Here is a 71174-nt window from a genome sequence, read left to right as displayed (position 1 = left end):
GCACAGCCAAATAAACTGATTAACTTAAATTAAAAAAAAAAAAAAAGTGTTGCATCAGTGCATTTTAGGATTTTCCAGAAAGCCTCCCAAACATTCAGATGCCTGGGGCACCTCCAGACCAAGTAACTCAAGAGTGTCTGGGACAGGCCTGGGCTCCCTGCTGGTGCCAACATACAGCCAGTGTCAACTACTCACACTGCAGAGAGGACCTGGCTCTCTGGGAAACAGTTCCTGAAAGCCAAGGCTACGTCAGACCCCCACCCTCCATCCCAGGCTCCAGTGGGGATGGGACCGCCTGGTCCACGGTCAGCCTTAGCAGGCTCTGAGCCTAGCCTCTCAGATACTAGCAGCCTCCACGTCCCAGGAGTGACATCTACCCTCCCAGCTCACCCGCACTGATAAGTAGTCAACTGCCTAAGTCAGCACACCTGGGGCGAACACACACGCACCCAGGAACTGTGAGCTACCAAGTTCCCTGTTTTGGGGTGTTAATGATCACATCTAGCTGTTGTAACTGCTTCCCATACATCAGCTTATTTAGCCCACAGGACAGCCCATGTGCCACTTTGTAGAGAGGTTGGGTAACCTGCCCAGAACCACACAGCTAGGGGGCAGTAGAGTGGAGACTCAGACCAAGACCTTATGCTATGCTACCTCCAAAAACGACTCTGTCCCCAGCCCCCACCCGACACTGTCAACTCAACCAAACGCCTGGTAGGTCAGCCAAGTGACGTTTTCTTGACTTTGAGGAAGAACCTCCACGTTGACTCGGGACTTCCCCATCTCTTGCTCTTCACGTCCATGAAGCTTAGTCACATGATAGCACTGGGTCAAGGACAGTGGCACTTGGTATCAACTCAACTTTGTTTTCCTCACTTGAGTCATTTTTTCAAAGCTAAGATATCACTGTATCCCACTCCCAACCTGGGCCTGGGGTTTGAGGCATGATGGGACGTGAGAGCGAGGTAGGAAATGGAACTTGCCCAGAAGACTGTCCATCTCAGGACCAGCCCATTGTGGGGGGCCTGTGTCCCCTCAAGTCCACCGCAGGAGGAAAACCTGTGCCTGTGTGCTCACCCTCTAGAGAAGTCACTGCTGTGGGGTGGCCCCCGTCTCAACTGCCTCTCTGATTCTTCTCTATAAACACAGAATTTAGAGAGACAGTGACACCACTATGAGTCCCCATTCTCCACCTCCTCTGATCCACAGGATTCCGGGTTCATCTGGGAGCCAGTTCATCAGTACTGAGCTGGGGGGTGGGGGGGGGGCGGCCAGGAGGCCACTGTTTCCAGAGGCTGGGTTCCCAAGGGTCAGCGCCACCCGCTGCAGAACTTTCCAGGGCACACCCCTAATTCAGAAATTCTTCCGCACTCTGTACACACTAGCAGAGAGGGCTGGAGCTGGGGGCTACTGGACGGGCGTCCAGCCCGAGATAGTCCAGCCTCGGGGTGTGAAGTCACACTCTCTGGAGTTTAGGAGAAGACTACCCGTGCTGGGTGCTCCCCTGAAAACCACCTGCTTCATGCAGTCTGTGTCCAGTTCCAAGAGCATCAGAGCCCCTCCAGCTTCCCCTTTCCCCAGGATTCTGACTCTTAGAAGGAAGTTTGCAAGGGGGCAGGACCCTCTGAGAAGTGGTCTAGGATGTGAATCATTCCTGAAACTCTGGCTGTTTTTCATGGGGAAGGAACAGAGGGTGCTGGTAAGAGTGGCCACACGTATGTGACTTGTTACAGCAACTCTGCCTGAGAGAGAACCATCTGGAGAGTGGAGGCAGCCAGCACCCCTGCTTGGCCCAGACTTTCTGCCTGTGGTGGGGATACAGCATGTTCAGAAAGAGGAGGTGGAAGGGAGATGCCTCCAAACTCTCCCCCTTGGCTGCTGTTCCGAGGCCCTTGCGTAGAGAGGTATTGGGGTATGGCAGCCTGGGACCCCAACTTTGTCAAACCCCCCAGGGCCCCAATGCCTGCTTGCAATCACAGGTGTGTCACCCTGGTCATCGTGGGCCAGCAGCCAGCTTCCTGTGAGTAGAAAAGATTTGGAGAGACCTGGCATGGGTTTGTCATGAGGCATGAAACCAGGTCAGTAAAAAGGAAGAAGCCAGGAGCATAAATGCCATCTCGTTCTGACAATCGGGTTTTTTGCACCCATCCACCCACTGGTGTGAGAGCAAGAGACCTCCTCATGGCAGTGATGCACACGGTGATGGCCGTGGGGGGAATCTGGAGAGGCAGATGGAAACCAGCCCGGATTTTGGATGGAGGAGGCAGCTCTATCACCCGCTAATAAAAAAGAGTCGACATTCAGTAAAACATCAGCCAGATGTAGATAATAAACAGATGGAGGCTGAACACAGTAAAAGGCCATAACTTTTTGCCTGATATTAACCCAAGGATAAATTATCTTTCCCCAAAGGACAGAGTCAGCTTAAGAGGAGCTTCAGTCCTGTTTTCTGCCAAAAGTGGAGGCGGGGGCTGCAGAGATGCGTGCGGGGCTCCTGCAGGGGGCTGGACGGCAAACGGGCTCAGCTCAGCTAAGGATACTGGGTCTGGCTGGCCGGTCCTGGCGGCAAGAGGAAGATACTAAGGCTGGAGGGGAGCTGGCCCCTGAGGAGAGGCCCCATCCACTCCCCCGAGTGTCAGCCTCGTGGAGCTCACAGCTTCCTGGCAGGAAAGCTTCAAGAGAAAGCATCCTGGGCCTGCCTTAGCCCAGGACCTGCTGGACTTGGGTCCCCTCAGACACTCTGCAGGCACCAAGGTGGACACAGGGGGTTCTGGAAGGCTAAAGAAAGCCCGAAGGATGGGGCAAGGCCAGAGGGGAACCCTCCACCACCACCCCCTACTTCTCCGGTGGGCAAGGACACCTCCCTCAAAGCCAGGGCAGGAGGGAAAGCAGAACAAGACCCTTCCCTGAAGCTCTCGGGCCAAACCCAGGCTTCACGGATGTGAGCAGGTACCTGGTGTTCTGGAAATGGGAAGGAGAGCTGAATTCTGGTCCTGGATCCAGTGTCCTGTGACCCAGCCAGTGGCTGAACCTAGGCCCTCAAGTTCTGCCTGTAAAATCAAGAGAGCCATTCCCAGCCTAACCTTAGGGACTTTTCCACATGGCTGCAGATGCTGTTTTCTCCTTTACTGGATGAAAAAAAGAAACAGCCTTAAAAGTGACCATTGGACACTTACTCCCTCACGTGCCAGCCAGCCCAGTGACCCGGAAACAGTGGTCAGCGGGGATCAGTGAGTCGCGTGGGCTGGAGTCTAGGTGGACGCACAGATGCTTCAAATCTGCCCCCGGGTGGTCTCCATCTGTCTCAGAGAGAAAACATGTAGCCAAGTCTGCACTATAGACAGGAGACGTGGCTGTGGGGGGGAAGCTCCTAATGAAAGTGTGAACCCCACCCACACACATATACACACACGCACTCACACACACACACATGCATACATGCACGCAGACACACCCAGACCACCCCCGACCTGGCAGTATGCCCTGGAATCACCTTGGACACCAGGAGTCAGTCAGTTGTTGGGGCTGCGTGTAACCGTAACCTCCTGGCAGCCTTTGAAAGTCAACCTTGTCTTTGTTCCCTGGTGCCTGGCGATGCCTGGCAGTGTAGACACTTGGTACAAGTGGTTGAGCTGAGCTGCGTGATCCACACAGGTTGATGTGGTTCCAGCTAGGCGTGTGGTTCCCCGGTGCGGGCAGTGATCTGAATGGGCCTGGGCTCCAGGTCTCTGCCCCAGCCCTGAGTGGGGCTTGGAGGCCTCTCTTCAGCCTCCCGCAGTGACTCTCACGGGGCACACTCTCTGACATGCAACACCGGGCAGTGATCCAGAGCCCTGGCAACACTTATGCTCTGCTGAGTTAATTTTTTTTTTGGCTATGTTGGGTCTCCACTGAGCTCTCTAGTTGTGGTGCTCAGGCTTAAATGCCCTACAGCATCTTAATTCCCATCTAGGATCTTAGTTCCCAGACCAGAGATTAAACCTGCGTCCCCTGCATTGCAAGGAATATTCTTAACTACTGCACCACCAGGGAAGTCCCTCTGCCTGAGTATTTTGTGTTATTAACAGACTGAAGTCTAAATACAACTTTCTTTCATCCTGCAGGAGGGGGAGACCCAGTCCTGTACAAACATCTATTCTGATTCTTTGGACATCCTGAAGTCTATATTTTAATTTCACCTGAATTATGAATAATTCTGACTACTGTAACTTATTATCACAGGGGGGAAAGGGCCTTTCCTCCTGAATAAATGCAACCTTTTCAACTTAGATGGTGATGATAGAAAGCAAGGTGATGGAAAGAAAGATCACTGGGAGGCAGGGGACCTCCTTGCCAGCTGACCCAGTAGATAGCGGTGTAACCTCGCCGAGCCTCAGTTTCCCACCTGAAATGTGCACAAAGCCTCAGGTCCCACCTGAGACTGAGTTTTGAGTTCTTCCCAGCTGTAACACAACTTCATCAAGGAAGCAGGAGTGGGGTGCTGAGGCGGTGGGAGGGGATTACGGCATTCCTCTGTGTGCACCGCTCTCTTCACCGCTTGTTAAAAATGAGCACTGACACCGCCTTTGACCTTGGAGTCATGAATCATGCGGTGGAGAGGGGGTGTCTCGCTGGGCTGTCTTCTTTGTGAGCTGCAGGGCCTTCTCAACTCTTGGGCTTAACAACTCGGCAGCTGCGAGTCATGCCAAGCATTCGTTGGGAATGCACTAGAGCACTAGAGCCAGCTGTAGTAACGAGGGTCTTCACTGCATAAAACCCTCCCTTGAGCTCTGAGGATACCTGCATGTTTTACTGGCCTGGGGCATTGGCTATATAGACACCCTCTGACCTCAGTCCTGCTCCACTTATCAAGACCAGGAGGTCCCAGCTTGTGGCTGCATCAGGAATGAAAACATTTTTATCCCAGGTAGAAACAGCCTTCAGGCACTTTCCACCAGTGAACTAGCTTTACTTTTTAAAACTGCCTTTGCTTTACAATGACCAGCCAGGCGTTTAATTTTTTGCAGACGATCAGGAAGATGGTGTTCACATGTGACAGGTGATCACTCGTCGGAATCTTGCCCAGTTGGTCAGCGCTATGGTTTCAGCAAACATGAATGCAGTTTGCACATTTATCTTTAAATTCTTGCCTTCACTTTCACCATAAAATCGCCCTCCCTAGCACATGGTAGGTGCCAACACTGATATCAAAGGGAAAAACAACCACACGAGGTCTGTGTTGGCTCTGCTACCTCAGAAATCGAGAAATCAGACTTGGCAGCTTGAAGAGTGGCCGGGAAAATTCCTGCAAACCTGCCCATCGAAGCTGTTCTCCGCCAGGCCGTTGAAACTGTGAATCATTCCCACCCCGCCCTCCCTCTCCCTAAGGAGATAACCGAATAACCTCCAACTCCGTCAGCACAAATGTCAGAACCCAGAGACCTGTCCTGTTGCACCTGGTCAGCGGGCACCATGCCCCATGGCTCTGCTCTGGGAAGGCAAGTGCAGAGTTCAGGGAAGGCAGGCTGACCGCACACCGCGTACCAAGTCTATCAGGGCAGGGTGGTGGGGGAGGCTCTGTAGATGGGGCCCTGCCCTCTTGGAGCCTGGAGGCTGCTTAGTGGTCACCCCTTACATTAATCTTGAATTAATCTTGAATCTGGAGAAGACTCTTGAGAGTCCCTTGGACTGCAAGGAGATCCAACCAGTCCATCCTAAAGGAAATCAGTCTTGAATACTCATTGGAAGGACTGAGGCTAAAGTTGAAACTCCAATACTCTGGCCACCTGATGTGAAGAACTGACTCATTGGAAAAGACCCTGATGCTGGGAAAGATTGAAGGCAGGAGGAGAAGGGGACAACAGAGGACAAGAGGGTTGGATGGCATCACCAACTTGATGGACATGAGTTTGAGTAAGCTCTGGGAGTTGGTGATGGACAGGGAGGCATGGTGTGCTGCTGTCCATGGGGTCACAAAGAGTCGGACACAACTGAGCGACTGAACTGAACTAAACTGGCATTAATCAGATAAGCCCAGGAACGAGAGTACACTTCTGGGCCAAAATAAGAAGCATCAGGGATCAGGCCTCAGCAAGGTGAGGCACCCAGGACTCTACTTTGTGCAGGGCAGCCTCCCTAGGAAGGCTGTGGGGGGGCCACGTCCTCTATGGGCTACATGGGAGTCACCAGGACCATAGGGCTTGGCAGAAGGGCCAAAGCAGAGGGGATGATGGGTCCCGGCGGCCGGGAAAGGAGGCACTGAGAGTGTCCAGTGGGACAGGAACAGAGTCCAGTGATTGCTGGTCACTGGGACACGTTGGCAGATGAGGACCAGAGGCTCCCCACTGGGGACTTAGGCCGTGGGACAGCGGTGACAATGAGACGCATGGGTCCACCTGGCCAAGAACCCATGGACAATTCCAAGTCCCTACAAAACCGAGGTACATGTGCCTCCATTTTTCAGGGGGAGATTGGCCGAAGGAGTCTGTCCTCATCATTTTAATGCTTTAAAATCATTTTATCACCAAGGAGGTAGGGTCCCAGGTCCTGTGACTAGACTGGCCTAGTGTCTATCAGGGTGGACCTCTTTTGAAAATGAGGGAACCAAATTAAAAACAAAAATCCAAAATCATCAACCATGTTGCCTAGAAAGGGAGCCCTGACCACCAAAATAAGACCCAAGGATTCCTAGCTGGCGAGTTGTGGACGGTGCGCCAGGTGAGAGGACAGATTTGGGGAAATGGAACAGGAATGGGTCACTAGTCACTGACCCAGCATGGCCACAAGGAAGCTGTGGGACCCCTGGAGACAGGGCAGAGCAAGAGTGTCCGGCCTGGGTGTGCAGGGCCAGCCTGGGAGGCTCGGTGATCAGATGGAGACCCAGTGGCACAGGAGGAAGATGGGGGGACTGCTCCAGAGAGCTGAGGGGTATTTGGGGGCATTGTGCTTGGTTGTTTTTGTAATTTTTAAAAATTTACTTTTAATTGAAGTGTAATTGCTTTACAGCATTGTGTTGGTTTCTACCTAACATTAACATAAATCAGCCACAGGTTTACCTGTGTTGAACATCCCTCCCACCTCCCTCCCCATCCCACCCCTCTAGGTTGTTACTGAACCCTGCTTTGAGTTCCCTGAGTCAAACAGCAAGTTCCCATTGGTGTTTCTATATTTTTTTGCATCTAGCTTTCTTTAGCCATTCCGAGGAGGCTGTGATTTCTTTCAAAACCATTTTTATGGGAGTATAATTTATATATGGTAAAATTGCATCACTGACTCAATGGACATGGATTTGAGCAAACTCTGGGAGATAGTGGAGGACAGAGGAGCCTGGTGGGCTAGAGTCCATGGGGTTGCAAAGAGTTGGACACGACTGAAGGATTAAACAACAACAACAACAACAAAATTCACTCCTGTTATGTGTATGGTTCTACGCGTTTTGACACTGAGAAGGCTTGTCTCCAGGTAATGACAGAAGATTCCAGGAGGATAAGGAGACCCCGCCTGAAGTTGAGTGTGCAGTAGAGGGGCTTCCCAGGGAGGGAGTCTTGTCCAGGGTAAGGTTATTTCAGGTGTAGGCAGGGCAGATGTCTGCCCTAGGGTGGAGGGCGTTAACATCATGGACCCCAGTTTGGAATCCTGGCTTTCTTCACTGGATTCCTGAAACCCTTCCACTTCTGCCACCCCATTCATTTCCACTGTTTCCAGTGGGTGTGACTGAACTAACCATCCCCAGGGCTCCTTCTATCTTTCGCAATCACACTTTCAAAACATGCTGAAGAGGATTTTGATTCTGTTAGAATCTGATGTTAAAACAATATTTCATTTCTCTGGTGAGAGGAAATCTGTTGTTTGCCTACATCTGAACCTGCTGACCCAAAAAAAGGAAGAAGGGAGCTCTCAAAACAAAAGGAGACAGTGCTGAACCCGGGCACACGTTCTGAATAAGACAGACAGGCAGAGGCGGGGGTAGCCTGTGTTGTTTTATGAAGAAATGCCAAGAAAGTCAGGGATGTTTTCAGATGAGCTTGCTGTCCCCCACTGAGTCAGGACAACCATGGAGACGTGTTTTTCCATCTTTTCTGTGACCTCGGTTTTCCTTGAAGGGATGACATAATGATTAACCCTGATTCAACACACAATCAATGTGAACTTAGGGGTCTTCTGTCCCCTGCTCCGTCCACATGGGAAGGTCATGCCCAGGAGCCTCTGGAAGGGCTGTGGCTGTGTGGGTGTGGGGGGGCACATGGGGCATCTCGAACAGCACATCCTTACTTCCTGTTCTCTGAAATGTCTCATTTTGTGTCTTTACACTCTCCAGTGGGCTGTAAGGATTCGGGCCCAAGCACAGGGAGATTGAGCAGGGTCTGGGAAGACACATGAGCTGGGTTTTGTTAAAACCTGTTGGTGAAAGGGAAGAGAGGATGTCTATCTGGTCAGTCCTTGGAAAATCTTGTCTTTGGATTCGAACGTGACAACACAAGACCCTCGTTTTGGGGAGATTGTGTGGAGAGGCGGGAGGAGGCCTTATGGAGTGTCGGAGTGGAAACCAGCTTCGTGTGGCCTGTCGTGTAGATGAGCCCAACATCAGAAGAGGAAAGTTTCTAGTGTCATGAAAATATTCTGTATAGTGATGACGGCAGTGTCTCCACAAATGTGTGTTCTTCAGGACTCGTAGAAATATTTGCCAAATAAAAGGGGGGAGAGGGGCGAGTTTTGGTGTATGTCAGCTGTACGGTGGTTTGAAGAAGAAACCATGGGCATTAACCCCCACCCACCAGGGCCTGCAGATACTAACACTCCTGGTCCCTTAGCAGCAGGCAAAAGCCCCTCAGGCCTTAGGCTCTTCTTTCCCTACAGAGAGGAGGACGGCAACCAGGGGACCTGGGGTGGCCGGAAAGCCCCTCATGGCACGAGGGCACTGCCTTCCCTGAGAGGAGGAAGCGGGCAGCAGGAGCTGGTCTGAGTGGCCATTTCTGATGGGCCGCTGGAGATTCAGTCCCAGAGGCCTGTGACTCCCTGGCTGGGGGCTGGGTGCCCAGGTCCACAGCCCCGTGCCATGTCCCCTGTAGCAGACAGACGGCTGGAGGGGCTGGGTCCCTCCGTGACCATCATGGACACAGGGCCGGTCCCTTGCTTTGAACTGAAGATTCTTTCCTCTTCAGCAGGTTCCCCTTTGGTGTGACTAGATGTGGCAGTTGGAGTGGGAGTTGCTTCAGGCTGTGGTTGCCCCTCCTCTGTGGCTTCCCTGGGAGCACGGAGGAGGGGGCAAGGAGGGCCCCTGCTCCCCCATTCTCTGAGGGGCCTGTGGGGCTCTGAGATGGAGTTTACACCTGAGGAAGTGCTTCATCTCTGCTGTGTCACCCTCCCCACCTGCTGCTCTGCCCCATGCCTGAGATCCCAGCAGGATACGTGTCTAGGAAGCAGCAGCCCTTCCAAGTGACCACATGGCACCTGGAAAGAACCCTTGCCACATGCTGGAAAGCTTGCACTTGTCCTCAAGGCACTCCAGATCTCAACACTTTTTTTCTTTCCCCACCTATGCACCCACCAGTTCAATGCTGCATATGCTATGTTATGGGGCACCAACCCAGGCCAGCTCCCGTCGTCCAGTCTTCTTGCAAAATCCAGGGGGCCCTGACAACACCCTATTACAGCTTGAGGGTTATTTTTGGCTGGGCCTTGTGGTTTGTGGGATTTCAGTTCTCCAGCCACGGGACTAAACCCAGGCCATGGCAGTGAAAACAGCGAGTCCCAACCACTAGGCCACCAGGGAAGTCCCAGCCTTGGAGGCTGCGTGGTGCCTGTGGCCGTGTGACCGCCGTCTCAGGCTGCAACTCGTATCCAGGGGTGCATGACATCCGTACTCCTTGTTGGCCCTGAAGGATGCTTAGAATGCAGACTGTGCATGTGTCACCCGTGGGGACATGTAACTAAGTCTAGAAGTAGCTGTGGTCTTCTCAAATGATTTCAGTGGGTAAACAGATCATCCGACGGCTCTTAACGAGACTGACTCCTTGAGTGGCACATTAGCACAGAGAATAGAATTTAACATCTCTAAGCTGAACCTACGGCCTCCTTCCACTTTTCTCTCTGCATCCCACCTCTGCAGCCTGTCATGGACCCCCTCCTCCTCGCCCACCTCACGCCACACCCTCTGCCAAGACTCTTCCAGCACAAGGTCTTTGTGCCTGTTGTGCCCACCAGCCGGACTGCTCTGCCCTGCGCTCTGCCTGGGACCAACCCTGCTCCTCTATCAGCCCAGCGTGTGTCCACTGGCCCAGTGGCCTCTCCAGCCCTGTCTCTCTGGGCTCCTCTTCCCCGCTCCCACCATGGTTTCAGAGGCAAATACAGTTTTGCGCTGGACAGGAGGGGCTCATTGGTTGTATGATGTCTCCCCCACAAGAACTCGAGATTCTCAAGGCAGGGGGTTGGTCACTGTGTCCCCCACCAACCCCTCAAGACACAAAGCACATGCTCAACAAATATTTGCTGAACTGATCCAAAGGGTTTGGTCTGAGAACAAAAAAAAAAAAAGCCACATGAGCCGTCAGATTGAATTCTGACTCCTCCAGCCTGGCCTCCTTCCCCAGGCCCCGTGAGCCCTGGAACACTACCCACAAACACACACCACACACCCTGCTGAGACCAGGAGGCCTGGATGTCAACCACGTGAACAGAAGGCAGGGCTTATGGCCCGTTTTACAAGGGCCACCCACTCTGGTCTGAAGTGCTGAGGACTTGTTTTTAGGGTTAACTGACTTGTTCATACGGGGTCTTTTCAGAGAGAGGCTGAGGTTTGACAACCTCAAGTTCAGATGAAGCCTGTAGGTGGGGAGGTGCTTCTCTCATGGGACAGAAAGTGAAGGGCCTCAGCAAGGTCGACACCCACCCCACCAGTGTTCTCGGGTCCAAGATGCCCCGGTGACAGTTCTCTCCTCTGAGTCTTGAGCACTTGCTTTGGTTTTCTTGTGTTCTTGAAAAAATATCCCTCTTTGGAGGAAGACATCCTAAAGCAATGAGCCTTTAAAAAAAAAAAAAAAAGAAAGAAAGAAAGACACTTATATGATATTTATTTGGCCACACTGGGTGGCATTTAAAATCTTAGTTCCCCGACCAGTGATGGGACCCATGCTCTCTGCAGAGGAAGCAAGGAGTCTTCCTTGGACTGCCAAGGAATGCCAAGCAGTGAGCCTTTGAAAGTTAGTTTGACAGCTCCTTGGAAGCAGACCCTTTGGAAAAAATAGAAGGCCGGGCAGTGAGGACAATAGATAAGGTGTCACTCTCCCCTCCCCACCCCTAGCACGATTCTTTGGCAACTGCTTTGCCCCCATTCATGGAGTTCTTTCTTCATATGTACCTATTATTGAATCTGGTTTTTCGTTAGGCTTCCAACTACTGAGTGTAACTCCTGCTCTGGTCATCTCGGGAAGGTACGCGCCTGGGACCACCCAAACCTCACCACCATCCCCCTCGCTCCCACACACCCCAAAAGCCATCTCCTTCATCCAGAATGGTGTGTTGAAATCTTGCATTTCTATGACACCAATTACTCAGATTAAAACTGAGAAATTCAGCAGGATCCAAATATGTAAAAATATTTGGATATTTGACTAAGTCCAATTTTCTTCCAACTTCTGCTTTCTGAAAACTTTCAAACACTGCATATAAAATTCAGCCAGTTTCACCATCCCAGGAAGAGGGACCCAAGATATGCATGTATGAAAAAGACAGTATTTGTAATCTCCAAGAGAAACGAGGATGATTTCATACTGCATGAGACCTTGGTTTCTGAGCCACAGGGCGACTTTTGTGTTTGAATATCTCTGAGCCCAGATAATGCCGAATCATTTGTTGAGGGATACAGGGCCAAGATTCTGGAGATGCCCCAAGAAGGACTGCTTCTTTAACTCAGCCCAACAAATACTCCTATAATGTATTTTAAAACACATAGGCATAAGTCCTGTGTATGAAGTTGTCATGGTTACAGAAGAAAAATAAATATTTGTGCACACAGATACAACACGAAATCCTTCTACAGTGAAAACAATCTCCTCTGGAAAGACCTTCAAAAGTCAGCGATGAGCCAGAAGTGGATGGAGCTAGCAATGGAGTAGGGGCAGCCTTTAAACGCACCTCTTAGCATCTGCATTTTTCATAAGCCTTGCTTAATAGCATAAAATTAAGGGGCTGTGGGAATGAGGTGAACCAACACAAAAACCAAGAGCACTGTTATTTATTTTCTACAAGTGACATCATAAGCAGGAGTTTTGCCTGTGTTCTAGTTTATCTCAAATAAATAAATAACTATGTACAAATGTGCTGAGTTTACAAAACAATAGAGGAAAACCTTTGCATTACAAAAGATACATTTACATGATACATTTTTTTCCATACACTAAGCATTTCATTCCTAGCTTACTTGAACCAAAGACCCTGTGTAGCAATGTCTAAAGGTGTGTACCTAGGCTCTTCTACCAGAAAGCAAAGCTATAAAAGGAAAATTCCTCAGTTAATTCCTCAGTTTCTTGAATATAGGGCCTGACTTGGCCTGCTACTTATTACTCATATTTAATCTGTTCCAGAACATTGGCAGCTGTCTGGAACAGCTCTCTTCAAATATACGGAGCAGACAGCCCCCTGCTGAACTTGTTAAAATGTAGATTCTTGTGCAGTAGGTGGGATGGCGCCTGAGGGCATTTCTAACCAGCTTGCCGGGGCAGCTCCCACCTCCTGGACTGCATTCCAAATGGCTGGGCTCAGAAAACTCTTCCTCCAATGTGGGAGAAATCCTGGAGGGCCTGATCAAGAAGAGGCCCTAACCGGCCATGCTGCAGCTTCCATCCCCAAGCTCCCAAATTCAAAAAACCAGTAGAGCTGGTTTTATTTGGGCCCACAAATGACAAGGACCATGAGAGTCCAAATAGCCACTGGCGTGAATTCTGCAGCTGAAACTTTCTTACACTATCTCCTGGGATGGGCTTCCATCTCCTCTCAATTCAGAGCAACCTTTTTCAATATTTTCACAAATAACTAATAATAATCATAGGAAAAGACACTGCATAAGAAACTTAATGATGACTACTTTCCAAATCAAAACAGCAACAACAACAGTAAAACCCAGGTTCATTGTTTGAAAATAAAAATGAAAATCTTGGGTTGAATTCTTAGGTCAGTCCAGCAACATGAGTCTAATAAATGCCCTTTATATTTTAACCTTTCTTAAAATGCTATTGCTCTGGAAGCCTGAAATCTCAGGATAAAATAGCAACTCTGGTGAAAGAACAGGTTCTCAACCGTTCTTATTTCTAGTGTTTTTCTTTCTGTTTCACAAAGCAGTTCTGCCCAAGCAGACAGCTAAGAGCAGAAAAATAGGGTCCATATAGAGACAGGGTGGCTCAGGTAGGTCAGCTGAGTTCCTGGAAGGGGAAATTTGGGAGAAATGAAAAGGATGAAATGGGGCTTAGCTTCATAAACACAAGAGGGCTGGAAAAACTTCACCAAGATAGTGTAAGGATCCCAAGACAAATGGGAGCACACACATAAATAGAGCAGGAGGGAGAGGGGAGGGGAGGAAGGCGTGGTGTTGGAGACACACAGGGTAGGGAAAAAAGCAGAACAAAAAATAAATATTGGGGTCATTATCCTTGACTCAGTGTCACTCATTAGTCCGCTGGAATGATGTCTGCCCCCAGGCTGCCAGCCAAGAACACCCCCCCCCACCCCGTGCCCCTTGGTGAGGGCACAGGACACTTTGCAACCTGTCACAATGAAGCTGTCATCCCTGCTTGCTTGTCTGATGACATCATGGAAGTGGCTGGGGCCAAACTTCCAACGCCCCCTTTCCTCTCCTCCATAGCCAAGTGCAGAAGCAGTGAAAGAAGAGGGGCGAGGGGTCTTCTATTCTGACGCCAGCTAAGGTGCTTGGGGCGGGGGACGGGGAGAGAAAGGCTGAGGGGCCGGGAGGCGGGAAGGAAGTCTGGATACCAGGCTTCTCAGAGTTTCTGAGGTGTCCGCTCAGTCTTCACCTGCTGCAGCATCAGCTCCTTGGCGGGGACCCCGCACTTGTACTCCAGCTCCCCCCGCGAGGAGCCCTGCTTCTTGCGCAGGTGGCAAAGGAGGGCCAGAAGCGCCACCACCAGAGACAGGCTTGCAATGGAGATGCCCACGAGCACGCCCGAGTGCAGGGGACCAGCAGGTGCCGGCGAGGGGCGTGCGGTGGCGCCCGGAGTCGGGCTGACGGGGAGCTCCCCAGAGCCGCCATAGTCCTCCGGGGTGCCCCGGTCCTTATTCTCCTGGATGGGGTCACAGTCGGTGCCAATCTGGCCAGAGAGGGCCGAGTCAGGCCCGCAGATGCACTCGTAAGTGCCGGGGAGGTTGTGGCACTGGCCAGGGCAGACGTTGGTGTCACACTCGTTGATGTCCGTGCACTTGGAGCCCTCGTCTATGATATAGCCTTCGGGGCACCGGCAGACGGTCGGGTCGTGGGGGTCGCAGTCAGCCGGGCACGAGGTCTGGTTGCAGAACATCCGGCACTTGTGCGGGGCACCGGGGACGGGCGCGAAGCCCTCGGCGCAGATGCACTTGTGTTCGGACCGGCCCACCGGCTGGCACTGGTACTCGCAGTTATTGTCAAAGCATGGGTCCACGGGGTCCACGCACTCGCCGTCCACCAACTCATAGCCAGTGTCGCAGTGGCACTGGAAGCCGCCCTCCGTGTTGACGCAGCGTTGCGGGCACGGATTGGGCAACTGCGCGCAGTCGTCCACGTCCTCACATCGGTGCTGGTCGGCGGCCAGCTGGTAGCCTGCTTCGCAGATGCACGTGTAGTTGCCGAGCCCATGGAGGTGGCAGAAGTGCTCGCAGAGTTGGTGGCACGGGTGCTCGGCCGGCAGCCCGCAGGAGCGCCCGTCCGCCTGCAGGGCGGCGTCCGCCGGGCACAAGCAGTTCGAAGCCCCAGCACTCTCCTTGCACTCGTGCTGGCAGCCGCCGCGCTCGACGCCGCAGGTCCAGGCGCCCGGGGCTTCCCTGCTCCAGCGCCCCTCGGTCTCCCCTGGCGGCGCCGCGCACTCCAGCTCCACCCCGAGGGGCGCCACCGCGGCCGTACTGCCCAGCGGCAGCGCCTGAAAGTCCGCGCCGCGGGCTCCGAAAGGGGTGCCATAGGTGATCGAGAGGCCCGCGGCCGCCGTGGCGCCAGGCTCCACAGCCAGCGGCCTGCAGGAGGCGGCGAAGTGGAACTCGCAGAGGAAGCCGTCGGCCTCCGCGTCGCACGGCCGCTCCTCCCAGGCGGGCTCTCCCGGTGCCAGCGCCCCGGCCGCCGCCGAGACGGCGACGCACAGCGGACCGCAGAGGAGCGCCCCGTCGTCGTGAGGCCGCGCCCACCTGCTGAAGCTGGTGCGGTTGTCGCCCGTCACCCACTGGAAGCCGCGCAAGGGCCCGGAGTGCTCTGGGTCGTCGCAGCCTGGCGGGCGCTGCAGACCGATCCAGAGGCGCGGGCCGTCGCCGCTCAGGAGCAGGGAGATGACATCTTCGGCCACCGAGGAGCGCACAGTCATCAGGTGGCCCTGCAGGCGCTCGCAGACTCGGCTGGCGGCGAGGAAAGTCGCAGGGCCCCGGAAGACGGCGAAGCAGTCAAGATCGACGCACTGGCCGCCGAGGGGCTGCGGTTCAGGGGGTGCCGGGAGCCCCAGGCCTGCGGGGGCCAGCACGCCGAGGAGCAGGACGCGCAGCATAGTGTCCGCACGCCGCGCACAGAGTCCCGGCTGTGGCAGAGAGACGCGGGGAGCCCCCGGCGACAGCTGCTCGCGTCTGTCTCCGACCCTGCGCGTCCGGCTGTGGCGAGGCAGTCTCTGACAGGCCACCAGGCTCGGGCTCGAGTTTATAAGTGAGCGGTCCCCCTCCCTGGACGTTCGGGAAAAGGAAGGAAGTGCCTGGTGGGAAGGGCTGATGCTGCGTTCTCGGATTACTGGGTCCTCCGGGCGCCCTGCGCCCGCCCTCGCGCCCGGGATCACCTCGCCCGAGGATGAGTAAATTCAGCCCTGCCTGCGAGGTCCTCGGGCGGGGCCGGCCGCGCAGGCTCCCGGGGGGCCCCGCACCTCTGTCAAGGGAGACCCGCCCCGCCAACCGGCCCCAGGCGCGCCGCCCTATGAGGGGCTTAACAGGCTACCCTCCTGAATCTCCTTGTCCTCTTTTCCTTCATCAGTGTGTTGTTACCAACTAATTCAAGGAAAGCCTGGATTGCGGAGCTCTTGGAAGACGAGACTGGGCGAGAAGGGCTTAGAATGGGGGACGGAGGAGGGCGGTTCCGTAATGCCTAGGACCTACAGGGCTTCGGGAGAAGGTGCCCGCCACCCAGAGGGTTTGGAGAGGGGCTGCCTAGAGCTTGGCCTTGCACACACACACACACACACACACACACACACACACAAACGCGCTCTCAAGGGGAGCTAGCCGACCGGATCCGCCAGGGCGCCTAGTTCAGGAGACCGAGGTGCTTGGAGACAGAAGGCGTGGCTGGGGCCACCCTCTGCCAAGGAGGAGGACTGGCCTAACACTCGGACCCTGGGGGACCCACGAGTCCCTGAGCGCAAGCTACCACGGCCAGACCTCATCTCGTTGCGTAAGGAAGTCGCGGAGACACTGTCAGGGCCCCAAATCTCGTCACCTTTAGGAAGTGGCGGCAGACGAATTCCTGCGGACCCCTGTAGGGGAGCGAGTTAGCTTGAGTGGTCTGAGTTTGTCCATCATCTCAGAGAGGCAGTGCAATTCACACCCCCAAAGGGACGCACGGGGTGCCCTCGCGGGGAGGGTCTGTCTGTTGGGGTCTTTTCCCCAACAGATCAGATGGATACAGGGGCGCACAGAGATGCCACTTGATCCGCAAAGGACACGGACGAGGGGCGATTAAGCGCGTGTGAGGGGTGGGGAGCGCTGGGAGGAGGAGACTGGAATCTGTCACTTTCGCGACCTTATCCGCTTACTCACTTGGCAGGAATGCGGAGGGGTCAGTCCAAAGCCCAACCGAGAGTGGCAAATTTATTTTTTGTTGTGTGTGTGTGTGTGTGTGTGTGTGTGTGTGTGTGTGTGTTTAACACCCTGTGCCATCCTCCGCTGCGGTCACTCACAGCGATACGCCAGGTGGCGGCGCTGTTGAACTCTAAACGAAGCCAAAGAAACGGCGATCCCCGAAGTTGGGCTGAAAAGATTCCTTATGCAGAGTCCTTTCTCCGGGCAGGACTCGTGGATCCCCTTCTGACCCTGGGGTCGGGCCCCCCCACGTCCAGCAGAGCCCAGAACTTGCTAAAGAGCAGGACAGCGTGGCGTCGTCACGTGCTGAAGACAGACACCCGCTGGCGAATGGACCGTACTGTCTGCAGTGACCAAGGGGGCGGGGCGGGGCCACCCCCGAAAGTGCAAGGGGGTGGGGGGAGGCACGCTTGACTATCCCGCTACCCCCGCACCCCACGCAAAGTGACACGGACATTTGAGGCTTCCTGGATTGGGCCAGCGGAGAAGGCAATGGCACCACACTCCAGTACTCTTGCCTGGAAAATCCCATGGATGGAGGAGCCTGGTGGGCCGCAGTCCATGGGGTCGCTAAGAGTCGGACAAGACTCAGCGACTTCGCTTTCATTTTTCACTTTCCTGCATTGGAGAAGGTAATGGCAACCCACTCCAGTGTTCTTGCTTGGAGAATCCCAGGGACGGGGGAGCCTGGTGGGCTGCCGTCTGTGGGGTCGCACAGAATCGGACACGACTGAAGCGACTTAGCAGCAGCAGCAGCAGGATTGGGCCAGACTGCACCTAGAGGAGGAGGAAGGAAAGACACCCCCCTTCCTCGCCCCCCGCCCAAGATCGGAGAGTCTCGCAGCCTGGGCTGGATCCGGGCAGGCACTGGCCGGACATCCCACTGGCTTCGGGACCAAGTTAGGGGCCACGACTCCGTGCACGGCCACCCTGGAGAAGTTGTCTCGGTGCAGCCAATCGGGGCCGGGCGGGGCTCCAGACACAGGCTGGAACTCGCCACTTTAGAGACCTCAAAGGTGGACACCTGAGACAGGAAGGGAGGCAGGGCCAGCCACACCCTTTGTGCCTCTTTTACAAAGGATTTCAGGACTGTGTTGGAGGAAGCCTCAAACAAAGGGTGGGGCCCTCTGAGCCCGCGCCAACCTTTAAAGGAGTTGAGGGACATTCTAGCCTCAGGTCTGGCCCCCACCAAGGTGGGTCAATTCTTGGATGTTCTCCCATAAATATTCAAAGAGCTGTATCAAGTGTGGGAGGCAACTTTTTTTCTTAAGAGACATTAAACAAACAAACAAACAAATTTTCTAATTCCAACATGAACACCTGTTCTTAGATGTATTAACCCCTAGGTCCCCTGATGCTTGGAACCCATTCCAGTATTCTTGCCTGGGAAATCTCATGGAGGAGCCTGGTGGGCTATGGCTGACAGAGTTGGACATGACTGAGTGACTAAACCACCAACCCCACCCACTGGTGCAGATCCTGCTTGGCACTGTTTCTCTCCAAAGCACGTGGGCAGCTGTCCCTGCTCTGACTTAGAATTTAAGCCTCTGAGGTGGGGAGATGGGTGGAAATACACAATTTCAGGTGCTCAGGGCTTCCAGGCGGTAAGATGCAGGGCTGACTCCCAAATGTTGGTGATAAAATCTCCCCACCCATGGAAACGACTGTCATTAGCACTTGAGGATGTGGGGGAAGGAGGGATGTATAGCTTATGCAATACAATAACCATAATCCCCTATGGTTCAGATCAGATCAGATCAGATCAGTCGCTCAGTCGTGTCCAACTCTTTGCGACCCCATGAATCACAGCACACCAGGCCTCCCTGTCCATCACCAACTCCCGGAGTTCACTCAGACTCACGTCCATCGAGTCAGAGATGCCATCCAGCCATCTCACCCTCTACTGTCCCCTTCTCCTCCTGCCCCCAATCCCTCCCAGCATCAGAGTCTTTTCCAATGACTCAACTCTTCACATGAGGTGGCAAAAGTACTGGAGTTTCAGCTTTAGTATCATTCCTTCCAAAGAAATCCCAGGGCTGATCTCTTTCAGAATGGACTGGTTGGATCTCCTTGCAGTCCAAGGGACTCTCAAGAGTCTTCTCCAACATCACAGTTCAAAAGCATCAATTCTTCAGCGCTCAGCCTTCTTCACAGTCCAACTCTCACATCCATACATGACCACAGGAAAAACCATAGCCTTGACTAGACGAACCTTTGTTGGCAAAGTAATGTCTCTGCTTTTGAATATGCTATCTAGGTTGGTCATAACTTTCCTTCTAAGGAGTAAGTATCTTTTAATTTCATGGCTGCAGTCACCATCTGTAGTGATTTTGGAGCCCAGAAAAATAAAGTCTGACACTGTTTCCACTGTTTCCCATCTATTTCCCATGAAGTGGTGGGACTGGATGCCATGATCTTCGTTTTCTGAATGTTGAGCTTTAAGCCAACTTTTTAACTTTCCACTTTCACTTTCTTTTTTTTTTTTTTCCACTTTCACTTTCATCAAGAGGTTTTTTAGTTCCTCTTCACTTTCTGCCATAAGAGTGGTGTCATCTGCATATCTGAGGTTATTGATATTTCTCCCGGCAATCTTGATTCCAGTTTGTGTTTCTTCCAGTCCAGTGTTTCTCATGATGTACTCTGCATATAAGTTAAATAAGCAGGGTGACAATATACAGCCTTGACGAACTCCTTTTCCTATGTGGAACCAGTCTGTTGTTCCATGTCCAGTTCTAACTGTTGCTTCCTGACCTGCATACAAATTTCTCAAGAGGCAGATCAGGTGATCTGGTATTCCCATCTCTTTCAGAATTTTCCACAGTTTACTGTGATCCACACAGTCAAAGGCTTTGGCATAGTCAATAAAGCAGAAATAGATGTTTTCCTGGAACTCTCTTGCTTTTTCCATGATCCAGCGGATGTTGGCAATTTGATCTCTGGTTCCTCTGCCTTTTCTAAAACCAGCTTGAACATCAGGAAGTTCACGGTTCACATATTGCTGAAGCCTGGCTTGGAGAATATTGAGCATTACTTTACTAGCGTGTGAGATGAGTGCAATTGTGCGGTAGTTTGAGTATTCTTTGGCATTGCCTTTATTTGGGATTGGAATGAAAACTGACCTTTTCCAGTCCTGTGGCCACTGCTGAGTTTTCCAAATTTGTTGGCATTATTGAGTGCAGCACTTTCACAGCATCATCTTTCAGGATTTGGAATAGCTCAACTGGAATTCCTATGGTTATTTAAACTAAAACTTATTAAAGTTAGAAATTCAGTTTCTCAGTCTCCCTAGTTACAGCAAGTGCCCCACTATAGGGGCTGCTACTACTGCTACTGCTGCTGCTAAGTCACTTCAGTCGTGTCCGACTCTGTGCGACCCCATAGACGGCAGCCCACCAGGCTCCCCCGTCCCTGGGATTCTCCAGGCAAGAACACTGGAGTGGGTTGCCATTTCCTTCTCCAATGCATGAAAGTGAAAAGTGAAAGTGAAGTCGCTCAGTCGTGTCCAACTCAGCGACCCCTTGGACTGCAGCCTACCAGGCTCCTCCGTCCATGGGATTTTCCAGGCAAGAGTACTGGAGTGGGGGCTAGTTACAATAAATTAGACATTACTGAGAAAACACTTGATCATCACAGGAACTGCTTTTGGGCCCTGCTGGTCCACACAAGGACTTCCCTGGTGGCTCAGATGGTAAAGCATGGTCCACACAAATTATCTCAAGGAAGATATTGGTGGGGGCACGTGAGTATCCCTTCTAAGATTCCAAGTACACTGTCTTACAATCATTGTTGTTTTCAAGATAATGGCCGTAAAAACTGTCATCAGAGTCTAGAAGGGAAATGTTAAGAAGAGTGTAGAAACTGTTTTTGTTTTTGTTTAGTTGCTAAGTCCTTTCTGACTGTTTGCAACCTCACAGACTGTAGCACACCAAGCTCCTCTATCCTCCACTATCTCTCAGAGTTTGCTCAGATTCATGTCCACTGAGTTGGTGACACTATCTAACCGTCTCATCCTCTACCGCACCCTTCTCCTTTTGCCTTCAGTCTTTCCTAGCATCAGGGTCTTCTCCAATGAGTCAGCTATTCACATCAGGTAACCAAAGTTTTGAAGCTTCAGCTTCACCAACAGTCTTTCCAATGAATATTCAGGGTTGATTTCCTTTAAGATTGACTGATTTGATCTCCTTGGTACTTAACTAATGAATACATTGGGCTTCCCTGGTGACTCAGTAGTAAAAAATCCACTTGCCAATGCTGGAGATGCAGGTTCAATCCCTGGGTCAGGAAAATTCCCTAGAGAAGGAAATGGCAACCCACTCCAATATTCTTGCCTGGAAAATCCTATAGATGGAGGAGCCAGGCAGGCTATAGTCCATGGAGTCGCAAAAAGAGTCAGACACAACTTAGCAACTGAACAACAGTAAGATAGTACATCAATATTGTGTTTAACCTGGATGTTAATTATAATAATTTAAGTATTAAGAAGAAAGACATTTAAAAGGTAAGAACATCATGTGTATAAGCCATAACAATATTAAAATGAAGACACAAAAATAAAGTCTCTGTGATGATGCATCAACATACATATGATTCTAGAAGTGGAAATTAAATGCCTGGTGAGCAAATGTTATTCAATAAACAACAGCCTGGCACCTAGCAAGGTGCAGATTTTACTAAATTTTTGCTGTCAGCCAGACTTTCTTCAAGAACAAGATGAAAATTGACAGTCCTTTGTTGGCCTATTTTTATAAAAGAAAATATGTTGCATCTACCCAAACCCAATATTTGATAACATATTTGATGGTGAAAGACCGAAAGCTCTACCCCTAAGGTCAGAAACCAGACAAAGGTGCCTGTTCCTGCCATAGGGTGCTGGAGGTTCTAGCTAGATTCTGTCCAGGGCAGTTCTGCATAGAAATGAAATAAAAGGCATCCAGATTTAAAAGGAAGACATAAAATTATCTCTTTATTGATCATATTGCCTTGCTTATATGCAGAAAATCCTAAGAAAACTATCCAAAAGCCATAAAATCTAATAAACAATTTCAGCCTTACAGGAAGTAAAAGCAATACCTAAAAACCATTTGCATTTCTATACAGTAAGAATGCACAAATTTAAAATGAAATTAGAAAACAATTTCATTTACAATAGTATTAAAAAGTTACTTAGGAATACATTTAACAGAAGAAGTGCAAAAATACATACTCTGACAACTACAAACAATGTTTAAAGACATTTTAAAAGACCTAAATAAAGGAAAAGATGTTATGTTTATGGATTGGAAGATTTAATATGGTTAAGCTGACAAAACTCCCCAAATTAATGTACAGAGTCAATACAATCTCTATTAAAATATCTGCTGATTTTTCTACAAAAATTGTCATACTGATCCTAAAATTCAGAAGGAAATTCAAGGGGCTCTGAAAAACCAAAGTAATCTTGGAGAAGAGAAACAAGACAGGAGGACTCACACTTCTTTATTTCAAATTTTACTGCAAAGCTACAGTAATCAAAACAGTGTGGTTCTGGCATCAGAAAAGACCTAATCAGTGTCTTTGGCACAGAATTGAGTCCAAAAATAAACCCTTTGAATATATACAGTTGGCCAATAAGCACATGAAAAGATGCTCAATAAGAAAATTTTTTATATTTAATCAATTCAGTCAATTTTTACAAGGATGGCAAGACAGTTAAATGGAGGAAAGAATAGCCTTTTTTACTGTAGCCATCCTAGTGGGAGTGAACTGGTATCTTACTGTGGTTTGATTTACATTTCCCACCAATGACATTGAACATCTATCTTCATGTGCTTATTGGCCATTTGTATGTCTTCTTTAGATGAATACTATTCAGATTCTTTTTTAATTTTTATTTTTTAATTGAAGGACAATTGCTTTATGGAATTTTGTTGTTTTCTGTCAAACCTCAACCTCAATCAACCATAAGTGTACATATATCCCCTCCCTTTTGAACCTCCTTAGCATCTCTCTCCCCATCCCACCCCTCTAGGCTTATACAGAGCTCCTGTTTGAGTTTCCTGAGCCATATAGCAAATTCCTGTTGGCTGCCTATTTTATATATGGTTGCAACCCCATGGACTGCAGCCTACCAGGCTCCTCTGTTCATGGGATTTTCCAGGCAAGAGCACTGGAGTGGGGTGCCATTGCCTTCTCCAATGTAAGTTTCCATGTTACTCTCTCCATACATCTCACCCTCTCCTCCCCTCTCCCCATGTCCATAAGTCTATTCTCTATGTCTATTTCTCCATTGCTGCCCTGTAAATAGATTCATCTGTACCACTTTTCTAGATTCCAAATATATTTGTTAGAATACAGTATTTATCTTTTCCTTTCCAACTTACCTCGCTCTGTATAATAGGTTCTAGGTTCATCCACTTCATTAGAACTGACTCAAATATGTTTCTTTCATGGCTGAGTACATCGTGTATATGTACCACAACTTTCTTATCCATTCATCCAGATAAGGGGGATAGGGATAACTTCCTTATCCCCCTTATCCAGTCCTTGGGGGTCTGAGAACAGACCTGCAGGATGCTTTGGTAGCCCCCTGCCCCTCCCACCCCCGGGTGATGGAGTGAGACCATCTGGAAGTTGGGCAGAAGGGGGCCCTGAGGAGAAAAGGAGTCACAGAGAGCAGCTGTTAGGAGGGAGCTCTGCTCGGGGTCAGGGGCTGCCAACACTGAATCCTTTCTTCAGAAATCCCACTCTGAGTCACAGGTCCAGGGGGTGCCCAGCGTTTGGTCAAACTCTGTGGGAAGGGGGATGGGAGCAGCTCCCCGCTGGGAACTCCTGACCTCAATCACCTGCACCCAGAGCTACCCCACCCACAGAAGGAGAGGGAAGCATTCACACACACCCAAACCCTGGGAATGCTCTTCAGGCTGGGAATAATTCTGAAGCCAGATTTAAGAGAAGTGCTGGCAAAGGCTTCTGTTTAGAGTTTATTCTCCTTTGGAAGGGACTTTGGGGACATTCAGCAAGACCCAGCCTTCCGGGGTCCCTTACAACACCCTTCCCAGGAAAGAGGACCTACCTACCTCATGTTCCAACAGGTGACGAGGACAGAAGCTTCCTCCTTGGAGCTGGATGACACTTTTAAGCTTCTGGTGGCCAGCTGGCCACTGAAGAACTTGGAGTCAACAGATGCATGGGAAAATCCTGGCAGCATCATCCATGGTGCACAATTAAAACTCCAGCTGGTCCTACCGCAGCCGGGATAAATACACACAGCTGGTAACAAGAAAATCCAGAACTTGAAATACACCACAGAGACACTTTATGGCTGTTTTCTTGCAGTACTTACTCTTCTGCTGTCTTCCCGTGGTCTTGAGCATGGACAAGATTTTTGTATTTTATCTAAAAGTCTTGTTTCATGGTGAATTAAGCAGTCTCTGAATCTGGGGGAAATCATGATTGGAAAAAATATCTATTTGGCTTCCTGTTTCCCAGAAAGTCTTTGCCGCTGTTTCCATTTCTGGCCCAGCATCTTTCCAAAGAGTTGAGAATGTCATTTAAATGAGTCAGTCCCCAGAGCTCAGTGGAAGTGACAAAAATGTGGACTGAACGTTTGCGCATCGCCAGCTCTGGTCGAGTGAGTGGCAGCTGGGGTCGGAAACAGGCAGAGGGAAAGGAAGGAATCTACTAGCCAAGTGGCTGCCTTGCTCCCCAACATGAGGTCCCAGACCAGCATCCTTGTCTGGGGACTGCTTCCAATGTGCCATCTCTGATGGGCTTAGCCTGTGCTTCCTGAATCAGGATCTGCCTTTGACAAGACCCCCTCCTGGGAGCGTGGGGGGCACACACTCCCCCCGCCAAGTGGTTGTTCTGGGGAAGGACCTAGCCAGGCAGCAGAATGGCCTCACTGAGACCTTGCAATAAACCAGCCCCTTCCCTGCTTGCCCCCCACAGAGGTTCACTGACCCTCTCTAGTTTGTGGAAAGGAGCTCTGAGACCAGCAGAATCACCATTACATCTTATCTCTGTAAACACCATTCATCACCTCAGACTTGTCAGAAAGGCAAATTCCTGAGCCCTCACAGACCTCTTGAGTCAGAAACTCCAGGGCTTGGGCCCAGACACCTGCGTCTATTTGGTTCCTTCACTGTAATCGGATTACTGTTTCGTGCAGCTGACTACCTGCCCAGTTGGCACAAACGTGAATAAATTACAGTGTAGCTTCCTGGGTTGCCATCTCTCTGGTCTAATTTACTTAAACTTAAAAGCTGATTTCTATTTTTAGTCAAATATCATCATTAAATAGTACCTTCTATATGTTCACGAGGTCACATCCCTCAAACCAAAGGTCAACAAAAGGGACAGATAGTCAATATTTTATCACAATGGTGGGCACATAAGATGAACTTGAACAAGTCCAACTGCTCTTAGCTCTGTTTTTATGATAGATAAGCGCCCTGAAACTCAACCTCTGTTCTCAAATTAAGGATAAGAGCTACATCCTAGGGCTAGACGACAAAATCTGGATCCTAGGATGAATCTCTGAGTCTGCTTCATGGACACTCAGGATGGGCAGGGGAATCAGACAGATCCGTGAGGCAAGCACTGAGTACTTATTCCGTACGGCTGCTGCTGCTGCTAAGTATGCTGCTGACAGCACTGACACGTGTGTTTATTCCGATATCCAAGTCTCACTGGCCAGAGATTTTATGAAGGTCCATGGCCCTCAAAACTTCAAGTTCATGAGGACATATGATCACCTCCAAGAACCTACACACCAAGGTCATACACCACTAATGGACTCCTCTTTAATATTAATCTAAAATTAACAGTGTCAACAATAAATAGAGAAACTGAGGCATGGGAAAAAATCAAATTACTTTGTCAAATCTCATTCATTTAGATGAGATAGAGGAGCATGTGTTTGTCTTGCTGGGTAAGGAAGGAAAGTGGGTCAGAAAATGTGAAAAGTCTGAATGAGAGAATGTTTAGGGCAACAAGGCAGACACTCTTGGTTGGCTGACTCCTCCCCCATCCACAACCCTTCACAACCTTGCTCTCTAATGACCCTCCCAGTGGTCAGCCTACAGACAGTCATGTTATTCAATTTTAGCCAACACAATATTTTTTAAAACTGCTTGGAGGGCTATCTGAAGGATCTTTCAAAAAAGACAAATATAGGATCTGTTTCTGGTAAAAAAAAATAATAATAATTCTGGAAAAAAATATGAAAACAGCTATTTGAAGGCACTGGGTAATGACCAGCCTCAGATAGAAACTGGAGGGATTTATCCCTTCAAAGAAGGAAACCACTTTGGGTGAGATTCATATTTATTCATACTTTATCCCAAGCACACTCTCAATTTATGAGGTGTGGGGCAACTAAGACCCCTTAAGAGAATGAAAAGACAAGCCATGGACTTGGAGAAAATCTTTGTAAAAAAAAAAAAATTGATAAAGGACTGATACCTAAAATATACAGCTGCTGCTCCTGCTGCTGTTGCTTCAGTTGTATCCAACTCTATGCGACCCCATAGATGGCAGCCCACCAGGCTCCCCCGTCCCTGGGATTCTCTAGGCAAGAACACTGGAGTGGGTTGCCATTTCCTTCTCCAATGCATAAAGGTGAAAAGTGAAAGTGAAGTCACTCAGTCGTGTCTGACTCTTAGTGACCCCATGGACTGCAGCCCACCAGGCCCCTCCATCCATGGGATTTTCCAGGCAAGAGTACTGGAGTGGGGTGCCATTAAAATTCAACTGTAAGAAGACAACCCAGTTTTATTTATTTTTTTCTTTTTATTTTAATTGCAGGCTAATTACAATATTGTAGTGGATTTGCCATACATTGACATGAATCAGTCATGGGTGTACATGTGTTCCCCATCCTGAACCCCTCTCCCACCTCCTTCCACATCCCATCCCTCAGGGTCATCCCAGTCCACCAGCCGTGAGCTCCCTGTCTCATGCGTTGAACCTGGACTGGCGATTTATTTCACATATGATAATATACATGTTTCAGTACTATTCTCTCAAATCATCCCACCCTTGCCTTCTCCCACAGAGTCCAAAAGACTGTTCTATACATCTGTGTCTCTTTTGCTGTCTCACGTATAGGGTCATCATTACCATCTTTCTAAATTCCATATATATGCGTTAGTATACTGTATTGGTGTTTTTCTTTCTGACTTACTTCACTTTGCATAATAGCCTCCAGTTTCATCTACCACATTAGAATGGATTCAAATGTGTTCTTTTTAATGGCTGACTAATACTCCATTGTGTATATCTACCACAGCTTTCTTATCCTTTCTTCTGCTGATGGACATCTAGGTTGCTTCCATATCCTGGCTATTATAAACAGTGCTGCGATGAACATTGGGGTACACGTGTCTCTTTCAATTCTGGTTTCCTCTGTGTGCATGCCCAGCAGTACAATTCAATCTTAAAATGGGCAAAAGATCTTAACAGACACCTCACCAAAGAAGATACACAGATGGCAAATAAGCATTTGAAAACATGCTCCACTTCATGTCATCAGGGAAATCCAAGTTAAACCAACAATAAAATACTGCTCAACATTAAGAAAATGAAGATCATGGCATCTAGTCCCATTACTTCATGGGAAATATATGGGGAAACAGTGTCAGACTTTATTTTGGGGGGCTCCAAAATCACTGCAGATGGTGACTGCAGCCATGAAATTAAAAGACGCTTAGTCTTTGGAAGGAAAGTTATGACCAACCTAGATAGCATATTCAAAAGCAGAGACATTACTTTGCCAACAAATGTCTGTCTAGTCAAGGCTATGGTTTTTCCAGTGGTCATGTATGGATGTGAGAGTTGGACTGTGAAGAAAGCTGAGTGCCAAAGAATTGATGCTTTTGAACTGTGGTGTTGGAGAAGACTCTTGAGAGTCCCTTGGACTGCAAGGAGGTCCAACCAGTCCATCCTAAAGGAGATCAGTCCTGGGTGTTCATTGGAAGGAATGATGCTAAAGCTGAAACTCCAATACTTTGACCGCCTCATGTGAAGAGTTGACTCCTTGGAAAAGACCCTGATGCTGGGAGGGATTTGGGGCAGGAGGAGACGGGGACGACAGAGGATGAGATGGCTGGATGGCATCACTGACTCGATGGACATGAGTTTGAGTGAACTGTGGGAGTTGGTGATGTACAGGGAGGCCTGGCGTGCTGCGATTCATGGGGTCGCAAAGAGTCAGACACGACTGAGCGACTGAACTGAACTGAGCTGAACACATCTATTGGAATGGTCAAAATCCAGAACACTGACAATACTAAATGTTGGGGAGGTTGTGGGGCAGCAGAAATGCTCACTCATTGCTGACGGAAATACAAAATGGTTTTCTCACTTTGGAGGACAGTTTGGAAATTTCTTACAACACCAAACACACTCATACATTATTCACAATCTTAGGTAGTCACACTAATGAATAAAAACTTATGTCCACACAAACACATGGATGTTTATAGTAATTTTATTGGTAACTGCCAAAACTTGGAAGCAACCAAAATATCCTCCAGTAGGTAAATAGATAAATAAACTGTGGTCCATCCAGACAATGGAATATTATCAGAACTAAAAAGAAATGAGCTCTTGAGCCATGAAAAGACATGGAGGAAATTTAATGTTTCCTATGCCAATCAGAAAATGCAACAGGCTATATGACACCAAATGTATGACATTCTAGAAAAGGCAACACTACAGAGACTGTGAAATGTCAGTGGTTGCCAGGATTTGGGGAGGAGGGATAAGGTGAACAGGTAGAGCACAGGGAAATTAGTCTGTATGATACATGCAATGGTGGATACAGTTTTCAAAACCCATAGGATGGAGGACTTTCCTGGTGATCCAGTGGTTAAGATTCTATATCTCTACTGCAAAGGGCCAGGGTTAAATCTCTGGTCAGAGAAACTAGATCCCACATGTTGCAACTAAGACCCAGTGCAATATACACACAGACACCCATGTGCAGGGCTTCCCTGATGGCTCAGATGGTCAGGAGTCCACCTGCAATGCAAGAGACCCGGGTTCAATCCCTGGGTCAGGAAGATCCCCTGGAGAAGGAAATGGCAACCCACTCCAGCATTCTTGCCTGGGAAATTCCATGGACAGAGGAGCCTGACACGCTACAGTCCATGGGGTCGCAAAAGAGTCGGACAGGACTGAGCAACTGAACAATATTTAAGGTACAGTACAAAAGTGAACCCAAATGTAAACTATGGACTTTAGTTAATAATAATGTGTCAATATGGCTCACACATTGTACCCCATGTGCCACACCAAAGCCCAGTCTTAGTAATAGGAAATTGAGAAATCTTTATGCAGGTCAGGAAGCAACAGTTAGAACTGAACATGGAACAACAGACTGGTTCCAAATAGGAAAAGGAGTACATCAAGGCTATATATTGTCACCCTGCTTATTTAACTTATATGCAGAGTACATCATAAGAAATGCTGGGCTGGAAGAAGCACAAGCTGGAATCAAGATTGCTGGGAGAAATATCAATAACCTCAGATATGCAGATGACACCACCCTTATGGCAGAAAGTGAAGAAGAACTAAAGAGCCTCTTGATGAAAGTGAAAGAGGAAAGTGAAAAAGTTGGCTTAAAGCTCAACATTCAGAAAACTAAGATCATGGCATTTGGTCCCATCACTTCATGGCAAATAGATGGGGAAACATTGGAAAGAGTGGCTGACTTTGTTTTTCTGGGCTCCAAAATCACTGCAGATGATGATTGGAGCAATGAAATTAAAAGACATTTACTCTTTAGAAGGAAAGTTATGACTAACCTAGACAGCATATTAAAAAGCAGAGACATTACTTTGCCAACAAAGGTCCGTCTAGTCAAGGCTATGGTTTTTCCAGTGGTTATGTGTGGATGTGAGAGTTGGACTATAAAGAAAGCTGAGCACAGCAGAATTGATGCTTTTGAACTGTGATGTTGGAGAAGACTCTTGAGAGTCCCTTGGACTGCAGGAAGATCCAACCAGTCCATCCTGGAGGAGATCAGTCCTGAGTGTTCATTGGAAGGACTGATATTGAAGCTGAAACTCCAATACTTTGGCCACCTCATGCAAAGAGCTGACTCATTGGAAAAGACCCTGATGCTGGGAAAGATTGAGGGTAGGAGGAGAAGGGGATGACAGAGGATGAGATGGCTGGATGGCATCACCAACTCAATGGACATGGGTTTGGGTAGACTCTGGGAGTTGATGATGGACAGGGAGGCCTGGCGTGCTGTGGTTCATGGAGTTGCAAAGAGTCAGACATGACTAAGCAACTGAACTGAACTGAACTGAAAATGTTGAGAGGTTATAAGGGAACTCTCTATAAAAACTCAATTCTTTTGCAAACCTAAAATTGCTCAAAAAATCCAATAATGAAAAATAATACTTGATTAACCCAAAATAAAACAAGAAAAAGGCATCAGATGTAAAAAAAAAAAAAAAGTGGGCAAGGCAGAAAGCAAGCAACCCAAGAGGCTTGAACCTGATAAACTCTGATTTTGTCTGTTTGAATTCCTAGAACAGGTGAAAGGACTGAATACAGATAAGAAGTGAAGCAATGTTGATCAACAGGGTGGGAACAGACTGGGAGGGAACATAGGAGACCCGCTGGGCAGTGGAAGGTCTTCTTGATTGAAGCGCTAGTTATGGGGTCAGTACTCTTATCACAACTCAGCAAATTGTCGAGTTGGGATTGGTGCCTTTCTCTGCCTATAAATAAGAAAAAAAAAAATTTTTTTTTTGCATGTGGTAAGCATGAGGGTGAAAGTCACAGGCTAGTGATGAAGGACCAAAAAGACAGAAGGCAGCCTGAGATTTCCCATCTCTGGACCCTTCATCATATGAGAAAATAAACATTATGTTAATCAGGCATTATTACGGGCAGATGAATTCACCACTGAATACTACCAGTTCACTTAACATAAAAGCAGAAGGAGAATAAAATACCCAGAATAGATATTGAAAAATACTGATTCATTTGCATTCATGTGAGAATCATTTCTAGTTCCTGTCTATTCTACACAAATGGATGTAAACACTGGGATAAGCCCCTGAAGATTAATTTGGTAGGCTACATAGCTCAGCTAAAAATCTTGTATGAACCTCATTTCCCCAGCAAAACTTTATTCATTCATTCATTCTGGTTTGTTTTCTTGTTTGTTAAGTTAATGCGTGAGTTGATTCCAGACAGTGTGACTCCAACTTTTGAAATAACAAGGCCCAAATGAATCATCTTTTCCTATGCTCAAAAAAAAAAAAAAAAAAAAAAATGCGTCATGTTGAAGATCACTTGGCATGTAACTGAAGTTAACAGAGAGCAGCTTTTCATTTCAGCCACAAATCAGTAAGCACCAAATCCAGTCTCCAAGCATCAAAGCCATTCTGGGCATCTGGTCCCCTCTGAAAAAGCCTCTTAAAGAAAGGCCATGACGTTACTGCTGACACCAGCACCTGCAGTGCCCAGAGCTTTTCCAAGGTTGTTTTTACTTATGAATTTAAATAACACCAAAGACTGTTTCTATAGTAAAAGATGCTTCCCTAAAAGGGCAGGACCTGAAGACAAAGGATAGGGTTTGACTATGGCCATTGCTTAGAGGGAAATGCAGTTAGATAGCTCAAAGGCAAGGGGATAAAAGAAGAAACAGGACACTGTGAAAAGAGAACACTCAGCAAGATGTGGGCAGTGGGAGTGGAGGTGGTGCAAGCGGGGGCTGGCAAAGACCACTTCTTAGTGAGGTATGTGCCCCTTCTGATGGAGGCCAGGAAAATGAATGGGATTCATGATTCCTGAGCTGCCCTGGAGGGAGGTAGAGAGAAGACTGGGAACAGAAGTTGTGTCCAGGTCCACGCTCACGAATAAACCTCCTGTGAATACCTGTGGCCAAGACTGTGAGCATCATGGTTTCATTGCCCTTGAGTAGATGTCTAAAAGCAGAATTGCCAGGTCATGTGTGTGTACGTTTAGCTTTTTAAGAAACTAGCCCACTGTCTGACAAAGCGGCACCTCTGGCATTCCCGGCACTGTGCACAAGGGTGCCCTGGAGCAGTGGTCTCTGCCAGCAGGGTGCAGTCACATCTCCGCCTCCAGGACGCACAGAGGCGCCACTGTGACCAAGACAGAGGCAGGAAGGCCCCTGTGGGGTCAGTGAGGCTGCAGGCACACCCCACCCTCAGATCACCATGGGCCTCGGGTACACAAGCTCTCAGGGGATGGCAGAGAGCTTTTCAGCAGTACTTGAGTGTGTGTATGTGTGTGTGTGTGTGTGTGTGGTGTACATGCACACATGTGTGCCTGGGGGAATACACAAGTGCAAGAATACAGAGGTGCTTGGTTGGACATAAGTTATTATTAGAAATACCCATCATTGCTCAGTGCTCCACCTTCCTGTCTCACACAGGATGAAAGCCAGCTTGTCTCCTCAGGGGGTCTACTGGTTGACACCCCAAAGTTAGCCGGAGGTGGTGAGACCTAGCAATCCAGGTGAGGCTGCAGGGTTTCGCAGCCCTACTTCACCACTTGTCAGCTGGGACTGTGAGCAAATTTCCCAGTTTGTCTGTGTTTCCACTTCCTTACCTATCAAGTGGGGAGAGTAATTCTGCCTGTTTCCCAACAAATCAGTTGCACTTTTTATCTGAAAGTCGTAAAAGTTTGGTAAATTTTCCTGTCATGTTGCTTTAATAAGGTGTCCCAAGAACTGAACTATTCAGGTGGCCTTCTGTTGGCCACATTTGAGATCAAGTTGTGTGTAAAACTGTGTGTGAGGCTCACCTTTCCCTTGAGTGCCTCCCAGCCTCACAGGAAGACAGACGCGGAGCCACTGAGCTATCATATCAAGAACAAAGGTGTGGGGGCCATTCAAGAAATCTGGAAAGAGAGCGCTCTCCTCAAGGTCCCAGCTGCCTCCTGAGGAAATCAGCCGTGACTTGTGGAAGAAGGAAGGGCTGTTTCTGCTCAGTGTGGGGGACGATGAGGACAGGCGGGGATTCACCCAGACTGTTCACCAGAGACTGTGCCTGTGCTCGGGTCAACTTCCATCCTCCCGTGTCTGCATCTCTGTACCTGAAGGCTTCCCCCATCCCAGAGCGGAGCCCCTTTGGAAGTACCGGGAATTACCCATCCCCCTGCAGCAGCCCCATCCACGATGGATGGAAGTCAGTCTATCAATACCCCGGCTCCCTCGGCCCTCTGGTGGAATGACATCTCCACAGTTGCATCGCCTCCGCATGACCCTACCGTTAATGTCCATCTTTCCCATTAAACTACTTCACTGGAATCCTTGTCTCCAGGTCTGCTTCTGGAGCAAAAGGAGCCTGGAGACCAGATGGACAAGACAGCATTGGTCCAAGAGCAATAGGGACATCTTGAGTGTGGGCAGTGCACTGTGTGGAGGGAGCGGCCTAGGGTGAGGAGCCTGTAAAAGACGAAGGCCACGGACAGCATCAGAGATTCAAATAGGACCCCCATTGTCTCCCCCTACCTGCCATTCTGCTCCAAGACCCCAGGGCAGCCAAGCATGAGACACAGAGTTATTGAGCGCCACTGTGTGCCAGGCCTAGGGAGCATCAGGGACCAGGGACCAGACAACAACAACAAAAATTGCCCTAGAGGTGCTTACATATATGTAAGTACAGGCAATAAGTCAATAAATCTTAACCACAGGAAGAAATGATACACCATGTTAGAAGGTGAGTAGTGCTTTGGGCAGGACAGGGGTCTCTGGGGGGCGCTGGAGAGAAAGTGAGTTTTCACAGCCACCTCAGGAGACAAGAAAGGAGAGGAGCAGGGGAAAGTCAGGAGACTCGGGAAGGAGCCCCATCCAAAATCGCTTCTAGAATAAGAGAATCAAAAGAGTGGCCAGGAGGGTCTACTCCCAATAATGAGACAAGAGAACCACCCCCAAACAGATAAAGCAGAGCTCCTCCCGGGGGGCCCCCCAGACCAGCAGCAGCAGTCTCCCCCAGAAACCTGTTAGAAATGCAGAGTCTCGCAGGCTCCAACCCAGACTTGCCCACTCTGGGAAGAGGCCCTGTGGGGGCTCCAGGCCCTGAGATGGAGAGAGCAGCCCCAGAGCAGGGCAGGATGGGAACACAGTGAGATGAACATAAAGAAGGCTGAAAACAAAGATATTCTAATAGAAATCATTTGTATTTATAAAACGCCACAAATGAGTGCAGTGTATCAGTTTGGAGATTTAGACAGAATGTAATTGGAGGTGAAGATGTCCAGAAGGTTGTGTTTCATATTGGTAAAGAAAGGGATAATGCCAAATGCACGTCAGTCACCCAATCGTGCAGCTTTGACGGCGGCTCAGCTGGTAAAGAATCTGCCTGCAATGCAGGAGAGTTGGGTTCAATCCCTGGGTCGGGAAGATCCCCTGGAGGAGGGCATGGCAACCCACTCCAGTATTCTTGCCTGGGAAATCCCATGGTCAGAGGAGCCTGGAGGGCTATAGTCCGTGGGGCCATAAGAGTCAGACACAACTGAGTGACTAAGCCATCAAGGAGAAGACAGAACTGATAGAAATATAAGAAGTGACAAAGCTGATCCCCATGGGAGAAAGAGGATGGACTAGCTGGTGTGATGGGTGTACAGGATTGCAGCCCCCACCCCCAGTGCACACACCAACACCTTGACCGTGACCATGGGGGTGGGTACTGGGACACACAGGGCACCATGCCCTGGTTCAGGGATGACGGGTTTGACAAGGAAGTGAACATTTAGGTTTGGGACTTAATCTTTTTCGGAAAGGAAGACTCTGGAGAAAGAAGGTAAAAGGTACAATTATTTCTTTCCACCTCATAAGTCTCATTATTTTCACTGGATATTTGAACACAGAAGGAGCTCAAGAGAGCAGATGTCATGGACCCAGCTTAAGCCTTTATGATACCAGGACAAGCGTGAAACGCAGAGGGGACGAGGTAACAGTGCTTTGCAGGGAAGGGTGACAAGAGCCTGATGAGGAGGGTGTTGGTCCTCCACGGGGGTCAGCAGGAAAGAGCCTGGCTGTTCTGCCGTGTGACCCAGGAGATTAGAGATGGCGTGGAGAGAAAACAGCCCTGCATGGTCTCCAACTGAAAGCCGAGATGTGCTGTTGGGGCCCAGCGACCTTCACTTTGACCTTCATCCAGGCATCCCCCACCCCTTTCCCTCCCTCTCTCTCCTTCCCTTCTTACCTCTCTGTTTATGCTCCACCCCTCCCATCCTTCCCTCCAGGCAGCTGAAATCTATGGATTTTAACCACAAGGGAGAACCAGCATCAATGGTGACAAAACTCAAATATAAAGCCCAGCAAATAGGACCCTGGGCAGCAGCTCTTGGGGAGCTCTGGAGGCCGGCTCCTGGAGGCTCAGGCAGAGTGTGGTCCCTGCTGTGAAGAGTAGAGCCTCAGGTCAAGTTCATGGGAGAGACTGTTGACCTCAGGGCTTATCCTCCAACTTGACCTTTCACTCCTCTCTTTCTTCACTTTTCACCACTCCTGGCCTTTATTTCCTCTGAAAACAATGATCCAGGGTGTAAAAGAGATGAGACACTGTTGAGCGGAGGCTTTTTGGTTTGGGGTTTATTGTCTCTTCCTCCTCATACGGAATAGATTGAGGAGTCAGCTCAATCAGGATGGACTCTTTCAGTCCATGTTAAAGCCGTGGAAGGTACATGAGGTGTATGTGGCTCTTTCATGTTAATCTATGGGTTTTCTGTCACAGATGTACTTGTTTTACACAATAGGTTTAATCTCTATACATTTTTTGTGTGTGAATCAATCATATTTGAAAGATTTGCTAGCATTTACATCACTCTAAGTCTCTAAGAGGAATTGCTACTAAAGTGTGGCATGTTTGTTCATGGGCTTTTCCTATAAATCAGGAAACCCTGGCCTCAAGGTTTTTCAATATGAAACAGAGGATGTTAGGATTGTATGTATTTGTGTGTCTCTCTGTGTGAAAGGTGCTTTTCTGTGTGTGTGTGTGCATGTGTTGCGTGTCTCTGTGTGTGTGTGTATGTTGGGGAGGAGGCAGCCACAGTTCTTCATATTAAGATATTATTTCCAAATGGGTTTTGTTAGTGACTAGACAGCTCAAGAATAAGTTTTATTGAGCCCTGGTAATGACTGTTTATCACAAGTGTCCAGGCCATTAACATCACCGGAGAGCCCTTGATTCCCCATAAGCCCTGTTTTTACAAAGTCCACAGTCTGGAAAGCAAGTCGGCTGGGAATCAACCACCATCTGCTGTTCCGGCCTCCAGTCACGGTGAGGTTTATGTGGCAGAACAATGAGCGAGCTGTCGGCCTGTCCAATTAGTTAAATATACTGGAAAAGGTTTGGTGCCCAAGTGGTCATAAATGCTCCTGTGATCATTACAGAATAGTGTTTGCAAATCGCACCCATTAGACACATTTAATCCTGCACCAGGCGTCACCCACACAACTAAAACTATGCAAGGGATAGGACAGTGGAGATGGAGGCGTGCAGCAGGGCTCAGGGTCAGAGGGCAGTCTAGAAGCGAGGATCTGGGCCTGGGGGCCTCCCTACAATGTCCTCCCCCCACCTCGGTGCCCTGAGGCCAGTGCCACCTCCAGTGAGTAAAGACGCAGGTCGTCGATGTATCTTTGACAACGGGCACAGGTACTTTTGAATGTAGTTCCTGCTGTGTATTTTGAGCTGTTGTGAAACATATTAAAATATTAAAACAGATTGACAGCAATGTATTCTGGAGTTTATTAGGATATGTGGGTAACAAAGCACAAAGGATGACAACCCACTTCTGAGGTTGCCCCGAGGTGCCACTCAGCTTTTCAGAGGCCTGAGGGCAGCTCAGTGTCCAGCCCTCCCTCCCCCACCCTGGGATGAAATGACCCTGTCTAGAAAGCCTGTGATTCCAGCATCAGTGGAACAAACTTCTAATACTCACATTCAACGAGACTTAGGTGTTCTCTTCTAGCACTCAGGGAGGGACTGTTGATGTTTACAATCGCATTGAATTGTATCCTCATGCAAGACCTCACCTATGATCTAATTCTAGCTTAAGCCAAATATGCAAAAAGAGCTTTAGGCCAGGGGAACGGTGGGCAAATTCTGCTGAAAGGAAACACTTGCCCCCTTGCAGATAAGAGGAACAATGAGAGAAAGGAATTCCAGAGTTTCTTTCTAAAACGAGTGGGTGTTATCTCCATGAACAGACCAAAACACACTTCATTTTGTTTAAAAAAAAAAAAGCATTTCAGTGAGTTTTACTCCCGGAATCTGGAACAAACTAAGGGACTTGATTACTGAACCCGTGGAGAGTTTGATCATCCTCTTTCTTTTAGTTGACAGGCTCCACAAACTACACAGATTTAAGCCTTGGGTTTTGCAGCCAGAGAGGGACAGATGTTTTCAGGGATTTTCTGTCTCTGATTTCCATGCTAACCCTATTGTTTTCAGCGGTGGAAATATGTAGGGGACATTACACCATTTTGCAGCTGCTGGAAAGCAGTGCTTTCCTGTTTTCCTGATTTAGACAATGGAGAAACTAAGAAGAAAAACAATAGGAAAAGGCTTTCCTCTATTTGTTTTTTAAAAAACTGCATCATTTTGAATTTGGTACCTTTTTCAGAGTCAAATCTCATCTCTGTTCTTAGTTTTTATAGAAATCTATATGGGAAAGACAGAAGGAATAAAAGTAGCTAACGATCAAATCCACATCTAGGCCCTGCACAATGTGCTCAAACAAAGCTCACAACCAGAACATAAAAGACGCAGCTACACACGCGTGTGGGGGAGAGAGTTTCACTCCCAACTCTGCTACTCTTGAAGGCTGCACGGAAGCACACTCACATATGGGTTTAGATTTTTATTTCACTTTTCACCTGAGCATGGGGAAAGATGTGAAGACTAACCTTTTGGAGAGGCTGCTAGTCTATTGGCGACGGGCACTCAAGCCTGAGATGGCTTTGCCAGGCCTGGTGGTCACCACAGGCTGAGTCCCTCCCGGCTTCAGGCCAGAGCTGGTGGGTTCACCCTTAGTGCCTCTGGGGACAGGGGACAGGCACCAAAGTGACACCAGCAAGGTTACTTCTGCCTCAAGGCCACTCAGCCAAGCAGTCGTGGGTTCATCATACAAAGGACACTCCCCAGGTCCTCCACGCCCAAGGGAAATTTGGAGAATGGCCCATCCTTGGCTGTCTACACTCCACTTTCCCAGGGGACTGTCTTCCTGCTTCAGCCCCTCCAAATGGCCAGCAAGAGAGAAGAGCAGTGATGGTAGAGACTGTCCCTGAAATTCAGGAGCAGGCCTGTTTGAGGAGACAGTCTCCCTTTAACTTATCTGCGTCACTCATGTGATGAGTTTGTCCCAAACATAGAATTATTGAGCCATGGACAGAAGCCCAAGTTGTCTTTGAACGTGTTGCTAAGTGGAGCCTCTCCTTTATCCCAGCATCCGGCTTGCTCTGCTGCTCGGCAGGTCAAAGCACCTGGTCAGCCCCATTCAGCCCGCTGCTGGAGGAGTCCTCGCGTGGCAGAACCCACCTCTCCCCACGCTCCATCTGTCCATTTACCTGGTTGTCATGATCGAGCCACCTGGCTTCTGGATAAATAGATACTTTGTCCATTGGCCTCGAGCTCCCAAAACAAGGATTCAAACCCCTGGGCCAAAGCAGGTTCAATGGGAGAAGGAAGCATCCATCTGACACTTTTCATCAGAGTCACGGCCCAAGGTCGTCCAGCTGGGTGGCGGCTGCGAGGGCGGGTTGTCAGCAGAGGGGCCGACTCTGATGGAGCAGATTTGGAGAAGCTGTTACTTATCCACCCATTTCTCCCCATGGGGGTGCTCAGTGGTGGGGGGAACGGGGAGAGGCGCAGCGGGCAGGGCTGCGTATGTCACTTCAGTTGTGTCCAACTCTCACCGACCCCATGGACTGCAGCCCACCCATGGCTCCTCTGTCCATGGGATTTTCCAGGCAAGAGTTCTGGAGTGGGGTGCCACTGCTTTCTTCCTACTCACCCCAAGAAGAATTCAAACACAGAAACCAGATGGGGCCAGGCCGTGGAAGAAATCCAACGGCTTCAGCCAATTCAAGGCTGGTGGACCACAGGGGTCGCGGGCAGCCTGGATTGGGAATGTCCCCCTCACCCCAGTGACCAGAGTGAGGTCTGTAAAGCCCTAGAGCGAAGCATTTCTATAAGTGCAGATACCAGCCAGCGGCACACACAGCCACAAATGGCCCACAGTCAGCACTACCCAGCATGGCGCCCAGGGACCCCGGGCTGAGGGGCACAGCGTTCCACCCCTGGAGCATTAAAGCCCAGTGTTCCAAGTGGAAGCTGCAGAATATTAGGTGACTTTCAGAAGCAGACACTCCGAACCCTGTGCTGGGCCCCCTCAGACCTCCATCATTACTTCCTTCCTTCCTTCCCCCTACCCCTTCCACTTTTCCTTTTTTTTTTTCAATGTGAGCTATAGCACCTTCATTTCGAAATTGGCAAAAGGCATCTACTTGGCTCTGAAGGCCAAGCACGTGGGGTGCTGACCTCTGGGGCAGAGTTTGGATCCTAGAAATGGTTTCCTTGGTCTGTCCTGCAGGGGAAGGGGAGCATCAGGGAGGGGTGTGGCAAGGGGTTCACCCCCAGTCCCACCTTCTCCAGGTGCCCAGGCCTCCTGTGCTGCTCAGGCAGCTTCTAAGGGCTCCACCCCACAGTGAATTCTGGGCTGCTTTCCAGGGACCCAGGCTGAACCGATGGGGACCGAGCACCACTGACCACAGCAGTCTTAGTTGTGGGAAATCTGGCTAGTGGGCGCTTACAGACGACGTTATAAATTAAAACGGCTCTGAGCAGTGTCTGCTGTTGCACAAGATCTTAGTTATACTCTCATTCTCTCTCCATCCCCTCTTGTCTTCTTTTTTTAAGGAAAAGGGCCAGAGGACACCTGTGCTGTACGCAGTACTGGGCCAGCACCCAGGGGACGAGTCCTGACTTGGTTGTGCTGTGTCCACAAGACGGGCTCAGCTCTCAGGGGGCCTCCACCACCGTGAACTGCGCTAAATGCTGTTACAGCACCTTTTAAACTCAGCCCCTCACATCATCCAGAAACCGCCAGAGCGTCCAAGCCCAGGCAGAGTACAGAGACGGCAGGTTGGCATCGAGGCCGTGGGGCCACTTGGCCCCGGACACCAGTGGTCTTTAACCTTTGACTTCACGAATGTCGGTCTCACCAGTCAAACACAGGGTGGAACATGGGAACATTTATTGAGACAAATTGACTCACGTAGTTTTGAAACAAACCCTGCCTTCTATCCCTAGTTTCCAGAGTCACTGTTTACTCGCTTGGTACAATTTTCCCCACATTGTTCAGATTTCATTTGCAAATAAACTGAAGACAATTAGAACCCGAAGAGCTAGAGAGATGTGATTTCTAAACGCCCTGCCTCTGCCACCTAAGTGGAACGCAAGAATGGAAAAAATATGCCTCCAGCCTGAACACGTTCCCTCCGTCAGAAACAGAGCTTCTTACATAATCAGACAACAGATAGACTCAGGCTTCATCACACCAGAAGGCACAAATCATTTCAGTCCAAATTTGCCCTGATTTGTGTCCTGTTATTAGAGGTGTATGCGGGCAGAGAAGCAGTTCAAAGGGAGCCTGTTAGCACCTGACATGTCAAGTCCGATCCAGGATCAGGAGTGATATGAACTCAGTCACATTTGAATTTCAACAGGAGAGGGAAGGAGAATTGTTAACACGCATGAAATTCCTAAAATGACACCTGACCCTCCCCCGCTTCCACACTACACACGTGTGATACCTGCACGGTTCAAGCTGCCAGGCATTTAAAGAGAAGGTTGACAACTACTTGCTAAGATTCCAGTCCAGTCTTCCAGGAGGATGGGGGTCCTGCTTTCAATGGTCTCCTGGCTCTGAGGATGGTGGTCGCTGCCAGTGTCCAGGGGCCTCGTCAGCATCAGCAGTCTGTCCCTGGCGTCGGACTATGGGAACAAAGGGCAACACATTGGAAGCTGCTGCCCCGGGGCCATGCCATCTGGACCCTGGGCGTGGGGACACGGGGCAGGTGGCACCCCCAGAGGGCACATGTGGGCCTTGAGGTGATCCCAGAGGGGCCCGAGCCTACCCCTCATCTCTGCCTGCTGCGTGCCATGGTCACTGCCGCCCCCACCCCGCCTCTGTGCCTGCCACACTCCCCCCGGGCGACCCAACCTCCTTCACCTGTAGGGGTTCTCCATGGCTCTGCTCTCAGCCCGCTCGGGGACCCAGGCATAGCTGTCCGCTGCGCTCTGCGGCTGCTGCTTCTTCTCCTCCCTCTTGGCCCTGCGCTTGCGACAGACCAGCAGCCCTAAGGCCAGAGCTAGCAGGAGCAGGATGGCCACCACGGTGCCAAGAATGTAAAATAAGAGCAGCTGCTGTCCGTCCGTGCCCTGGTCGCTCTGCTTGGCTGTGAAATCCTCGCCTGCAGTCTCCCTGTGGCCGGTGGTGGCTGTGGGGTAATGGGTGCTGGGCTCCATCCAGACCCCAGGCGTCGCACTGGGGGCCAGCATCTCCGATGGGGGCAGGGAGGTGGGGACTCTAGCTGGGAGGGAGAGTCTCCTGTTGGAGGGCACCACTGTGGAGGTACCCTCAGGGTTGTCCCCGCTGGGACTGGACACAGTGGCAGGAGACTGGAGCCCCCCTTCTCCATTTCCCGTGTCTTCCCCAAGGGGAGACCTGGTCAGTGGTCCCAATGATGTGGGCCCCCCAGTGCAGGAGACGCCATTGGGGTCCAGCTCCCAGCCCGGCAGGCAGCCACAGCGGAAGGACCCCTCTGTGTTGAAGCACAGGCTGTCGCAGAGGCCACCCTGCTGGACCTCACACTCATCCACGTCCAGGCACTGGGTGCCATCCTCCTCGGCCAGCTCGTAGCCCTCCTCGCAGGAGCAATAGAAGGAGCCCTCGGTGTTGGTGCAGCTCTGGGCGCAGGGCGAGTGGCCAGGGGCACACTCATCTACATCCACGCAGGCCCCCTCTTCAGGGCCGCCAGGCTCAAAGCCCACCCAGCACTCACAGCGGAAGCTTCCAGGGGTGTTGACACAGTCCTGGGCACAGGGGTTGTCCCGGCACTCATCCACGTCCACGCAGTCCCGCTGAGTCGAGTCCAGCTGGTAGCCTGGGGGACAGTGGCACGTAAAGTCTGTTCCGAGGGACCCGGGGAAGCACGTGGCCTCCCCTCTGCACGGGCTGGAGCTGCAAGGGTTCCGAGAGGCGCAACTGACCAGGTCGTCCAGCAGCCTGAACCCCGGCCGGCAGCCGCATCGGAAGGAGCCATCCCCGCCCTCGAAGCAGTCCTGCTGGCAGCCTCCATTGTTGAAGTCGCAGCCGAACTTGGGGCTCACACAGAGGGGCCCTGAGCTGTCCCAGTCAAACTCGCTGGGGGCCTTCTCCTTGCACAGAAAGTAGTGCTGCCTGCCCTCGTCCCCGTCCTCACAGGCCACGGTGGCCATCGAGGCAAAGGGCACGGCCTGCAGGGAGGAGCTGGTAGCCTGGAAAGGGGTCGTGTAGTTCACCTGACCCGGGCCCCCCAGGGTCAGCGGCCGGCACATGCCTTTGAAACTGAACTTGCACACAAAGCCCTCGATGTTCATCCCAGGAAACCCGGAGTGCCCACAAGGACCATCGACCCACTTGGAGAGGCTGCTGGCCAGGCCCGGCACAGACAGGTCCAGAATCAGGGACACGCAGCGCCTGTGGGTACAGGTGTTCCTAACTTCTTTGTACCAGTTGTTGTACTGCGAGTCCTCCCCATCGCCCAGCCAGCTGAAGCCCTTCAGGGGTAGGCTGCTGTCCGAGCAAGTGCCTTTCTCTCGCTGGAGCCCAATCCAGAATTTCGGGCGTTCTTGCAGGGGCGCCCCCAGCAGCAGGAGCTGGCTCAGGGCACCCTGGATGTGCCGGGCCTCCTCCTCACTCTTTACCGTGGCCAGATTGCCCCCTTTCTTGCTGCAATGGAGCTGGGCATCCTCCGCACTCAGCTTGTGCCTGTGGGCCGTGTAGCAGGCAGCCCCCGCGCAGACCACAGCCTCCCAGTCAGTGGTGTTCTCTGCCCAGGACTGGATCGACAGCAGCAGCAGCAGCAGCAGGCCAGCGGAACTGGCCATCGTGGCCTCTGTGTCCCTCTGGGTGGGAGGCTGACGCCCCGGCGGTGACAGCGGCAGCCCAAGCTGAGCTCCGAGGGGAGCCGAGGGCTCAGACGTGGACGCTCCGTCACAGAGAAGGACACAAAGGCTGAAGGCTTTCCGCGGCCCCCTGACCCAAGGCGCATCCTGCCGCTGCACTTCTTATTCCTCACCGGATACAGGGGCTTCCTGTGCTGAATAGCTTCTGACTCCTGCAGCCTTCATCACGGTTTTGTTGTGCATAAAAGGAGCCAGGCAACGTCGCTGGGTGCGGGCTAAGGAAATGCAGCGGCGATGGGGGTGGGGAGACGTTTGTGGCTTGCATACACCAGCGCCTTTATTTGGGGGTCCCTCCTCCTTCCCATCCATGTGAGGGCACGCCGCGGAGTGAGTAGAGATTTGGAGGGGGCCAGGAACTTGAGAAACTCACTTCATAACCCATAATAATATTCCACTTTGGTTTGCAAACAACCAGAAGAGGGAAAGAAAAAAAATCCTCAGACTTGAGACACGATGGTTATAATTTTCAGCCTTTTTTAGAAGCAAACTGGACTCTCCTTTTGCGCACTCATGTTCCCTTTGGCTTTGAGTCTTTTTTCTCTTGTGTCCCCTCATCGTGAACTTTAAATAGATAGGCAATTTTAAAATAGGAACTGGGCCGTGGGAATGTCTGAGTTTCTAACACAATGCCAAGCTCCCTCCTTGAGAACGTTAAACTCAATTGGGTGAAATTTGGCAGTTGTCAGGGTTTTGTAGTGCAAATGCTGTGTTGTGATGTGGCAGCTTCGCAGAAAGCATCATAAAGGAAAAGATGAAAATGTCTTTGACCTCACAGGCCGAGGCTTGTGCGCCTGTTTTTCCTCAGCTCAGGGTTACCGGAAGGGTGGGAGGTCTGAGCCCAGAATCCATCCAGGCCACGGCTGACCTCCTTCCGCACAGCGACTCACAGAGGCCCTTGAAGAGTTCTTTTCCTGTGATGACGGTGTGTTCTGCTCACTGAGACTGTCACCAGTTGGGGTCCCCAAGAAGTAGAGCCCAGACAAGGATTTGAGATACGCAGTTTATTTGAGAGGGGAGGAGTGAGACAAGGTCAAGGAAGGGGCCGGCACTGGGTGACACTAAATTGAGCAGGTGACCTGGGGCTCCAGCTGGGACCCTCAGGAGACCTGCAGACCACACATCCGTCTCCCCAGAGAAGGGAGAGGACTGGACCCTCCCCCTTTGGCTCCCCCTACCCACGGGCACCCATGACTCTCGGCACTCTGGGTGGATGGTGAGGACCCAGCCCCCAAAGGGAGTGCTCAGTGGAGAGTGGCAAACCTCCGAGTGACTGAGATGGGACACCAGCTGTCCTCAGAGCTTCCAGTAGGCTGTCGTGGGGGTTGGGAACTCAGGGGCTTTAGCCTCCAGAAGGGATAAAGCACTCACCTCAGACTCCAGTCAGAGAGCCCTCAGGGGGTGCTCCTTGTGTTCTTTTTATTTTAATCAGATGTTTGCAAGAGTCCAGAGATGCTTTCTTAGAATCCATTGAGTTCTCCCTTGCTCTTTAGTGTCTATGGAGATCCATCCACCCACCTATCCATCCATGCACTCATCCAACCATCCACCCACCTACCCATCCATCCATCCATCTATCCATCTTTTTATCCATCTATGCATCCATCTACCTAACCATCCATCCACCCAAGCAATGTTGATTAAGGCCTTATTGTGTACTGGGCTCAGCACTGATATTCTAGGAGAAAACTCCTGCCCTCATGACCTTTGACATCCCTTAAAATGGACAGATTTGAACATGTTGAGCAGTTTTAGTGGTGACAGGTACCTCAGGGTGTCGGGAGAGATCCTTGGGATGGACACTTGGGACAGGCTCCTCTGGGAAAGAATGGCAACGAAGCTGGAATTTAAAGGAGGAAAAGATAAGAGGGGAAATGGCGTTCATGTAGGGGAATAGCATGTGCTAAGGCCCTGGGGTGGGAAGCCCACGACCTTGTTAAGGGAGTGAAGGAAAGGCGGTCCTACGAGAGCCTGAGGAATGGATAGGAGGACCTGGGGAGGGGAGGAGCCCTGAGAGCCCAAACAGTAACAACTTGACTTTTATCTGAAATCTGTGGGGAAGCACTGAAGGGCTAAGACCTTCATGTGGCAGCCCTCCACCCTCTGTGCAGAGACCCAAATGGTGTGTGAGGACCACTCAGCAGGCAACCATGGTTTCAGGCTCAGATGGAGCTATATTGTTCCCCTTTTCATAGAAATAGAGCAGTTATAAACATCTCTACAAAATGAAAAATGAACAAAACTAAAGAACAAATGAAGAATGAAAGCAACACTCTGTGTCACAGTGTGAGCTACTGTGCTGACCCTCCTGGGTACACTATCCCACGTGTGCAAAACCACTTGAGGACACACCCCGCCAGGGCTGGTTTGTGAGTTTCCAGCTGTTTAAAGGGACAGAACACATCTACCCCTGGTTCAAATCCCACTCTGCCCCTCACAAGCTGTGTGGCTTTAGATGAGCTGTGGGACCTCTCTGTCCATGTATGAGAGTCCATAGCAGTTCCTCACATCTCCAAGGGGCTCTGTGAGGGCTCCAGGGGCTCACATCTGGGCAGGGATTTTGGGGGGAGGAGTCACTGCCCCACCAGTACGCTGACAAGCGTTGATCACCTGAACTTGCCTCTGGCATTGGTGCCTTGGTTTGGATATTTGCTGGCTTTGGGGCGGGACCTAAGCTCTGCATCTCCAGAGGGCTGGGTTTCCTGGTCTGTAAGAGAGGGGAGACGGGGGTCCTGATGCCATCACCCCAGCGAGGAGTCCATTAGGGCAACCAAGAGACAGAGGTGCTGGCTGAAGGCCGACCCCACACCCTCCCGCCCCTCACTGAGCAAAACTGAGCAGGAGGAAACCTGTTTCACTGGCTGCAGACAGGGAGTTTTTTTTCAAAGAAAAACAAAGGGGGCCCTTACCCCCGCCCCCACCCCTTGGCTGGTAAGCATGCTTATACAGCCTTATCAATTTTCCCACATTTCATAAATAGTGTCCTTGTGTAACTTATCATGCACAGTATTTACAGAAAACTTGACTGGGCCGAGCGTTGTTTTTAAGGCTAACTAGTACTCACTTCCCAGATCTGGCTTTGGCAAGCAAAGCGGCTCGTCAACATTTGGAAAGAGATAGATCAAGGAAAGGGTACAGGGCTTCGGGCAGATTCTGTCTCCAGGACAGCTCAGCGTGAGACGCGAGCCTGTAAATCCTGCTCACACAGCTGGCTTGGTAATTTTCAGGATCCCTTTAGCATTTACAACACCCTCAGTGGTTCCAATAAATGGCATAGAGTTTTGCCCCATTTAGACAATACAGTTTTATGGAAATAAAGATGTCTGTATGTCCCACATTCAAGATTCAATTCTTCATGAAAAAAAGCATGCATACAACAGTCATTAGAAAACAGTGACGTCAGACAGAGAAAAAGAAATTTGTATATTAACACATATATGTAGAATCTAGAAAAATGGTACAGATGAACATATTTGCAAAGCAGAAATAGAGACACAGACATAGAGAACAAATGTATGGGAACCAAAAGGGAATGGAGTTGATGGGATGAATTGGGAGACTGGTATTGACACATACACACTACAGATACTATACATAAAGCAGGTAACTAATGAGAACCTACTACATAGCACAGGGAACTCTACTCGATGCTCTGTGGTTACCTAAATGGGAAGGAAATCTGAAAAAGAGGGAAACCTGTATGCAGGACAAGAAGCAACAGTTAGAACCAGACATGGAACAACCAGCTGGTTCAAAACTGGGAAAGGAGTATGTCAAGTATTGTCACCCTATTAATTTAATTTATATGCAGAGTCCATCACAGGAAATGCTGGGCTGGATGACTCACAAGCTGGAATCAAGATTGCCAGGAGAAATACCAACAACCTCAGATATGCAGATGATTCCACTCTAATGGCAGAAAGTGAAGAGGAAATAAACAGCCTCTTGACGGTGAAAGAGGAGAGTGAAAAAGCTGGCTTAAAACTCAACATTCAAAAACCGAAGATCATGGCATCCAGTCCTATTACTTCATGGCAAATAGATGGGCAAAAAGTGGAAACAGTGTCAGATTTCATTTTATTGGGCTCCAAAATCAATGCAGACAGTGACTACAGCCACAAAATTAAAAGACACTTGCTCCTTGAAAGAATATATATGACAAACCTAGACAGTATTTTAAAAAGCAGAGATGTCACTTTGCCTACAAAGATCCATCTAGTCAAAGCTATGGTTTTTCCAGTAGTCGTGTATGGATGTGAGAGTTGGACGATAAAGAAAGCTGAGCACTGAAGAATTGATGCTTTTGAACTGTGGTGTTGGAGAAGACTCTTGAGAGTCCCTTGGACTGCAAGGAGATCCAACCAGTCCATCCTAAAGGAGATCAGTCCTGAATATTCATTGGAAGGACTGATGTTGAAGCTGAAGCTCCAATACTTTGACCATCTGATGCAAAAAGCCACCTCATTGGAAAAGACCCTGATGCTGGGAAAGATTGAAGGCAGGAAGAGAAGGGGATGACAGAGGATGAGATGGTTGGATGGCATCACCAACTCCACGGACGTGAATTTGAGCAAACTCAGGGACACAGGACAGGGAAGCCTGGTGTGCTGCCATTCATGGAGTTGCAAAGAGTCAGGCACTATTTAGCGACTGAACAACAACAGCATATAACACATATACACACAGTTATAGAAAAGGAACAGAGAAAAAATACCAAAAAGTTAATAAAAATTTTCTCCTAACAACCCAGTGAGGTGGGTACTGACGTGACCATCATGCTCATTTCCAGCTGGGAAAGCTTAGAGTGGTTAGGAACTTGCCTAGCTAGTAAGGAATACAGTCAGAACTTGAATCTAGGCCAACTGACTCCAGTCAAGGTACAGGTGGCCCAGGGTGTGCAGAGAGCCCTCTCAGTTTCTGATGGATTCAGCTACTATTGCTACCCTGAGGCTAGATTCACATGCCTGAGTTTGGGCCCATTTGTCTAATTTTATCTGCCTGGTGTCTGTTTCTGTGATTATGGTTTCTGTGTGTCTGCCCTCTGATGCCCTCTTGCAACACCTATCGTCTTACTTGGGTTTCTCTTACCATGGATGTGGGGTATCTCTTCATGGCTGTTCCAGCAAAGCGCAGCGGCTGCTCCAGCAAAGCGAAGCTGCTGCTCCTTACCTTGGACGAGGGGTATCTCCTCATGGCCACCCCTCCTGACCATGAACGTGGAGTAGCTCCTCTCAGCCCTCTTGTGCCCACACAGCCGCTGCTCCTTGGACATGGGGTTGCTGGCATATTGAGTGCAGCATTTTCACAGCATCATCTTTCAAGATTTGAAATAGCTCAACTGGAATTCCATCACCTCCACTAGCTTTGTTCATAATGATGCTTTCTAAGGCCCACTTGACTTCACATTCCAGGATGTCTGGCTCTAGGTCAGTGATCACACCATCGTGATTATCTTGGTCGTGAAGCTCTTTTTTGTATAGTTCTGTGTATTGTTGCCACCTCTTCTTAATATCTCCTGCTTCTGTTAGGTCCATACCATTTCTGTCCTTTATTGAGCCCATCTCTGCATGAAATGCTCCCTTGGTATCTCTAATTTTCTTGAAGAGATCTCTAGTCTTTCCCATTCTGTTGTTTTCCTCTATTTCTTTGCATTGATTGCTGAGGAAGGCTTTCTTATCTCTCCTTGCTATTCTTTGGAACTCTGCATTCAGATGCTTACATCTTTCCCTTTCTCTATTGCTTTTCACTTCTCTTCTTTTCACAGCTATTTGTAAGGCCTCCACAGACAGCCATTTTGCTTTTTTGCATTTCTTTTCCATGGGGATGGTCTTGATCCCTGTCTCCTGTACAATGTCATGAACCTCATTCCATAGTTCATCAGGCACTCTGTCTATCAGATCTAGTCCCTTAAATCTATTTCTCACTTCTATTGTATAATCATAAGGGATTTGATTTAGGTCATACCTGAATGGTCTAGTGGTTTTCCCCACTTTCTTCAATTCAAGTCTGAATTTGGCAATAAGGAGTTCACGATCTGAGCCACAGTAAAACATCTATTTCTGCTTTATTGACTATGCCAAAGCCTTTGGCTATGTGGATCACAATAAACTGTGGAAAATTCTGAAAGAGATGGGAATACCAGACCACCTACCTGCCTCTTGAGAAACCTATATGCAGGTCAGGAAGCAACGGTTAGAACTGGACATGGAACAACAGACTGGTTCCAAATAGGAAAAGGAGTACGTCAAGGCTATCTATTGTCACCCTGCTTATTTAACTTCTATGCAGAGTACATCATGAGAAACACTGGGCTGGAAGAAGCACAAGCTGGAATCAAGATTGCTGGGAGAAATATCAATAACCTCAGATATGCAGATGACACCACCCTTATGGCAGAAAGTGAAGAGGAACTGAAAAGCCTCTCGATGAAAGTGAAAGAGGAGAGTGAAAAAGTTGGCTTAAAGCTCAACATTCAGAAAACTAATATCATGGCATCCGGTCCCATCACTTCATGGCAGATAGATGGGAAAACAGTAGAAACAGTGTCAGACTTTATTTTTTGGGGCTCCAAAATCACTGCAGATGGTGATTGCAGCCATGAAATTAAAAGATGCTTACTCCTTGGAAGGAAAGTTATGACCAACCAAGATAGCATATTGAAAAGAAGAGACCTTTGCCAACAAAGGTCTGTCTAGTCAAGGCTATGGTTTTTCCAGTGGTCATGTATGGATGTGAGAATGGGAGTGTGAAGAAAGCTGAGTGCCGAAGAATTGATGCTTTTGAACTGTGGTGTTGGAGAAGACTCTTGAGAGTCCTTTGGACTGCAAGGAGATCCAACCAGTCCATCCTAAATGAGATCAGTCCTGGGTGTTCATTGGAAGGACTGATGCTGAATCTGAAACTTCAATACTTTGGCCACTTCATGTGAAGAGTTGACTCATTGGAAAAGACCCTGATGCTGGGAGGGATTTGGGGCAGGAGGAGAAGGGGACAACAGAGGATGAGATGGCTGGATGGCATCACTGACTCGATGGACGTGAGTCTCAGTGAACTCCGGGAGTTGGTGATGGACAGGGAGGTCTGGCGTGCTGTGATTCATAGGATCGCAAAGAGTCGGACACAACTGAGCGACTGAACTAACTAGCTGGTGTATGTTTGATCATCACCTTTCATTTCTCAAAAGAGTTCCGAATTACATCTCATTTCCATATGAAATGATGAATCACAGCATCCACGCCCTACCTGTCTCCAGCACAGCCTGGGACATTCATTGCCGGAAACATCCCTGGTAATTTCCTCTGAGTGTCCTGGTTTCTCTTATCTCGCTTCTCTAGTGCTCTTTGGAAGATCACGTCTAGAAAGTGATCTGGTCCCTAGACCTGGGAATAGTAACAGTGCCCTTGGGCCTCTCCTGTAATGTTTGATGTCTCCCAAAGTAGGGGTCCCACTGCTGGTCGGTGCAAAGAGACCACAGCAAAGCCTCATCCCAACTTTCAGATGTTGACTGCTTTATCCAAAGAAGGAGCACCATGGGCTCCAAGTTGGGTCCAGCTCTTCAGTTCAGTTTAGTTCAGTCACTCAGCTGTATCCAACCCTTTGTGACCCCATGGATTGTAGCACACCAGGCTCCCCTGTCCATCACCAACTCCCAAAGCTTGCTCAAACGCATGTCTATCAAGTTGGTGATGCCATCCAACCATCTCATCCTCTTTCACCCCCCGTCATCCTGCCTTCAATCTTTTCCAGCATAAGGATCTTTTCAAATGAGTCAGTTCTTTGCATCCAAAGTATTGGAGTTTCAGCTTCACATCAGTCCTTTCAGTGAATATTCAGGACTGATTTCCTTTAGGATGGACTGGTTGGATCTCTTTGCTGTCCAAGAGACTCTCAAGAGTCTTCTCCAACACCACATTTCAAAAGCATCAGTTCTTTGGCACTCATCTTTATTTATAGTCCAACTCTCACATCCACACATGACTACTGGAAAAAATATAGCTTTGACTATGGTTGATCATATTTTGACTATCATGGACCTTTGTTGGCAAAGTAATATCTCTGCTTTTTAATATGCTGTCTAGGTTGGTCATAGCTTTTCTTCCAAGGAGCAAGTGCCTTTTAATTTCATGGCTACAGTCACCATCTTCAGTGATTCTGGAACCTAAGAAAATAAAGTCTCTCACTCTTTACATTGTTTCCCCATCTATTTGCCATGAAGTGATGGGACCAGATGCCATGATATTAGTTTTCTGAATGCTGAGTTTTAAGCCAACTTTTTCACTTTCCTCTTTCACTTTCATCAAGAGGCTCTTCATTTCCTCTTCACTTTCTGCCATAAGGGTGGTGTCATCTGCATATCATGTCTGAGGTTATTGATATTTCTCCCGGCAATCTTGATTCCAGCTTGTGCTTCTTCCAGCCCGGAATTTTGGCAATGATATATTCTGCATAGAAGTTAAATAAGCAGGGTGACAATATACAGCCTGGACATACTCCTTTCCCAATTTGGACCCAGTCTGTTGTTCCATGTCAGGTTCTAACTGTTACTTCTTGACCTGCATACGGATTTCTCAGGAGGCAGGTCAGGTAGTGTGGTATTCCCATCTCTAGAAGTCCAGCTCTTAGACAATTTTTATTAGCCCCATCGTGTCAATAAAAATGTGACTTCATTATCAATATTTAGGAAGTGTAAGATTTTATGTGAAGATTTGGATTTCTGGCTTCTTTTGAAAAATAGCCTCTGGTGATGCTGACCCTGCCCTGACATGGAAATCAATGGCCCTGCCAGTGCCACTGGGGGCTGCCCGGCTGGCTCCTATATCACTGGGGAACCTAGTGTCACTGATTATCCACACAGTGGCCCACCTGCTTTCATCTAAAACCATGATAGTAGTTCAGCTGAAAGTTACCTGGGGTCTATCAAGATTCTGTGTGCATTTCTCTCTGTATGAAGTGAGCTGTGGGGAAAATGCTCTCTCTCCTTCCAAAGACAAGTTCACCTGTGTACCTGTCAGCAATAAGCTTCAAGAGATATCAGAAACTCGTTGATCCAGGTCTAAGCCAATGATGGTAAGTCCACCCCCTGGCCAGCACCTGGACCAGAGCAGACATGTGACACAGCCCGTCTGCGTGGGTTAATGCAGAATGCTGGATGCTTCGGGAAACTTCTCCTCCCCCTTAAGCAGAGACATGAGAAATAGACACCCCATGCTTGGTATGGTCTTCCAGATGCTGGTTTGCAAAGCTGATGGAGTCTGGATGAGCGGACACACTCAGAGGAGCAGAGCATGAAGATGGAAGGAGGCTAACCCTAAAGTCACCCTGCCAAGACTTCTTATTTGACATTATTAGCATTTTTACCACAGGATGGATGATTTACATTATTTTTCCAGTTTCAAGTGTCCAATACAGTGATTTAAGATTTTTATAGATTATACTTCAAGTTACTGTAAAATATCAGCTATATTATACAGCACAGGGAATTGTTAGCATTTTTGTTTGAGTAATTTATTTGTTGGCTATTACTTGCAGCCAGTGGCATTCTTTCCAGACTTTGGGCTCTAAAGATTTTACTCTGTGGGACAAGACCTGACCCAGGAGCCTCAGAAGTCCTCCCAGGTCTGCAGGCCTTTGGTCTGTTTGCAGAACCACATTTCCACACAACAGTTCTAGGGGTCTGGGACTTCCCTGGTGGTTAAGATCTCACTTTCCAATGCAGGGGATGTGGGTTCGATCCCTTGTTGGGAAACTAAGATCCCACGTGCCTCATGACCAGAAATAGATAAATAAATAAAACAGAAGCAATACTGGGACAAATTCAATAAATTCTTTTTTTAATGGTCCATATCAAATAAATCTTAAAAAAGAATTCTAGGGGCCAACCACTGCCTCTCCCCACCACCACCACCCCCACCCCCACTCCATATTGGAAGAGAGAAAAGGCTTCAGGTTGGGCTCTTTCTAAGGGAAAGAGTTGACCTCCTTGCCTGGTGCTGACGGGGAGGGAGGCGGGAAGGGGGATCCCCTGCAGAGCCTAGGACAGCAACAACAAAACTCTGGGGAGACTGGCCTTTCCTCGTCCAAACCCCAGCAGCCTGCCGGTACCTCAGGCACAGCAGGTGCCCTGAGGGGGCAGAGGGGAGACACACCCGAGCCAGCTCGTCCCACAAGCCTCACTCTTCTCTTCCCATGGGAACCACGTGGGCGGCAGAAAGGAGGAGGAGACTCCGGGCGCTCTGGGCCCCAACACGCAGAGCCCTATCTAGACACACATGGGGAGCAGCCGCTTCGTTGCCTGCTTGGGATCACACGTGACAACCTCACAGCACCCAGAATGGAGGTGGTTCCACTGGTTTCCTAGAACAGGCTGCAGCTTGAGCCCAGGGGCTGCCAGCATTTCACCTAAGTGATTCAGCAAGTGTGCTTTTAAGCCAGGTGTTTTAAAGGCAGAGTGATTCTGTTGTGTTGATAATTCATCTCTGACCTTTTTTCTCTTAGCATTGGGTGCTGACCAGTTGCATGCCTCTTTTTCTTCGCTGCCTCCCAGTTCTAGATTAGCCATCGCCATGGGTTTGGAGACTTGAAGAGCCTCGCTGGCCTCCAGGTGCTCAATGACTACTTGGCGGACAAGAGTTACATGGAGGGGTATGTGCCATCAGAAGCAGATGTGGCAGTATTTGAAGCCGTCTCAGGTCCACCACCTGCCGACTTGTGTCATGCCCTCTGTTGGTATAACCACATCAAATCTTATGAGAAGGAAAAGGCCAGTCTGCCAAGAGTGAAGAAAGCTTTGGGCAAGTATGGCCCTGCTAATGTGGAGGACACCACAGAAAGTGGAGCTACAGATAGTAAAGATGATGATGACATTGATCTCTTTGGATCTGATGATGAGGAAGAAAGTGAAGAAGCCAAGAGGCTAAGAGAAGACCGCCTTGCCCAGTATGAGTCAAAGAAAGCCAAAAAACCAGCACTTGTCGCCAATCTTCCATCTTATTAGACGTGAAACCTTGGGATGATGAGACCAATATGGCAAAACAAGAGGGGCGCGTCAGAAGCATTCAAGCAAACGGCTTGGCCTGGGGTTATTCTGAACTAGTTCCAGTTGCGTATGGCATTAAAAAGCTTCAAATACAGTGTGTAGTTGGAGACGACAAAGTTGGGACAGACATGCTGGAGGAGCAGATCACTGCTTTCGATGAGTATGTATAGTCTATGGATGTGGCTGCATTCAACAAGATCTAAAATCCATCATGGATCAGTGCCCTTAAATAAAAGTTTGAAAGACAAATAATAATAATAATAATTCATCTCTGAGCCCCCCATCAAATTTTAAAAATGAAATGAAAGTCACTTAGTTGTGTCCGACTCTTTGTGACCCCGTGGACTATACAGTCCATGGAATTCTCCAGGCCAGAATCCTAGAGCGGGTAGTCTTTCCCTTCTCCAGGGGATCTTCTCATCCCAGGGATCGAACCCAGGTCTCCCGGTTTATAGGCAGATTCTTTCCCAGCTGAGCCACCAGGGAAGCTCAAGAATACTGGAGGGCATAGCCTATCCCTTCTCCAGGAGATCTTTCCAACCCAGGAATTGAACTGGAGTCTCCTGCACTGTAGGTGGATTCTTTACCAACTGAACTATCAGGGAAGCCACCAAATTTAAAATGGTGACCAATTTTTAGGAATTAGATTGTCACACTGCAAAAGCAGCTGGTTCCACAGAATTCAGTAAAACAAATGTATTTTGATTTAACTCAGAGTTTCTAGTTATGAGTGTTGGGGTGCAGAAATGTAGGTATTTCCTTCACTAGAAAACTGCATACTCAAGGTATCGGTATAGCTTCATAGAGGACATGCAGATTTTCCCTGATAGAGGTTTATTGTTGGGTTCTCCTCCCTGATCCTCAAAGACACAGTGGGTAGCAGACTTCACTCAGTTCAATACATCCTCAGGTCTAGGAGTCTGAATCAGCCCAGTCACAGGCACCCAGGGCACTCCACACCCTCAAAGACCCTGCAGAGCAACCCCTGCCCCCACCCTAGATGATCTTGCTGGCCTTCCTGCCACAGACAGGCTGAGATGAGTAAGAGCAACCCTCTCGGAACCAGGCTGTCTTGCCCAAGTTCACACATGGAGTGGTGATAGAGCAGGCAGTGTGATGGAGGAGACAGGGTGATGGAGGAGATGGGGTGATGGAGGAGGCAGGAGTGATGGAGGAGACAAGAGTGATGGAGGAGACGGGAGTGATGGAGGAGACAGAAGTGAAGAGGAGATGGGAGTGATGGAGGAGACAGAAGTGAAGAGGAGATGGGAGTGATGGAGGAGACGGGAGTGATGGAGGAGGTAGGAGTGATGGAGGAGACAGAAGTGAAGAGGAGACAGGAGTGATGGAGGAGACAGGAGTGATGGAGGAGACGGGAGTGATGGAGGAGATGGGAGTGATGGAGGAGATGGGAGTGATGGGGGAGACGGGAGTGATGGAGGAGACAGGGGTGGTGGAGGAGGTAAGGGCGATGAAGGAGGATTTCCACCTAGACTTGGGAGTAGGGTGAGTAGGAACAATGGGTGACACTGTTATCTATTTCAACCAGTTGAACCACAAACCAGTGGAGACCATCAGGAAAAGGCAGCCACACCAGAGTCCTTTGCTTTCTCTGGGCCACATTCCTCTGAGACAGCTGCACGAATTCTGTGTTCACATGATAATCTACACACACATGTGGCAGACTGATTCCTAGTGGCCCCAAACTACTAACAACCCAAATATCCTTCAATAAATGAATGGTTAAACGAAGTGTGGTCTTACAATACCTTGAATAATTCTTTATAGTAACAGGGTAAAAACTACTGACACACACACATCAATCCCCAGAGACTGAAAAAAGCCAGTCCCAACGGTGGCATGCTGTGAGGTTCCACACGTAGATAACCTTGAAATGACAAAAAGGTGGGCAGTGAGGAACAGATTGCTGGCTTCAGGGGTCAAAAAGAGGAGGGGCTGTGAAAAGACAGCAGGAGGTGTCCTTGTGATGCTGGAAAGACTCAGGTGCTGACTGCACGAGAGTCAGACTCCTCCTGTGACTTGTCCTCTCATTCATCAGGATGCAGCCATGGGGGCAATGACCCAGATGAGGACTCTAGGAGTCTTTCTGTATTGTTTCTTATAAACTGCATGTTAATCCATAAGGATCTCGAAATTAAAGGTATAATTAAAAGAAAGGAGAATGTCTTGGTCACGAGTTTTTCTACACCTCCAAGAGGACTGGACCAAAGGAGCTCCATCTCCCACTAGCCTCAGGGAAGTCAAACCCACCCACGCAGGTCCTCTGGCTTATGCCCTGGGTCTTAGGAGCCAAGGCTACATTTGTCCCCTGGCTCCAAGGCTGCAACCTTCAGAAGGACCAGAGATAAGGCCATGGGGAAGTGTAGACCAGCCCTGTGCAGGGGCGGGCAGGGAGCCATCATATGGGGTTGTGTAACCACTATAGGGACCAGAGAGCAGCAGGGCCTCCATCAAAGATGCCCACTTGTCAGTACCAATACCGCTCCCCAGAGACTTTGTCTCCGAAAGGTTCCATCCAAGTGGTAACACTCTACAGGGACAAAATAGGTCACTGTCTTCTAATATCCAGGGGCCCCAGCATTTCCTATAAAGGGCTGGATAGTAGATGTGTTTTCAGCCTTCTGAGCCATACAGACCACGTTGCAGCTACTTTATCTCTAGCTTGAAGCAGCCACAGATGTTAAGTAAACAATAAAGCATGGCCATGTCCAATAGAACTTTATCTACAAAAGCAGGCCTCAGGCAGAATTTGGCCCACAGACTGTGGTTTGCACAACCCCGCTTATATATACATGATGCCTTTGCAGCTTACCCAGCCCGTCGGCTGCAGCCACTACCACTGGGCCGTGGGCCACTTTTAGCTGGCTCAGGGGTGGACCCCTTTAACAGGAGGGAAAGCCGGGACAGCTGGGGCACAGGAGAGGACCTGGGATCGGGTGAAGGGAAGTTGAAGGCCCACTTAGATACCCGACATTGTCAGAACTTGAGAGCCAGTGGGACAAAGCAGGAATGAGATGGGGTGTTTCATCCATCAGCAAACAGTGGAAAAGGGCCTGTCTCCCTCTCCATCATGTCAGCTAAGGGTGAGGGTATTCTGCCAGGTTCTGACCTGTGCTGATGCTGGGGATCATGGATGGGGGCAAAAACTTCTTCCCTGGGGCAAGAGTTCAGATCTTCTCCCAGCGTGGGGCCCACTTCCTGGCTGTGTAAGCTCAGAGCACTCACTCCCCAGGCAGCACAGCTGGAAAAGGGGCTTCTCCCTGGAGTCATAGTTCCTTCACGCCTCGAAGAGCTTCCCTCCCAATTCAGCAGGCTGCTCTCTCTACCCAAGGAGATTGGGTCAAGGTGGCCACGTGTGGAGTCTCCCCTTAGGGAAAACTCCAAGCATTATTTTCATGCCCTACTTCTCCCAGAACTTTTGTCCAGCTTGGGCTTCTGTCTGGACTGAGGTCCCTGGAGAAGAAACAGAAGGACTTCTAAACCATCTTGGGCACTGAGGTCCTTAGCTAAGGCAGACAAAGACCTTGGGAAATGACTCAAACTCCAGGAAGGAAGTTTAAAAAAAAAAAAAGAGGGAGCTCATTTAAAGCAAGAACAACAAAAAGAAAGAAAGGCAAGCTAACATAACAAGGAAGGCACGTGACGTCAGCACCATTTTCCTAGCAGTGATGCCAGCCCCCAACCTAAGTTGCTGGGTGAACTTGGCCATGGGAGGTGGGGGATGGAGTGGCCAAAGGTCCTTTCTGGGAAGGTAGGAGAGGTGACTCCCTTGGTGCACTGTTAACTTTGTCAACTGAAAAAAAATTAAAAAATGAACCACCTAAAAGCTGAGAATTGAATTCTATTTAGGGCCAAAACTGAAGACGTAGGCTCCTATGACAGCATCTCAGGTCACTCTGAGGGCCTGCTCTGAAGAGGTAAGGGAGGAGCCAGGTTATATAAGCATTTTTACAACAAAAACTAGATAGTCGGACTATCAAAAGATTACTTTTGAAATCCAGATACTTCAATTTAATGAATTGAGTACTTCTCTGTGTATGGGACAGAGGAGCCTGGCAGGCTACAGTCCATGGGGTCACAAGAGTGGGACACAACTTAGTGACTAAACCACCACCACCACTGTGTATGGGAAGATGCAAGAGTCTGGGCTCAATATGGACATCAGCTTCCTGGAGCCAGCATCCCAGCACCTCAGCTACCCCGAGCCAGCGTCCCAGCACCTCAGCTACCTGGACCTGGTGTCCCAGCGCCTCGGCTACCTGGACCCGGTGTCCCAGAGCCTCGGCTACCTGGAGCGGGCGTCCCAGCGCCTCGGCTACCTGGAGCCGGTGTCCTGCACTTCTCCCTTCTTCATCCCCTTGCAGTGCACAGTTGGGGCAGCTGCAGTGGCTGATGGCTTAAAGGCCACAACATCTTTATTTACTGACAGAGCAGGTGACCTACTTGGTCCATGTCTCTTACTTGGGGTTGAAGCATCACTTACCCAGAGGGAGGGGCCCATAGTGTAACTGAAATTGTAATTTTCATCAGCTGAGCCCATGAAACTAGCTCTCAGCTTGAGAAACAGGACATCCCCTGGAGGCCGTGGCATAGTGGCCCCCAACTCGGACAGTGTGGATGGTGACTGGGTGACTGTGATTAGGTCTGTGGAGGCACCCAGGAGAGTTACCACCCTGCCCTGTGTCTGTGGGGCCCAGGTGTTGGACGTGGGCGAGTCACCTACGTGTCGACACTGTGTCCCACTCCTTGAAGATAGCACTGTTCTTAAATCCATTCATTCTATTGAGGACATTTGGTTGTCTGGGGATTTTTGTGTGTGCGATCAGGGAGGGATGCATGGCTCTAGAGGCACCTTAACCACCGTGCCTCCTTAACAAGGGTGAGTCCCCAAGGAGGGTCGTGGCATCACCAGCTCCCAGATGCCCTGTCCCTTCCTTCTGTAGGAGGGGCGGGGGGAGAGGAGACTGGTGTAGGCATGGGCTCCTTCCTCATCTTGTACTGGGCCAGCCCCACATCCACTGACCTCTACACCCCCCAAAGTCCTCCTTGTGCCCCTGCCTCTGTCCCAATCGCTGCAGTCTGACACCTCAGTACACCATGGGGCCTTGAGATGAAATAGACAACATTGCCCTCCAGGAGCTCACAGACAGGTTAAGAAAATCAAAACAGAGTTTGAGAGATACAATTGGAGAAAAGGTGGCTAGAGTCTGGGGGAGGATGGGAAGGAGGTACATCAGGGAAATCCCAGAGTCTGAGACCTGAGCCAGGTTTTAAGGGATCACTCGGATGCTGACCAGGACACACCTGCCTCACTCAGGACCAGAAACAGCACAGAATTCTGGCTTCAGAACCAGGTCCAACCTTTGGAGTAAAAAGAGGGTCGAGATGGTAGATTCAACCATGCTCCTTCCACTCCAAGGCAAGCCCGCCTTTGGGCTGCTGCTGCAGGGTGAGAGGTGCAGGCGAGGAGCAGAGTCGAGCCACGGCGCCTGGGACCTCAGTCCTGACAGGTGTGCTGGCAGCCTGACGTCCAGGGGCTTCGCGCAGCCTCTGCCTCAAGACGCCACCAACAGACTGTCCTGTGTGTCCATCATGAGCCCTCTCGCTGGCTGGGTGGCTTTTCCTGCCATCTCTTCTCCTTTCTGGATGGTGTTCACCCACCTGTGACACAAGAAGACTAAATAATCTCACCCCCAAGGACACCCATGCAAATGGTCCCCAGGCCCAGGTCCACGTCGATTTCCTGTGTGCTCACCTGGGGGAGCTCAGAGGACAGAGCTCTGCAGACACAAATCTGGAGGGCCTTTTCTGGGACAGTTTCTGTGTGATATGAGGGCCCCTCCCCGCTGGTCCTGTACGGCCTCCTTGCCCCCACAGCTCGGAGTCAATTTGTGGAGGATGCCAGTACCCACGTGATTCCCAAGCAGGATCCCATAGCTCCCACAGAGGTGCTTCTGTTTGTGGATGGATACCAAATTCAGTTGTTCAAAATGGGAGACCAAAAGGAGGGATATTTTTATGTGGCCGTGATGCTGATGTCACTCTCTCTGTAGTTCAATCTTTAAGTAATTGTCTCTTCTCTAAAGCAGAGGGAGGCTTAGAGCTGTAGAAAACTGATGTAGGTAGGGAGAGAACCTGGAATGAGGCTCCAGCTACCTCAACTTCTGAGAGGATCCATAATAGCACATCTGGTGAGGGACAGGGAGGCCTGGCATGCCGCAGTCCATGGTACCTCAGAGTCAGACACGACTTGGCAACTGAACAATAACAACGAAACCTATTCTTTGGGCTTCCCAGTGGCAACAGTGGTAAAGAACCTGCCTGCCAAGGCAGGAGAAGAGATTTAAGTTCGATCTCTGGGTCCAAAATATCCCCTGAAGGAGGAAATGGCAACCCATTCCAGTATTCTTTCTTGGAGAATTCCCACAGACAGAGGAGCTTGGCAGACTTCAGTCCATGGCATCGCAAAGAGTTGGACACGACTGAAGCAACCTAGCATGCATGCATTCTGAAAAACTACCAAGTTTTAAAAATCGGATATAAACATATGCATGTGATTTGAAATTCTAGAAAAATTTTAAAAGATACAAAGAAGCGAGCTGCTTTTCTCCTCCAGAGCTTGGTCTTGGTCTCTGAGGCCCTGGAGGGAGCAAATGTTCCCAGGACAACGGTTCTCTCTTCAAAGATAAACATCTCCATATATGTGCAGTCCTGTCCTGCCCTAGCTTTGTCACTTAGAAACATGCCTTGGAGTTGTCCCTTATCAGCCCCACAGCCTTGACCCTTCTTCCCAAGCGTCATCCATGATCTAGTCTAGCACATTCCTCCTCCAGACCCTGAGAACTGCCTGTTTATCTGGGTGGGGAGGAGGGTGTCTGTTTTCCTACGGAGAGTTTGCTGTTTTTCTTACTGAAACGTAATACAAGTTTACAAAGTCACCACTTTGTGTGTGTGTGTGTGTGTGTACTTTTGTTTCTATTCACCTTTGGACTGCATTTCTGGCATTGCTTTATTTCCAGAAAATTCTAATTTTTATCTAATTAGAAATTTGTACCTATGTTTTTTTAATGACATCAAATTTGTGCCATGCTTAAAAGTGAAAGTCGCTCAGTTGTGTCCAACTCTTTGCGACCCCATGGACTATGCAGTCCAGGCCAGAATACTGGAGTGGGTAGCCTTTCCCTTCTCCAAGGGATCTTCCCAACCCAGGGATAAAACCCAGGTCTCCTGCATTGTGGGCAGATTCTTTACTGGCTGAGCCACAAAGAAAGCCCAAGAATATTAGAGTGGGTAGCCTATCCCTTCTCCAGGGGATTTTCTCTACCCAGGAACCGAACCAGGGTCTCCTCTTTACCAACTGAGCTATGAGGGAAGCCCTGCAACTGTCTCAGTTGCTCCTTGGTAGCCCATCTGGTTAGATGTTCTATTCCTTTGAGGTCAGAAATATTCTTTTCTAGATAAGAAATACACAAATTCTCTGTGTATTTCTAGAGTAACACCCATTCTATTCACTCACACAGAGTTAAAGTAGTCTCTCAAAATTAATTTTCTTTCCTCAGCTCCTATGGTTAGTTTCTCATCTCATTTTCCTTTTTGTGCTTTCTTCTTTATCCTCCTGCTGTGAAAGTAGCCTTGCTGTGTGTGTTTGTTTTTTAGTATGTGAAAATGCAAATAGTATAGAAAAGAACAAAGTAAAAATCACCCCAAATCTCATCCCTCTGAGATGATACTATTAATAATTTGGTGGGAATGTCCCTGGTAGTCCAGTGGTTAGGAATCTACCTTGCAATGCAAGGGATGCAGGTTCAATCCCTGGTCAGTGAGCTAAGCCCACACAGCAAAGCTGCTGAGCCCAGGAGTTCTACAGCCCATGTGCTGCAACTAGAGAGCCCACATGCCACAGCTAGAGAAAGTCCAAGAACCACAATGAAGAGCCCAAGCGCTGCAACAAAAACCCAGTGCAGCCAAAATAAAGTAAAATCATCATCATGATTTGGTGACTTCTCTTCATTATCTGTTTAGGCTTCCATGCCTGCAGATAGATGCAGTCAACACAAGCTAGACAATATCGATGCTATTTTAATTGTAGCCTCCATTCATATGAAAAGAGGAGTATTTTGTTTTGTTTATCTCTTTTTTTCTCACTCCCTTTCTCTCTCTCTCACACACACACAAACATAGATTTTCACTAAATTCCAAATTTAGTTAGTCTCCAACATTGTTGTTTGGAGTTCTTAGTGCTTTCTTTTCTTCAAAGGTGGGGTTCCCTGACACTCGTTTTCCTTGTTGTTTTCGTTGATTTGGAGGGAGCAGGACATAGCTGCTGTTATTCTGACATCTTTATAGGGAAGACCCTTGCATCTATCCTCATGGCGACTATAACAAATTAGCACAAATTTAGTGTCGGAAAACGACACACGTATGTTGATGTACTGTTCGGGGAGTTAAAACAAAGATGTGGTCAGGGCTGTGTTTCCTCCGGAGTCTCCAGAAGAACGACCTCCTTGTCTATCCAGCTTCTAGATGCGTGCATTCCTCAGCTCAGGGCTCTTCCATCGTTTCAGAGCCAGTCATGGGGGTTCAGTGTTTCTCCAACCATGTCGTCCTCACTCTGACTGCCGCCCCCCACCCCCACCACACACACACACACACACACCTCCCTCTCTCACTTATAAGGATCCTTGTGATGCCACTGCACCCTCTGGTTTATCCACATTAATGAACTCCCCACCATGTGATCAGCTGATCGGCAACCTTAATTCACCAGCTGTGCTCACCCTTTGCCAGGTAACAATACTCCCAGGTTTGTTACATGGCGTCCTGATGAAGGTGTTCTTCTCTCGGAGCCTTATTTGCTGACAACGTTTCCCAAACATTTTTCCCCAAATCTACTCGCTCACACCCTGGGATTTACTCCTGTACCCTGACATACACTGAGCTGCATTTGGCAGCCGGTGTGAGCAGGGGACCCATCAGAGACATGATAAGGGAGGGACATAGTCTATAGGGAGTGACCTTCCCAGGTCTGAGGTTTGCACAAAAGGGGAAGCCCCCCACCCCACAAACAGAAGGTTTGCTTGGGCCTCCCTCTCCTTGAACCCCCTCAACACCCATATTAGGTCGCTATTTTCCTCACACCCATGGTGAAGGGACTGAGGTCCACAAAGGTTCAGGGTCATGGAGACGCCGCCAGGAATAGAGAGTCTGGGCTCACAGCCCCCACATCCTGAGTTCCCCAGTGTGCTGGAAATACCCTGGGAAGTTACCTCCGGAGAACGTGGCAGGAAACCGCTCCTCTCCCCTTATCAAGCCTCTCAGCCAGTCTCCAAATATGGCAGGGGGCAGGGACGCACTCACAGGTTCTGTTACAAAAGGAAGCGTCCACTCAGACTGCCAGCTCTCTGTATATAGCGCAGAGCAGGGCCCCCCCGCACACCATCCGACATCCAGTGCTGTGCTCAGGGCATGCGGGGGTGGGGGCACCCAGCTTGCTCACCCATCCAGCAGGTAAGCACTGAGCTCCCGAGGTGGTTACTTGCTGATAACACAGTCCCGTCCGCTACAGAGGAAGACAGCTAGTGCCTTTCTGAGGTGGGGAAACCAGGGAGATGCATCCACCCAGGGGTCCGCCCTGCAGCCAGCCATGCCTCAAAAGTCATGCCCCCAAGGACAGACCCCTCTCAGCCCTTCCCTTGGCCTCATCTGTCTCTGCCCATGGAGATGCCACCTTCTACTTTTTTTAAGCTACTCACCGTTTGTAGCTTAAATGCCAGGCATCATGCTAAAAGCATCAGTGATTCTATGGTTTCCTTTCATCTAAATAGTGAAGGTGGGATATTCTCACAAGGCAGAGCTGTGGGAAAGATACTCAAAGAAACCAAACCCTGAAGTCATAGAAGTCTCCCCATCATTACAGAAAGACACTCACTCATTGGGAGGTGCTGCCCAAATGGAGGGTTCTGTACAGACACACGGTTAACAATCTCAGAAAAATTTAGAGATGATCACCTGGCAGAAACCTGTTCCCAGCTCATCTCTGAGAACCAAAGCTGACCATGGAGGCACTGCCCCCTTATATGCCTGTGCCTGGGGCTCCACCATTTAGTGGGCTGCTTCCGCTGTCTCCCCAAAGAGCGACGGGTCAGAGAAAGGGGCCATTCCACTCAGAGCCTGTGTCCCCACCTCTAGGTCAGGCTCTGGACCTGGGGCTGGGTGGGCTCTTGCCTGGCTGGGCCATCCTTATAGGGGAATAGCCCTGGGTGTGTGCACTCTGACCCTCAAAGGGTAACCACAGCTGTTTGCAGGGTGTTTGTGGGCAGGATCTGCACATGTAGGCATGAGGTAGGAGATAGATGGGCCTCTGGACTGGACAGCTGGCGCTTGTCAAATGGTGTGAGATTGCAGCTTTGTTCTCCCCCAGACACTGCAAGAACAAAGCTAGAGGCAGAAGTGAGCTCTACTGAAGTAAAGCGATAAGATGATCACCTCTGAGGCCAAGGAAACGTCCCTGACTGCCCAAGCACAAAAAGACTCTTTGGGGATCAAAAAGGAGGGGGCAGCACCCCACAATCAGTGATGCCAAGACTCCCATAGGCGTCTATGGTGGAATCCATCTTAGCAAAAAGATGCACACTGCTGTTGGGCAGGGTCCTAGAACAGGTTAGATGTGGGAAAAGAAACCAGATAACTGGTCAAAGGGAAACAAAGACCCAGAAGAACTGACCTGTATAAGTGATATAACCCCCTCTTCACAACCTCCCCCTCATCAGGGAGGACACACACCCTCTTTCTCACCAGGTGTATATTTCTGCCTGATTCTGTCTTAAATAAACTATTTCTCTGTATGCTTTCCCACATGTTAGGCTGTACCTCTGATAATAAACCTTGAATTTGTTTCTACAGTGTTTGCCTCCTTGAGACATTCTTGCCTTCAAACAGGAGAAAAGCCAGGAAACTTTACATCTAGCCTCTGTCCCCTGATGGCCTAGTGGCTAGGATTCCAGGTTTTCATTCAGGCTACCCAGGTTCAATTTCTGGGCAGGAAACTAAGATCTGCCTTCAGGACCACTCACTGCTGTCTCTCCTTGAGACCCAGCAGGCTGATTGTCACGCAGGTGCACGCGAGAGCCCAGCAGGTGCAGGAAAGCTGGGATTGAGAAGGGCGGGGAGGCCGTGGGCCAGGTCAAGTTCCACCCAGAAATGTGGAGGGAGGGGTCTAGCAGATCTATTTTCAGTCCTGAGTTCCCTAGAACATTAGGAAGGCAAACTTTTCAAGATAGCAAAATAATCCATGTTTTATTCAACAGTTTGCTAGCTCGAGTTGAGAATTTTAAATATTTAAGCCTTCAGTAAATTGCCTGACCATCTCTGGGGCCAGCTGAGAACAAGGTGGCTGGGGTGTCAGGAGCAGGTGATGGGAGCTCAGAGGGGTGTTGGGGTTCAGAAACCCCAGAGCACACCCGACAAGCTCGCCCAGGCTGGTGGGCACCGGGCCCTGGTGGCAGCCCCTGCTCCCCAGGAGCTCACCTCCCCAGATCTGGAAACCACCTTGGCTTGTGACTCCGTGGTAACATAGTGGGTTTCAGAGACAGTTTTGCTCGGAAACATCACTGTGAGTGAGAAGGCTGGCATCTCCAGAGCCAAGGGGAGAGTTAGTCTGCGCAAACCAGCTGGAGCTGATGATCACGGTGCACAGGATCAAGATAGGTCACTGGGACTGATGCATGAGCCCTGGAGGCTGCGATCTCAGGAGTGAGTGGCCAAGTCCATAGTGGCTGCAGACCTCTGCCTCCGACAGAACTTCCGGGATGACTCAGGGTTCCTCTTGGCTTATCAACAGCGCCATGTCGTCCCTCCATTGTTGGATGGCTCAACCTTGCTTTGTCTAGTCCTATTTGAAAACAACTCACTTCTGGACTTCCCTGGTTATACAGTGGGTAAGAATCCACCTAGTGATGCAGGGGACACAGATTCGATCCCTGGTCTGGGAAGATTCCACATGCCATGGAGCAACTAAAGCTTGTGGGCCACAACTACTGAAGCCCTTGTGCCTAGAGCCTGTGCTCTGCAACAAGAGAAGTCACCGGAATGAGAAACCTGTGCACCGCATGAAGGGTAGACCCTGCTCGCCAAAGAGCCTTCAGCAGCAATGAAAACCCAGTGCAACCAAAAAAAAAAAAAACCTAACTCATAAGACTGACAAAGATAAATAGCATATGATATTGCCTATAAGTAGCATTTTTTTTTTAAAAGATACAAGTGGATTTATTTCCAAAGCTGAAAGAGACTCACAGACTCAGAAAACAAACTTATGGTTTCCAAAGGAAAAAGGAGGGTGGGGAGAGGAATGAGTTAGGAGTATCAGTTCAGTTCAGTCGCTCAGTCGTGTCTGACTCTTTTCAACCCCATGAATCGCAGCACGCCAGGCCTCCCTGTCCATCACCAACTCCCGGAGTTCACTCAGACTCACGTCCACCGAGTCAGTGATGCCATCCAGCCGTCTCATCCTCTGTCGTCCCCTTCTCCTCCTGCCCCCAATCCCTCCCAGCATCAGAGTCTTTTTCGATGAGTCAACTCTTCGCATGAGGAGGCCAAAGTACTGGAGTTTCAGCTTTAGCATCATTCCTTCCAAAGAAATCCCAGGGCTGATCTCCTTCACAATGGACTGGTTGGATCTCCTTGCAGTCCAAGGGACTCTCAAGAGTCTTCTCCAACACCACAGTTCAAAAGCATCAATTCTTTGGCTCTTAGCCTTCTTCACAGTCCAACTCTCACATCCATACATGACCACAGGAAAAACCATAGCCTTGACTAGACAAACCTTTGTTGGCAAAATAATGTCTCTGCTTTTGAATATGCTATCTGGGTTGGTCATAACTTTCCTTCCAAGGAGTAAGCGTCTCTTAATTTCATGGCTGCAGTCACCATCTGCAGCCCCCCAAAATAAAGTCTGACACTGTTTCCACTGTTTCCCCATCTATTTCCCATGAAGTGATGGGACTAGATACCATGATCTTCGTTTTCTGAATGTTGAGCTTTAGGCCAACTTTTTCACTCTCCTCTTTCACTTTCATCAAGAGGCCTTTTAGTTCCTCTTCACTTTCTGCCATAAGGGTGGTGTCATCTGCATATCTGAGGTTATTGATATTTCTCCCTGCAATCTTGATTCCAGCTTGCGCTTCTTCCAGTCCAGCGTTTCTCATGATGTACACTGCATATAAGTTAAATAAGCAGGGTGACAATATACAGCCTTGACATACTCCTTTTCCTATTTGGAACCAGGCTGTTGTTCCATGTCCAGTTCTAACTGTTGCTTCCTGACCTGCATACAGATTTCTCAAGAGGCAGGTCAGGTGGTCTGGTATTCCCATCTCTTTCAGAATTTTCCACAGTTTACTGTGATCCACACAGTCAAAGGCTTTGGCATAGTCAATAAAGCAGAAATAGATATTTTTCTGGAACTCGCTTGCTTTTTCCATGATCCAGCGGATGTTGGCACTTTGATCTCTGGTTCCTCTGCCTTTTCTAAAACAAGCTTGAACATCAGGAAGTTCACAGTTCACATATTGCTGAAGCCTGGCTTGGAGAATTTTGAGCATTACTTTACTAGCGTGTGAGATGAGTGCAATTGTGCGATAGTTTGAGTATTCTTTGGCATTGCCTTTCTTTGGGATTGGAATGAAAACTGACCTTTTCCAGTTCTGTGGCCACTGCTGAGTTTTCCAAATTTGCTGGCATATTGAGTGCAGCACTTTCACAGCATCATCTTTCAGGATTTGAAATAGCTCAACTGGAATTCCATCACCTCCACTAGCTTTGTTTGTAGTGATGCTTTCTAAGGCCCACTTGACTTCACATTCCAGGATGTCTGGCTCTAGGTCAGTGATCACACCATCGTGATTATCTGCTTGAAGATCTTTTTTGTACAGTTCTGTGTATTCTTGCCATCTCTTCTTAATATCTCCTGCCTCTGTTAGGTCCATACCATTTCTGTCCTTTATTGAGCCCATCTCTGCATGAAATGTCCCCTTGGTATCTCTAATTTTCTTGAAGAGATCTCTAGTCTTTCCCATTCTGTTGTTTTCCTCTATTTCTTTGCATTGATCGCTAAGGAAGGCTTTCTTATCTCTTCTTGCTATTGTTTGGAACTCTGCATTCAGATGCTTGTATCTTTCCTTTTCTCCTTTGCTTTTCGCTTCTCTTCTTTTCACAGCTATTTGTAAGGCCTCCCCGGACAGCCATTTTGCTTTTTTGCATTTCTTTTCCATGGAGATGGTCTTGATCCCTGTCTCCTGTACAATGTCACAAACCTCATTCCATAGTTCATCAGGCGCTCTATCTATCAGATCTAGGCCCTTAAATCTATTTACTGTATATAAAATAGATAACCAACAAGGACCTACTGTATACCACAGGGAACTATATATTTTGTAATAACTTATAAGGGAAGAGAATCTTAAGAATATATATGTTATTTATATTCATATATAATTGAATCATCTTGCTGTATACCTGAATCTAATGTGATACAGTAAATCAACTATACTTCAAATAAAACACACACACACACACAGCTCACTTCATGGAAAATCTTCCCTGATGGTGGAACTCAGCCTGGTGTCTTCATGGAAACACGTTCCCTTCTGTGAACGTTTCTTGTGTGATTGACACGGTTCCCCCAGATCCCTCTTAGTCCACTAATTCTGTAGCTAAGGCCGTGATTTCTTGGTTGAACTAAAGTTACTAAATCAACAAGACAGAATCACATTGATTTAATAGCCTCATGCCTCACATTTTAGGAATGTTCCCCCTGGGAAATGTGTCAGAGGCTCTCAAACACTGGAATGCTTGTGAATGACTAGAGTGGGTCCTTCAGAGAAGCCTGGCCTCCACCTCAGTCTGCATCTCCAGGCAGATGCCTAGCACCTGCCGGTCCAATCAGCACTGCAGGGGATTCTGATCGAAGCCACCTGGGGACAATGCAGAGAAATGCCGCTGACAGCAGCACCTCCAGAGCTTATAAGGCATCCAGAGGGAGGGGGCGGAGGCACGTCTGGGGGACAAAGATCTGTGTTTCTGAAGAGAGGTGAAAGGAGGAAGTTTGTACTGGGTAACAAAGGATTATTTGGTTCTAAAGTAAGTGCTAAGATTAAAGATTTCAGAAGCATTTAAGTTTCATCACCTAAGTTCATAAAGATACTAAAAACCAACTTGAAACAACGAATCTATTAGACATTGGTGGACAGACCATGGTTCCAACAGCAAGGAGCAAATTCTGCAACAGTCTGGGTCAGCTTGGACGTTCATCCCTCCCCACTCGAGCCTATGGATGGAACCACAGCCCCAGCCAACACCTTGATAGCAGCCTGGGGGCCCTGAGCAGACTCCTGACCACAGACACAGAGAGGAAAGTGTGAACATATGTCGCTGAAAGCAGTTAAGTTTGTAGTAACTTGCTACCCAGTTGGGTTCAGTTCAGTCACTCAGTCATCTCCAACTCTTTGTGAACCTGTGGACTGCAGCACGCCAGGCCTCCCTGTCCATCACCAACTCCTGGAGTTTACTCAAACTCATGTCCATTGAGTAGGTGATGCAATCCAACCATCTCATCCTCTGTTGTCCCCTTCTCCTCCCGCCTTCAATCTTTCCCAGCATCAGGATCTTTTCAAATGAGTCAGTTCTTCAAATCAGGTGGCCAAAATATTGGAGCTTCAGCTTCAGCATCAGTCCTTCCAATGAATATTCAGGACTGATTTCCTTTAGGAGGGACTGGTTGGATCTCCTTGCAGTCCAAGGGACTCTCAAGAGTCTTATCCAGCACCACAGTTCAAAAGTATCAATTCTTCGGCACTCAGTTCTTTATAGTCCAACTCTCACATCCATACATGACTACTGGAAAAACCATAGCTTTGACTAGACAGACATTTGTTGGCAAAGTAATGTCTCTGCTTTTAAATATGCTCTCTAGGTTGGTCATAGCTTTTCTTCTAAGGAGCAAGTGTCTTTTAGGTTCATGGTTGCAGTCACCATCTGCAGTGATTTTGGAGCCCCAAAAAATAAAGTCAGCCACTGTTTCCACTGTTTCCCCATCTATTTGCCATGAAGTGATGTGACCGGATGCCATGTTCTTAGTTTTCTGAATGATGAGTTTTAAGCAAACTTTTTCACTCTCCTCTTTCACTTTCATCAAGAGGCTCTTTAGTTCTTCACTTTCTGCTATAAGGGTGGTGTTATCTGCATATCTGAGGTTATTTATATTTCTCCCAGCAATCTTGATTCCAGCTTGTGCTTCCTTCAACCCAGCGTTTCTCATGATGTACTCTGCACATAAGTTAAAGAAGCAGGGTGACAATATACAGCCTTGACGTATTCCTTTCCCTGTTTGGAACCAGTCTGCTGTTCCATGTCCAGTTCTAACTGTTGCTTCCTGACTTGCATACTGATTTCCCAGGAGACAGGTCAGGTAGTCTGGTATTCCCATCTCTTTCAGAATTTTCCACAGTTTGTTGTGGTCCACACAGTCAAAGGCTTTGGCATAGTCAATAAAGCAGAAATAGATGTTTTTCTGGAACTCTCTTGCTTTTTTGATGATCCAATGAATGTTGGCAATTTGATCTCTGGTTCCTCTGCCTTTTCTAAATCCAGCTTGATCATCTGGAAGTTCAAAGTTCATGTATTGCTGAAGCCTGGCTTGGAGAATTTTGAGCATTACTTTACTAGCGTGTGAGATGAGTACAATTGTGGGGTAGTTTGAGTATTCCTTGGCATTACCTTTCTTTGGAACTGGAATGAAAACTGACCTTTTCCAGTCCTGTGGCCACTGCTGAGTTTTTCAAATATGCTGGCATATTGAGGGCAGCACTTTTAGAGCATCATCTTTTAGGATTTGAAATAGTTCAACTGGAATTGCATCACCTCCA

General features: G+C 49.1%; 2 protein-coding genes and 1 pseudogene across 2 annotated transcripts; 1 reads left to right on the top strand and 2 right to left on the bottom strand.

Annotated features, from left to right (window-relative positions):
• Nucleotides 1-12195: 12195 nt before the first annotated feature.
• On the bottom strand, nucleotides 12196-16717 carry THBD (thrombomodulin). Its single transcript, XM_006062808.3, has one exon. It carries the CDS (start codon nucleotides 15705-15707, stop codon nucleotides 13971-13973), a length of 1737 nt encoding a protein of 578 aa, XP_006062870.1. The 5' UTR covers nucleotides 15708-16717; the 3' UTR covers nucleotides 12196-13970.
• A 23493-nt stretch (nucleotides 16718-40210) lies between these two features.
• CD93 (CD93 molecule) lies at nucleotides 40211-43639 on the bottom strand. Its single transcript, XM_006062807.3, has 2 exons — nucleotides 41206-43639; nucleotides 40211-40967 (listed from the first exon to the last, which is right to left on the bottom strand). Exons 1-2 carry the CDS (start codon nucleotides 43122-43124, stop codon nucleotides 40943-40945), a joined length of 1944 nt encoding a protein of 647 aa, XP_006062869.1. The 5' UTR covers nucleotides 43125-43639; the 3' UTR covers nucleotides 40211-40942.
• Nucleotides 43640-52259: 8620 nt separating this feature from the next.
• Nucleotides 52260-54443, top strand: LOC102414361 (annotated as a pseudogene).
• The last annotated feature ends 16731 nt before the right edge of the window (nucleotides 54444-71174 follow it).

The sequence above is a fragment of the Bubalus bubalis genome, chromosome 14, assembly GCF_019923935.1.
Source record: "Bubalus bubalis isolate 160015118507 breed Murrah chromosome 14, NDDB_SH_1, whole genome shotgun sequence".
Taxonomy (NCBI): Eukaryota; Metazoa; Chordata; class Mammalia; order Artiodactyla; family Bovidae; genus Bubalus; species Bubalus bubalis.
Note: the sequence above shows the minus strand (reverse complement) of the source record. Positions and strands in the feature narration are given on the sequence as shown.

What these genes read in the sequence shown, in the direction of transcription:
- THBD (XM_006062808.3), bottom strand. Translation starts at nt 15,707, where the DNA reads ATGCTGCGCGTCCTGCTCCTCGGCGTGCTGGCCCCCGCAGGCCTGGGG.
- CD93 (XM_006062807.3), bottom strand. Translation starts at nt 43,124, where the DNA reads ATGGCCAGTTCCGCTGGCCTGCTGCTGCTGCTGCTGCTGTCGATCCAG. An exon ending in GCCATGGAGAACCCCTACAG is followed by an intron (nt 40,968 to 41,205) that starts GTGAAGGAGGTT and finishes TTGTTCCCATAG; the next exon opens with TCCGACGCCAGGGACAGACT.